This window comes from Carassius carassius, chromosome 33 (assembly GCF_963082965.1).
Source record: "Carassius carassius chromosome 33, fCarCar2.1, whole genome shotgun sequence".
Lineage (NCBI taxonomy): Eukaryota > Metazoa > Chordata > Actinopteri > Cypriniformes > Cyprinidae > Carassius > Carassius carassius.
The window spans coordinates 9,046,492-9,107,439 of NC_081787.1; the positions used below are offsets into that span (position 1 = coordinate 9,046,492).

The following is a 60,948-nucleotide window of genomic DNA, read 5'->3' on the forward strand; positions in this document are numbered from 1 at the left end:
TACCAACAATGAACAGGCTCAGAGGAACAGGGCATGCTAGATTAAAGTCTGAATGATGCTTAACCCTGGCCTCTGCTGAAATGAACGGGACTTTAGCTCTCTCTCTCTCTCTCTCTCTCTCACACACACACGCATACACAAACAAAAAGGCTTTGATCCACATAAAGTGGCTTTGATGGCTGAGGAACAGGAGCCTTGTGGAATCATCACAACCTTATCTTATCTTAGCGACCAAAGTTTATTTTTACTAAGCATCTAAGAGTTACAGTGTCTTTCTCTGAGATGCTTCATAAATATGTGTCCTTGTCCAAAGATAATAAATTCGGGTTAGGTAAGTGACATGTATATTATTAAAAGAATATGCGATGTGTGCTACACTGTGCATATGTCTATGTGCTGTTTAAGCTATTTGTGTATTATTGTATGTGTGTCACATCTGCAGGCATTTACAGATTATTTTTAATAAAAATTATTCTCATTTTCCTATCACAAATGAGATAAAGCTAAAAGACTTCAGATATACCACCAGTAAAATGTTTCAAATACATTTTAATACATTGTCATCACTTTGCAGCATCATTACTCCAGTCTCCAGTGTTACATGATCCTTTAGAAACCATTCTAATATGCAGATATTGTGCTGAAGAACAATTATTATTATTGTATTATCATATCATATATAATCTTATTACAAGGGTGAAAAAACCTCTGCTGCTTAATATTTTGTGGAAACCTTGATGCATTTTTTTCAAGATTCTTTGATGAATAAAGAGTTCAAACAAAACAGCATTTATTTGAAATATATATATATATATATATATATGGTGCTTTCATTATTACATGATGACACATACACCTCAACAAAGGCTATTATACCTCTTGTCTTATGACAGTATATGAAACAGAATCATCAAACTTCATAAGGGAAAGAACTGTATATTTTGTTACATCAAAAAGTAAGATTAAAATAAACTATTCAACAATATCTAATGAACGTCACACCAGCCATTTTACTCATTTATTAAAACTTATGTTTCTGACAAAAAAAGGATTAAATAAATAATAATAAAAAGGGGGCAGTCATGGCCTAATTGTTAGAGAGTCAGAATTGTAACCCAAAGGTTGTGGGTTCAAGTCTCAGGTCCAGTTGTCGATATGGGGAGTGAAGAACCACAATTGCCGAATTTTTTTTTTTTTTTTACAAAAACTGTCACTGGGTGGTAACTATACAAAAGATACACTTTTGTACCGTTTGGGTACTAATATGTACATTTCAGGTAATTACATAAGGTACCAGTATAGACTGTTTAGATACAAAGGTGTGCCTTTTAAAAAGGTACCGCCCCAGTGACAGCTTTTGTACCTTTTTTCGGGGAATGCAGCACTCTCTTCCACTTTCAATACCACAGCTGAGATGAGACCCTTGAGCAAGAAACCACCAACTTCTCCCCCAGGCGCCACAGCACATGTCTCCTCACTGCTCTAGGTGTGTACGGTGTGTGTTCACTGCTGTGTATGAGCACTTGGATGGGTTAAATGCAGAGCACAAATTCCGAATATGGGTCACCGTACTAGACCACACTTCACTTTCACTTCACTTTTTCAAAACATCTTAGGGAAATTATATAAATCACGAATGCATCATTTCACAGTAAACATTGTTCCATCTGAGTGTGTGTGTGTTATCTTCACATCAGGGCAGGGCATGTCCCCCTCTCTCCAGTAATGGGTAGCAATGAGAAGCTTGAGTAAACACAATCAATAAGAAAGAGTACAGCACACACAGGCAAGATACACACCCAGACAAACATAAACACATATGAACACACACCCCACTCCTGCCACCCACTGCACCATCCACAGCCACTTCCACTGTCCTATTGCAGTTATCAATCGGCAAAAACTACCCAGCCCAAAAAAATTATGGTTGTCTCTATCGTCAATTTAGAGGTATACTTAAAATAAAACTGCAATGCCTGTGAGCAACTGTCCCCCTCTCACACTTTCTTTGATGATTTCAGATTACAATCTCTTCATCAATTATTGATGAAGTTAAAGTGGCATGCTGAATGTGTTTCATAGGAGATTTGGGGCTAATCCAGCAGAAAACAGGCACATAATGAAGAAAAAGGCACAGATGTCAATGCTTTCATATGGGGACTGGATTAAACAGCCCCCCAAAAAGAGACTGTCTACCCTTCATACACAAACACTTACTTTTATGTCTCACCCGAGGATTAACGCACAACCAAATAGTAAACTTGAGCTGATTTGTGTGTCCCAAAGTACCTCTGGAGACACTAGGATGAACGTAACAAAATATTCTCAGCATCAAAGTAAAGGCACAAAAGATGTTTGCTTTGTCAATATTGATAATATGACCTTTCCTTTTCACTTTACGTCTCTCTCAGTCGGTCTCTCTCAGTCACAGTGGACTAATTAAACACTAAGCTGACTCTAGTGGAGGTTTGTGGTGCACCTGAACAGTTGTTGTCCATGGTTCAGTAACCATCTGATCTCTTTTGCTGATGCTGGCGTCCATCATTGTCTCATTACCTCCATTTCATTATTGGACAATTTTCCCTCTGGCAACCCAGGGGCATCACCGCAGCTAACCACTCTCACTCGCTCACTCCAGCTGTTTATTGGTCCCCCTGCATCGGCAATTAACACTGTGCTTAAATTTATATTTTCAATTCATATTTCAAAAAAAGATACATAAGCAACTTGTTATATATAGTTGTAGAAAATTTAGAAATTTAGATTTTCTTTATATAATTTCAGATCCAACACACACATATATACAGTACAGACCAAAAGTTTGGAAACATTACTATTTTTAATGTTTTTGAAAGAAGTTTCTTCTGCTCATCAAGCCTGCATTTATTTGATCAAAAATATAGAAAAAAAATTAATAGTGTGATATATTATTACAATTTAAAATAATTGTTTTTACATTTATTATACTTTAAATTATCATTTATTTCTGTGATGCAAAGCTGAATTTTTAGGATCATTATCACATGATCCTTTAGAAATTATTCTAATATGATGATTCATTATCAAAGTTGGAAACAGTTCTGCTGCTTAATATTTTTTCAGAACATGTGATACTTTTAAGGATACTGATGAATAATTGATGAATAAAAAGTAAAAAAAAAAAAAAAGAAGCTATGTTTTTAAAATATAAATATTTTGTAATAACAATATACACTACTGGTCAGTAATTTGGGGTCAGTAATTTTTTTTTTCTTTTTTTTAAATCAAATCAATACTTTTATTCAGCAAGGATGTGTTAAATTGATAAAAAAGTGATAGTAAAGAAAATATATTATTAGAATATATATTATTTGAATTTTTTTTTTAATAAATGCAGTTCTTTTTAACCTTTTATTCGTCAAATATATTAGACAGCAGAACTGTTTCCAACACTCATAATAAATCAGAATATTAGAATGATTTCTAAATGATCATGTGATAGACTGGATGTTACATGTGACACTGAAGGCTGGAGTAATGATGCTGAAAATTCAGCTTTGCATCACAGGAATTTTTGTGTCCAAAAGTTTGGACACATCTTCCATTCAAAGAGTTTTCTTTATTTTCATGACTATGAAAATTGTAGAGTCACACTGAAGGCATCAAGGGCTATTTGACCAAGAAGGAGAGTGATGGGGTGCTGCGCCAGATGACCTGGCCTCCACAGTCACCGGACCTGAACCCAATCGAGATGGTTTAGGGGTGAGCTGGACCGCAGACTGAAGGCAAAAGGGCCAACAAGTGCTAAGCATCTCTCGGGGAACTCCTTCAAGACTGTTGGAAGACCATTTCAGGTGACTACCTCTCGAAGCTCATCAAGAGAATGCCAAGAGTGTGTAATCAAAGCAAAAGGTGGCTACTTTGAAGAACCTAGAATATGACATATTTTCAGTCGTTTCACACTTTTTTTATGTATATAATTCCATATATAATTCCACATGTGTTAATTCATAGTTTTGATGCCTTCAGTGTGACTCTACAATTTTCATAGTCATGAAAATAAAGAAAACTCTTTGAATGAGAAGGTGTGTCCAAACTTTTGGTCTGTACTATATATATATATATATATATATATGTGTGTGTGTGTGTGTGTGTGTGTGTGTATATGAATGTGTGTTTAATTATATATATATATATATTTGTGTGTGTGGGTGTGTAGATAGATAGATAGATGGATGGATAGATGGATAGTTAACATAATATATAGTTTGTACACTACAATGTGATAAAATTGCTTATATAGTTTATAGTTAATAGTTTAACGAAGTAATGCTGCCTTATTCACTGCACTGAACTAAAAGATGTTAAATCATTTAACATTCAAAACCGGATTACATCAGTGAACCTTTTTGCCACCATGATAAATGTGATGTTAATAGCATATCGGCCCAAGACAAACATTTGGGTGTTTTTTTTTTTTTTTTTTTTTTTTGTATATATATATGAAGGTTGGAGCGAGCATCGTATGTATTCCAGAGTATTCTCACAGTCTGGATGCTAGTTTTGAAACCTTTGTTAGCTATTGCAAAACTTGTCTGTAAAACAGGCATAAAGCTAATGAAGGGCTCTTGAGCATATTAGCTAATCTTACAAATCAACCAAGCAAATGGAAAATCTTTTTTTCCCCCATAGAGATTATTTATTTCCCTCATCAAGCACTTTTCCTATCGCTCCCCTCCAGAGATATGTTCCTACCAAAAAGTAGTCATGGTAAAGAACTTAAACACAATAAATTTTCATTTCTTGGTAATAGGCTAACATATAAGGAGTTCATAAATAGATTTGTTGCATGGTTTTTGGCTTTCTGTGCACTACTTTGATAAGCAACTGTATAAGTATCATAAAAACACTGTGTGAAGACAACAGCAATTGAATGTAATCTATGAAGCAGCATTGTGATTATAATCTGAGTTATATCAATATTCTGTTAAACTATAGCTGGCTGAGCAAACAGAGCTTCTTTGTGATGAATAGCATCATAATGAAACATATGAATATTTCTTATGCACAATCTAAGTTATATTTAATTGATTCCTTTTGTGAAACTCAGTTCACCCTTAATGAATCCAAACTGAACAAAAGCAAAAATTATTTGTCATACTGAAGCAATTACCCAGTGTCATGGGGATCTAAACTGTGATAGAAAAATATCTTTCACACCTTCTCTTTTTTTTGTATTGTACTGGTCAAATTGTTGCACTGTACCAGGAAATGTGCTGAAATGTGCCAAGACATTTTCATTTTAGCAAAATAATTGTTTGATATGGGTATGAGAAATAATCTGTCAGCCATTTTGCATAATAAACAATAACTGACACAAAATACTGTGACCTCTCAAATGACAAACCATGTAAACCGATCCTAAAAACAAAAGTTGAAAACAGTTTTATTTACATTTCACCTTTACATTCACCTTGATATCAATATTTCTATGCGTTTCATCATTTATTTATCATTGAAAATGAGCATATACATAACACATCACTTCTTATTATGGAGAGGTTTATGTGGTTGTAAAATCTTTGAACAGAGTTTTGTTGGGGCCATTTCAGCCCACACATCAGAGTCCTATACGATATTCTTTTTCAAGTGTCCTTGTACGACGCCAAAGATGACATCAGCGAATCGATAGAGAGGCAGAAATGAAAAGAAGCCTCCGGTCGGCCCCCGAGGCATGAAAATCTTCGAGCGACCCCTTTTTCTTTGCTTTAGGCATTCCTTTGCAGGCTTTTTCAGCGTGAGAAAGCAAAGACTCCAGCTGCAGCCAGATGAAGGTAAGAACGCTGCAAGGACAGAACCGCTGCTCGGATGTGACGGATGTGATTGACATTGAGAAAAAAAGAAAGAAAGAAAGAAAAAGAAAAAGAAAAAGAAGAATCATCTTCAATGTGTTTTTTTTTTAATGCACCCTAGGTTTAGATAAAAATCTTATCTGTTAGTTTGGCTGCATGTTGGCTATAGTTCTTCGGAGATTGAACAATTTTTGATCAAGACATTTTTCCATAATGTTATGGATTAGTAAAATCACTGTTTTTCTGATGTCTTTAAAATTATAACATAGATGGTTTTATAAAGAAGATAATACAAAGGGGATTTGTAATTGGAAACTAAAAATATGCAGATTTATGTAAACGAAGACTGTGATTGATAAATAAATTAGTCTGTAGGCTATTAAACAATTAGAAAAAAAGAAAAAAGTTTGGGAAAAGAAACGCTGTAGTATTTTGAAGCGCCAATTTCAATACACTTCGCACACGGAGGATGTAGGATGAGGTATGTAGCTACTGGATACCATCTATGTTATTTGCAACAACAAAGAGATGCTCGTTTTAATTTGATTTGTATCGGGTAATTGCAGTAGATAATAACACCAGTCAGCGTGCAGAATTACAGATAAACGTGCTTGTCATTTTAGGCTCCCAGGCCTATTAAAGCTGTGACTGAGAGAGTGGGGTATTCCAGCACAAACTTGGGAATTCCCCCATGGCCGAGCGCATTAATTACTTGCTTAACGGATGTATGACCCACAATGTAAAAAACGGATTAGGCGCGTGTCCGGTCTGCTTCGCTCGCGTGAGATGCGGATGGAAATCAGTCCGATGCACGCGGATCTTTAAAGATTATTTGCATCCAGGCCAGCTGTTCACTTCGTTAAGCACACACACTTTTCAGCAGAAGTTAGCCTAGTATTTGAAACTACAGCAATATTTTCAGTAAAAAAAAAAAAAATTAATTGATAAATCAAAATAATTAGTTTTCAGCCAATGATTTCCATCACATTTGTAAATATACCTTCTCAGATTTGGATAAGACTATTTGTGTTATCGTTATATATCATGGACTACATACGATAATTCAAAATACCTTAATAATAGGCCTATAAACATTTCTGCTCCATTTTGGTGGCCATAATTTTAAATAGAATTCGATATGAACAATAAAATTATTATTTATATTTTATAGCCTATACAATAATGGAATAGCAATTATATATTATAATAATAAAATAAATAAATAAAAGCTTTAATTAAACTGTTTAACCTACATGTTCATGTAAACTTTCATTTTTCTGATTTCTTATATTAGTCGGTATCTCTGTTGCTTAACATACGAAGAAATTAACGTAGACAAGGTTTTTCTTTTTTTACAATTGTCCGTTTGCAGTTAAAGAAAAAAACCTTGATTTGATTAGTATAACTAATCTGCGTTCGTCGGGTTAAAATTGCTGGTCGAATTAACGTATTAACGTGTTTTAATGGCTAATTTGTTGTCTAATTTAGCCTACCGTTTCGCATCACAAAGTTCACCCCTCTACATGTTGGTTGTGCATACAAACACACCCACCGTGGCACGCATGCACACGCACGCGCCTATACACACAAACTCTCATTCACGCCCACGCGCTGTCAGTCAAAGCTCGTGAGAGTGGGAAATGCACCACTCTGCGTCTTTCTGGAAAAAGTTCCAGTCGTGGAGGCTCTGCAGAAAATATGAGTTACTAAAGCAACTTATGAGTTCGTAGCTTAAGACACTCTGGGTTGAAGGTAATATAGCTTATGTATGTTTTCGCATTCTTTGAAAGAACCCAGAGATATCCCTAATCGATCTCATTGGGAAAGAAGAGGTTACGCTCATTTTGGACCTGGTAGCAACAGTTTATGTACCCGGACAACATCAAGTGCAAAGATAAACTTGTTCAGAGGTGTGGAATTTATATATTTTTTAAAGAAAATCAAGACTGGCACGGCTGCAAAGCGCCGCTTTTATCCAACCAGTGGTAAGTGCATTTGACACCCTATCTTGAATGTGAGATAATGCAAGTGAAGGAATTCGTTCCACCTCAGGGTTGCCAGCCACGGGTGAACTTCAGCTTTAGTGTAGTTTGATGGAGAGACATGATAAGTGATGCTTTGGCAGGTTCCGCCTTGACTTTGCAGTTTATAATACATCGGTAACATTGTGAGACAAACGGGACAAGGACAATTTTATAGTTATAGCGTGTAATTTACATGAACACGTGTATTACTGGTTAGCACAAGCACAAATATATCATGCTAACGAAATTTGCTTTCAAAAATGGCAAACAACCAAATACATAGTTTCAAATAATTTAAAAAACATTACACTTAATACTTTAAATCCTTTTTAAATTCTCGTTGCAACATTCCTAAAATTTATATTTTTTAATTATCTGCGATGAAATTAACAATGTCAATTAAAAGATACATTTTAAAGAATTATATATGACCTAAGGATACTTTTAAGCAAATACCAGTTATCGAAATATATTAGCCTACCATTTCGCTAATACAGTGGTTTCAAATTCTTAATTTATACACCAGTAAACAAAGATTAATTAAGCTTAGATAAAAATAAATAATAATAATAATTCACACAAGCAAAACTATATTAAACCACTTTATTAATAAATCTTTATAGGCGCGCAAGACTCTGAGACTATCATGGTGCTATCTCTATTAAGTGAAAACAATAGGCTATTACCTTTTTTTTTTAAAGAAACGATTTTCCCAAAATAATTATTGAATCAAAATTAGCAAAGAATACTTTTTTTATTATCAGTAGTAATATTATGGTCTGCTGTGGTTATTGTTTACCCTACATTTCAAGTAGGCCTACAGTAATATATTATAACATAAATATAGCGTAAAACAACAACAACAACAACAAAAAACTACAAATCTACAAATAAATAAATAAATGCAGTTCAGTCAATCCGTTCATAAAGTTAACGAAATAAGTAGCCTAGTCTAAATAAAAACGAAACGGATGCCATGAAGACGCTCAGAATAATTGGCCATTTCACAGCCTACTTTGTGTGATACATAATTAGACAATTATTTAGAATAATTTTGTAACTTTATACTAGCATCTCAAAATAGTAATAGGATTATTTACTTTGGCCCTCACACGAATGGCATATTACGCAGCGCACATATACAAAGGAACGCACACAAATTTAATTTCCATGCCTTGGACTAAAGGCACAGATGCGAGGCAGGTGATATAAGGGGAGGGCTGAAGCAAAACGTTGCATTCGGCGAGAGGAAAAAAATGGAGATGGAAAACGGTTAACAGCAGGATTGCATGCAAATTTCCGACTGAAATTATCATAAGCAAACAGCTGAAGCCTGGGCTAATAAAGGCCCATCTGTGTTACTTCATATCGGGTTAGTATAGAGCTGCGATAATGAATTTTGTAATATCCAACCGACAGACATCTCAATTAGATACTAATCCCCTTATTTTACCGCGGAATCACTCAACTTCCAGCGCTCAAACTGCTCTTTCTCTCACTGACACACACGCGACGCATGGTTTCTCCTCTTCGTGCATTGTTTTCATGTGTGTTTGGAGACACGAGTCTTAATTAGGAGGGACTAGAGCAAGAGCTAAGGGATTTCAAAACAAATTATGGGGAATGTGCACGTCCCATTACAAACAGGAGCTATCCAATATATGAATGGATTTGAAATATAGCATATCATCATTGAATGGCCCAGCCGGCCATGTGAAAAAACGCCCAACTAAATATTCTCAAACAGAAGTTGGCCTACACATATGACGATTCCTGACATAACATGAACATTTTAATTAAATATAAAATAAACCTTTCTGATTTTTTTCACAGGTGCTCAGCGTTAATCTAACAGATGGACTCCCACTGCCGCAAACTTGCATCAACGTGTGCTCAATTAGGTAAGAAGATCTTGGTGAATGACAAGCCACCCTCCTTGTTAAATCTCCAGAGAAGATCTGGATTCATTAATATTCTTGGCTTGTTTAATCAAACACCTCAACATTGTCTGGCCTATATAAAATAGCAACCTCAGCTAGAAAAACTGGTCTATGTAAAAGTAAGGTGAGTGTAAACTACCTTTTGGTGTTTGACATTTGACTGACTATAAGGAAAGCGGTACCATTAGATGTTTATAGTCATAGATGGACATCTGGTGGTAGGACGCGATCATACATGGATAAGTGAGAACGTCTTTGGTAAGGTTTAGCAGCTTATTTAGATGACTTTAGAGTTTTAAAGCCAAAGTCTGTGTGATTTGAAATGTTTATGATCTCTACAATATCTTGAATTTGTTCAAACAAAATACTGATCCGATTCTTCAAAATGCCTAGTGATGAAATATAGCCTATTTGTGTTTAGGTGATCACGTGCGTCCTCAATGAAAAAAAAAACCGTGGACATTAAGATAATAAACATGAGATAGTCCTATTGCCTAATTTGAATTACAATTTAGAACGATAGACTGTAGAAGGCAGATTACGCGCAAATATATATCCATTTTCTATTTCTATAATTTAGTGCACAAGGACGATTAAAACAGAAACGTAAAACGTCTAAATTAAGACTATAAGGGAAAAACTGTACACTGGAAGGATGGTACTTAATGCGTGGCCGTTCTCCAGGTCATCTGGCATCTTCATTAAGCTAATTAAAGCAAACTCAGAAAAAATCACAACACTTATTTAGCCGCATTAATCCGTTTGTCATTATAACACATTTGCCATTGTCATTTGGACTAGAACCGATAGAGCTATAGCGGATAAGAGAGAAAACAAAAAAAGTAAGCATAAAATGCAAACAGCAATGTAAGGGGAAAAGACACTGGAGCGACTTGATTACCGACAACCTCGTCTCCTCCGCAGTAATATATGCAGAACTTGTTGGATAGACTCGGGGGAAAAGTAAATGTGTAATGAAAGCCTCCTCGTGAGGAGGAATATACTAATGGAAGAATCTATCTGTCATCTTAATCCTATGGAAAAGGCTTTGTCGTCTCCCTTATATTGACTGATTTGGTAATTAATGGCTCTGTGGCGCGCCATGGCCAATAATCCACAGCAGGCTGTGAGAGCGTTCTGAAGCATTTTGGGGGTCCAGAATAAATACAGAGCAATAATTTAGTCCACATCTATCAGTGCCTTTAACAAGAATAGAGTTATGCTACTTTTGTCCATGGAATTTTGATGCACACAATTAATATTTCTGTGCGTATAAACATATTCTGAGGTCCAGAATAATCAAGACATTAATGTTGTTTGTATATTTTATATTAATTCATATATATTACAAATTCAAGACGAATATAATAAAACTGAATGGCAAGTGTGAGAAAACAAACCGAAACATGATCTTTAATAATGTGCTGTGTCTCGAGGTCACATTCTCATACAAAAAGACCTGTACATACAAGATTTGCCGGTTCCAAGACCATATATTATGCCATAATTTAATATCCAGTACCAAGAGCGTGAGCTGAATCAAGAGAGGTCAGAGAAGGAGATGGTCGGGACATTTTCATAAGCACCAGACTGTCTTTTCTCTTTTCTCCGTGTTTTCCCCCTACTTAGTATGCTTGACATTTCAGGTGAATTATAATTTTTTTTAGGACAGGCCGGGAAGCAAAAAATATATATAAAGTGAGAGAGTTCAGTAGCTCATTTTGTTGCACAAATCTTAAGTTGTTGTTTTTTCTCCCTGTGATAGAACTAAGAAATGCAGTTCGGGAAATGTATAAATAAATTAAAGTTAATTAGGGCTAATAAATAAATGGGTTTCTTTTTTAATAAAACAATGTGGTTATTACGCATGTAAATTATTGCAGTAGGCTATTTTGAAGGAATTTGAGACAACAAGGCTTAAAGTCATTAAAGATGCCAGTTTAAAATTCTTAAACAAATGAGCGTCTGATAGGCCTAATCAGATCAAATAGCTAGGCTACTCTGAAAAGCAAAGTGGGAGCTTTCTCCCGCGAAATAATCACGGGCCCAAGGCGCACAAATGTAACTCACCAAAGTGCTTTCAGTCCCGAGATCAAATTGGACAACCAATGTAAGCAGAAATAAAGTCAGGAAGAAATAATTTTCAGATTTTTTTTTCTATTTATGCTTTAAACTTACGGTTATTATTCATAATATAGCCTAATACCATTATCTATATAACAGTCTAGAACTGAGCTTAATAAATTTGTAACGCGGTGTGTGATAGGCCTACCCTGTCAACTCATTGTCGCGAAAAATCATCGTGACTAAAGCGGAACTTTCATTCAGAAATGAGCAGGTTGCGCCATAACACGTTTGTGGGCCTACTTGGTTCTGCCAATTGCTGAGATTATTGATTATTTATGCGTTGACAGAAATCTGTGTTGGAGTTAAAATGTTAATTAAAAAGCTGTTTTGATAATACCTGCTGAGAAAAAGTTGAACCATTGGCAGGTGTGCTATGAGAAATTTCTTTAACACATTTTGCTTTCTCGAAAGCGATTGGTGAATGCCCAGGCTCTCTTTATTTACATGCTTTTTGAGAAGAAGTTGGAAGAAGGGGTGCATTTTCTCATTTCTTAAGGTCGTTTTATGGTCGGTTGGCCATAAAATCTGTCATGTATAGGCTCTAATGTTCCGTCAGATTGTGGGCGGAGTCTGTGTGACGTCAGGACGCATAGAGAAGCTCGGTTGGACAGATAGAGAGACAGCTGAAATGAAGAGCGAGCGCTGTGATGTGCAGGAGTGTGTGTGTGTGTGTGTGTATGCAAGTGGATGGATATGATATCACATACCTGTCCCTGTCACTCTGGCTCTCCTTGTAGCTCTCGACTGAAACCGAGATATCTTTTACCCATTTGAAACGAAAAAAAAAAACTTTAACTCTCTTCAGCACTGGGTTTATTTTTATTACGATAAAAGCCGTTTGAGGAGTATATCGAGTGGTTTAAGTGAGAAAAGAGCACTGACAACGCTTGCCAATACTTCACTACTGGACACATTATTTCTTTCTTTATTTTTAATATTTGTGACCTTCGCTGAGGAAGTTATATCTGCTTGCGAACCCTCCGCGAAACGATTGTGTTATTCATGACCTCTATGAAGGATCCGTTGAGTTTGGACCACCATCACCACGTTGCCGGGAGTAAACACACACCGCTTACGATGACCTCTAGTCTGCAACCGCTCCAGCGGTCTGTGGACTCGAAACACAGGCTGGAGGTACACACGGTTTCTGACACCTCCAGTCCAGAGTCCGTAGGTAAGCCCTGATCCTCTGAAGAAATATTTAACTGGAGTGTTTTCGGGTTTGTTGTCAGTTACCAAACCGTTTAAACTTCTCCCTCAATTTGAAAACAGAATAGGTGCAGTGTGAGGCATGCAAATATATCGAGACATGAAACTGGCAGTTAGCTTATTCATAGGACTGTTGAAGTAGGCTACATAAGTCATGCCCTTTGACAGGGCTTTATTTACTTAGAATGTGTGTGAAAATGTGGGCTTCTCACAAATGTTTACAATATGTGGCATTGCGCTTTGTATGGAATATAATGCAAACACTCCCTAACCCCAATTCTCCTTTTTTATTCGTATGATGAAAAAGACATGTTTGCGTTCATTGTGGTTAAAATATTTTCTAAATATTGATTTTAGAATTTTTTTACTTGGATTTTTAGTTCAGGAATATCATTAATTAAATTAAACCAAATCGTTTAGTTGTTGCCAGGGAACCTACGTGTTAGCTACTATTATGTCAAATATTTTAAATTCAATGGAATTAGATTTATGTCCCTCACAAATGACACTTCTCTAATGTGTCAAAACTGAGCCTCAAGCTTAAAAATTGTTCCTCTTGGATTACATATTTATTTTAAAATACTGTATTACTTTGCATTGCAGAGAAAGAGAAGGGGCAGAGTAAAAACGAAGATTCGACTGATGACCCATCGAAAAAGAAGAGACAGAGGCGGCAACGAACGCATTTTACTAGCCAACAGCTCCAGGAACTGGAGGCCACTTTTCAGCGGAATCGCTATCCGGACATGTCCACCAGAGAGGAGATCGCTGTCTGGACTAATTTAACAGAGGCCCGAGTCAGAGTAAGTTTTAGAAATCAAATAACATTGAAATATTATGTGATAAAGCTCATTTTATTTTATTTTTTATTATATATATATATATATATATATATATATATATATATATATATATATATATATATATATATATATAATAATTTTTTGTTGTTGTTGTTTTAAATAGGCTTCTAAATAAAAAAAGTAGCTAATAAATTTTGTGTATACACAAGCTTACAATATAGGCCTACTTAAAATAAAATAAAAAACAATTAACTATTATGCAGCCACTACATGCTATTAAGCCTACTAGCTAAATTGTAATGATGTTAATTTAGGTTACATGCTAAATATGACTTAAACTAATCGTTTAAATATAAACCTTCCACTGTTTGGATAAAGGCTAATTATGGGTGAGACAAATTGTTTGCAATCACCATATGTGACGTCCTAATGATGACTAATGACGTCCTAATCTCGTTTAAAGAGGTGTAAAGCTTGTCTTTTTTTAATGTCATTCTTGTGTTGTATACTTAAGGTTAGTGTGGGAGAATACACATTCGAAGCGTCGGGCCATGGTCGGGCGGCCCACTGACCGCTTAAGACTGGATGTGTATTGGGATTCCCGGGATCAGACAAGATTCCGGGTGACTGATAGTTAGGGAACCCAACTACGTTTAACACCACCACCACCCATATCATTTAGCTATCTACCAAAAACAAACCGAACAGTGGCTCATTCTGAAAACTTCTGAATCTCCACTTTCATTTTACACATTGTTTAAAGGAGTCGGATTATGAAACTAAACTATTTTCTACATTTGTTGCAGGTGTGGTTCAAGAATCGACGGGCAAAATGGAGAAAAAGGGAGAGGAACCAACAGGCCGAGCTGTGTAAAAACGGTTTTGGCCCTCAGTTCAACGGACTTATGCAGCCCTACGATGACATGTATTCCAGCTACACGTACAACAACTGGGCTGCAAAGGGGCTCACGTCGGCCTCTCTGTCAACCAAAAGCTTCCCCTTTTTCAATTCCATGAACGTCAATCCGCTGTCGTCTCAGGCCATGTTCTCCCCTCCTAACTCCATCTCTTCAATGAGCATGTCCTCCAGTATGGTTCCGTCTGCGGTCACCGGCGTACCCGGATCAAGTTTAAACAGCCTCAATAACTTGAATAACCTCAGCAACCCCTCTCTAAATTCGGGGGTTCCCACGCCAACGTGCCCTTACGCCCCACCGACACCTCCGTATGTTTACCGGGACACCTGTAACTCCAGTCTTGCCAGTCTGAGACTGAAAGCTAAGCAGCACTCGAGTTTTGGATACGCCAGCGTGCAGAATCCAGCCTCCAATCTCAGCGCTTGTCAGTACGCAGTGGATAGACCGGTGTAAGAGACGATTGTAGAATTTACAATCCCGAATCACAGGAACGAGAGACTACACTTTTTGTTTCAAAGGCACTAGAAGAATAAACCACTGAAACGCGTCCAATCCTGTGATGGAATGCCAGGCGGGAAATGGAAGGCGAACGTGCCATTTCTAATAGCCTAAGATTAATTCTCTACACTAGCAAGTGCACAGAAGCCAGTGAAGAGTTTAGGAGACCAGAATATTTAAAAAATAAAAAGCTCATTTATTTTGACGTTTCATCTTTTGGACAGTAATTGACTGAACGGTTCTATATAGGATATAGTACATATATCTTAATATCATCTCCAATTTGTAGAGGCGAAAGCTCTAACTCTTAGGCATTTATAAGAATTCAGTTTAACACCGCATGTGGAAAACGTACAGGAATCATGTCTTGCTTGCGTTCAAGGGAATGTACATACTAAACGCACCAAGTCGCGTGTGATATTATAAATGTATTATTAAATGTCTTTGTGAATATAGATCTAGATTAGCAACCCTGGGTAATAATACAAAACTGTTTCTGCGAAATGAACTTGGTTTTTGCTCTGTGTATAATTGGTAAGGATTTTTTTTCGCTTTTCAACATCCCAAAAATAAACTATTGTGTTTTATTTAATGGAATTAAATATATTGTTCTAAAACATTTCAAGACGTTTTCTTCACGTTTTTTGCATTCTCGTGCGTGTAGCACACATTTGTTTTCTTTGTGGCACTTCTAAGGTTTATAGCGATAGAAGGAAGGAAAATTTATCTAATACACATCAACGTCACATGAAAAGACTGGTGAAGAGGGCGAGATGTCTCGAGCAGATTAGGAGTCGAATATACAAGACTGGCTGCAGGCTGGGCCTCCAGTGATCACCGATGCTTGAAATAACATTGCAATAAAATCGGGCCAGGCTGGACCACACATCACTGAGCCATCTCCCAGCTGAACTCTTTAAAATAATAAATAAATAAATAAATATGATGAGATACATGATGGACCAGTATTAAGATAATCGGATCAATTGGTTAAGTTGAAAACAAGACTCATATCTCATTTCAATAGCCTATGGGTTACGTATATTAATAGCCTATACAAAGTGCCATCCCACTGCGCAAACAGTAGAAATGCGCATATAATTAATCGCGACACTGAGTGTCAGTTGACTGTAAACAAATAAAAGTTCGCCACATGTATAGAAAATACTGTATAGAAAATGCTTTACAATAAATAAGGAAAGATGATTATAGAAATGTCTCGAGCCCCTAAATAAAAAATATCTATAGGCCTGGACAGGTGACTCTCGAGTTGACGTTATTTAATTCCAATTTAAGAAGCATATCGACTATTTTCTTTCTCACTGTTACTATTGTTAGGCCTTGTCTGTTGTCCATCATTAACTGCACTGATGCATGTAGGCCTAGCCGATAAAAGATCTCTCACAGACGATCTCATTTATAGAAGAGCAATCAAACCAAAGAGAGGTATGCGACAGACAGGCGTGTGTGAGTGTGTTTCTATCCATTAAAGTCATGTTACAGCGCGCACAGATCAGAATGAGAGAACATTTACTTTGGGTACAACACAAGCGAGCAGTTTAACATGAATGCTCTCATATAATGATGATTAATGAGGCAGACTGAACAAGGGTGAAACTGTAAGACTGAATGGCACTATTAAAGTTACTGAAAATGAGCACTGCAGTTGAATGAAAAGTAAATGCTAATGCTAATTTAAAGCATCTTACAACAACAAACACTTGTCTAAAATCTAAATCACCCATTTTCAGGTGTACACATTCCTGATTCTCTCAGCTCTCAATCTAACCAGGCCTAAATTATTCATTCCCAGCAACATGACGGTCTGGGGTCCCAATAAACACCTCAATAAACACTGTGAGTGGGGGGCCCACGGGAGCAATACAGAGCAGAACCAAAGAGGAACCCTTCAGTCGGCATAAATACAGCCGAGAAAGCTGTTACGTCTATTCTCTAGAACACTGCATAAAGGTAAGGAGTTTTAATGCGCATTATCAGCAGAAAACTAAAAGCATGTCCTTGCATGATAAGGAAAAAGCGCCGAGTTCTTGTCGAATTCATGAACCGACACAAAATACGCTGCTTAAGGAATTTTAGTCGTTTCTTTTTGAGAAAATGTAGCCTATTTAATATGTTCAATCAGATACTCCCTGACGCGGAATATTTATTTGATTGCAGCTTGAATTGTTTGTTCAAATAAGAAATAGCCAACATTACGTTTAAATTTGAAAGAGGCCCTATATTTTTTTTATTTTCAAAACTGCCGTAGGCCTAACTCTTAATGCGGTTGTCTTTCTGAATGTGTTTAAAATATTTATATAGTATAGCTAATATTGTTATCACTTCTGATTTCCGTAATAATTGGCCTTTTTATTATTTATTCAAACTGTTCAATGGTCTCTTATTAGAATTTTTTGTGTTACAGCCTTTACTAAATAAATAGGCTACAATCTATAGTTCAGTGAACTACTCTACAGGAGTTTGCAGTAGACAAGCTATTTTGCAGCATTTCATTTTGATAAATGACTAACAGCTGCGCCAAATAACACCAAATCTAATTTTAAATGCCTTCAGAAATTTCGCTAAACCCCCCCTCTTTCTGAAATCCAGCAAGGTGTGATAACTGGACAAGTCAAATGCTCACAAATTAACTCTCCGTATTGAATATGTGTTATACAGTTCTGAGTGTGAATGGATGGAACAACTGAAATGTTTACCTAATTTGAGCAACAGTTATTTGCCTTTCGATGATCAAATATATTTAGAATAGCCTAAGATAAAGAGAGGTACGTACAATCTGTTTAGAAAAAATATAAAATACATATAATCGATGGTAGCCTATATTAGGTTGTAGTGGATAGGCTAAATGTGTTTTTTTATTTGCTCCTGTTTTTTCTAATATCCTACAAGTTCTACTGACCAGACATTACTGGTCAAAAAGCCAGTTTTATTATGTCCGCTGTCGTCGTAAACTGCATGAGTAGGCCTAGTCTATATGATATTGATGAACTGGACTGCGATGTTGTTACCACCCATCGTGGCAAAAGCACAGATTGCCCAATCAGATTGAAGCCATTTAAGCGCAAGGTTGGGGTGAGATGACCTCGCACATTCTCGCGTTTACTTAGTTCTCCGAGAAAAACAACACCGACTGACCTGCAACACATTCAGAATTTAAAGGAATAAGACAATCTTCACAATTCCACATTAAATAAAAAAATATTTACTTCAAATGTATCTTTTTTCACATTATCACTAATGGTAATTTCCCATTACAAACATAACATAAATCTCAAATGTTTGTCAATGGAAGGGATAGAACGATATTAAACAGGCCATTTAATCAGCTGACGATTGGCTATTTTGAGATGATTATTGGCACTGTACAAAAACAGATGTCCACATGGCTAATTAATGCAAAGGTTATGTGTCAGTTTCAAAATTCACTAACAGCCATGAACTTTCCATTTGCTTTTCTTTCTTTCTTTTCTTGTTCAAGTAAATACAGTACAAAAATGCATAAAACATTAGCGTTACCTTGGCATTACAGACCTATTGGAAACTTGAAAACTCACTAGTCAAGAACAAAGCTACTATCTCTCTTGCGTGAGAATAAAGTTATTTAAGAGTAGGATGCCTCATTCAGTATGTTCTGAAATGCATCTCTCCATTGTCTATTAAATGAGAAAATGAGCACAGGCCAGCTGATACTGATCCAGAATGATCCTATACAGCCTATGGACCCACTGACTGAGCTGGAGGTTTTTTAAAGGGGTGAGCTTGAATTGTTGGAGAGAATATGTATGTGTGGAGTTGTGTATGGAAAACTTCACCTGTCACTGCCTTTAGTTAAAGGGATAGTTGACCCAAGAATGTAAATTCTGTCTTTTGCTCACCCTAATGTCATTCCAATCATGTTTGAATTTCTTTCTCCTGTGGTTCACAAAAGAAGAAATTTTAAAGAATGTTTCAGCTGTTTTTGTCTGCACAATGAAAGAGGTCTAAAACAGGAAGGAGAGAGAGAGAGAGATTTCAAAAACCTTCTTTTGTTTTTAAAATAAATGCTCTCCAACAGGTTTGAAACAACATGAGGGTGAATTTTTTAATTTTTGGGGCGAACCATTCTTTGAAAAAAAGTAATGATTATGCTTTCTATAGAGCAACTATGTGTCTGTACCTGCATCTGTAGATGTGCTCTTCTCTCATATGTTCTTTGTGTGCATATCTCTGTTCTTTTTGTGTTTGGAAAACGTGTTGGTATATTGCTAACATGCATGTCTATACCCCTTTCGTTGGTCAAAGTGTGTGTCTACTTTTCTTAGGATGTGCCAGAGCTTGTGTGTATCCGTGTATATATCCTATCCTTTGACATGCTTGAGTGTTCTTTTTTGTGTATTCGGGTGTGTGTGTCTGACACGGCCCTGCCTTTGATGAGCTGAGTGTGATGCCGGGACGGCTTATCTGGCCGTAGGCGGGTGCTAGTGTGTGAGCGTGTGAATGATCAGACATGGAGTAGACTTCGATGACACTTCCTGCTTTCTCAACTTATATTAAAAAGAAACATCTTAAATGTTTTGACTCTAAAATCGATTAGGGATTCCACACAGTGAGTACCATGAAATCACAGGTGCACGGATGTGTGTGGAATTAACAAAGATAGTTTTAGTGAAGAGGCCCAACCGCAACATTTCTCTATTGTTTTGCAGTGGGAAGCATGTAACGGAGAACTGATGATGTAATGCATTGCTTAAATAAAGCCTATAAGCTGTCCAGACTGCGAGAAGCTTTTAATTTTGGATGCAGAGAGATACAGAATATTTCCCCAAAATAACAGCTTTGATTGTGTTCCAATAATATTGGGAGGATAATGAATGTTGATATGCAGCATGCACAAGTACTTGCAAATATAGTATGTTAATACTAGCAATATACCTGAAAAAAAAAAACTAAATATTTCTTAAGCATTAGACAATGAAACAAACAGCAATTCTGTCAAGAAATAGCCACTGATAAAACAATATGCAATAGATGTCTAAGTTTGTGGTGAATAAAAACATGCAGAAAGCTAAATATATATATATATATATAAAGGCCAACGGTTTTTTTTTTTTATAGTTTTTTAACCGAATACCTGTTGGCCATTTTTTTTCATAAACAAATCAAAAGGAACTAGTCATGTTATAGGAAGCACACACCCTAAAACAGAGCAGAGCTCCACATAGGGATATATACTCTTCTCTATTGTTCTGTCAATTCTGTGCTTGCTTTTGAAAAGCAGCTGCATACACACACGAAAGTTGACAAGACAATGTATAAGAGTTGCAACTGGTGTTAAACCGTGTGTGTGCCTGCAGTGCCTAAAGAATTAAGTGAAAGGTAAGAAGAGAATGAATGACAGCATTGTGAAGCTCAGTGTTAACAGTAACAAAAAAACTCCAGCTCTCTCAAACGCATCACCTTTCACAAATATGACATCATCATTCGCTTAAGCTTTAACACATCAAATGTGAATAGGTCAAGAGCATAAAGCCTCAAGCAAGACAACCATATCAACACTGTTACTACACAACTTACTGTCTAGTTGCTAAAATATACTTTGTTCAACTGCATGAGAAAATATTCAATAAGTCAGTTATTATAAACAAATCATGCTCTGCAGAGCTTTATGCGGCAAGCTCAGATGCACAATGTTCTGCGACCCTGGAAGATGTATTTAAATGCATACACGGCAGCCTTCATCTGACGTATTAATCTTTCATAAGGGGAGACAGGTTTGAACCCGCAGGCTGCCTAATAAACCAGTGAAAGCAATCTGCTGTGATTCTTTTTCAAACATCCTTCTCATTACGTGCCACAGTTTGTGCTCCAAAATCCTGCTAATCTCAGTGGAAGATGACGTGAGCTGAACGACATTAATGGATCTGTAGCTGCAGAAATGGCAGAGGGTTTAGGAGTGGAACAGACTATTTTGTGTCCATCCATCAGCTCTATCTCGATGGCTTGATTAGCTGCAGTATAGAGCTCTTTAACTGACTTTCCAACCTGATGCAGCAAGTGCAGTGTTTCATGATGTTTCCTGCTGTGGATTTAGATGGGAAATCTACTTATAAAGAAACAATACAAGCTATCAGTGCCAGCCTGATGCAATAATAAGATGTAAATGTAATTGTGTAACTATGGCTAAGATTGTTGCCCCCATTATTAGGAGACATGAGAATAATTGCTGTAATTTGTTTATAAAATGTACTGTACTCTCTAAAACATCATTTAAGTCCCTGTGATATAATACATTCAAAACTCCACCACACCTAACTAGAACCTGCCTGAAGCACAATTTCAAATGTTTGTAATACAAGTGCTATACAGGTCTAACAGGGGGCAGTACAACTTATAAAATTAAAAGTACAGACCCATAATTGAGAGTATTCAACCCTTTAATGTCCCACACATCTATCCTTATTTAAGAAACAGGGATATTTTTAACAAAGTTAATTTTCATTAATATTATAATAGTCTTCTGCACCCTTACCACTCTCAGCTCCTCAGGGTGTGTTTTTTTTGCACATTAACTGATTCAGATTAAATTAATATTACTATTATCAATTTATTTATTTGTTTCAGTTTGACAAAAATTTGTGTTCAAAAACTACTGAAATTTCACCACAGAACAGTTGTTTCAGTACATGACCACAAGATGGTGCAACAACAAGGAGGAGGAAGACAAAAAGTGTTGTACAAACAAAATGTGTGCAACAATAATAAAAATAAATAAATAAATAAATAAATAAAATATACAGTTTTGCCTACTACAGTAATGTCAGAAATATTGAATTATGGAGTCATTAAAATATAAATTATATAATATAATTTAAAATATAAATTATATAACATTAATTTCATTTCAATGCTCTATCATGCTGTTATATTATACTATATGAATTGTGAATAATAAATTGTGAGAACTGTGAAACCACAGAATGTGTACATTTCAGCCCATTACGATGTTTTACTTTTATCCCAGTCTGCACATTGCATCTCTGAAATAATCACTCCATAATTCAATATTTCTGACATTACTGTAGTAAATGCATCTGTTAAATGACAAGCATTAATCTTTACAGAAAAACTTAGATGATCAACACACAGCATTGGCTCAATATCAGACAAGCTCTTTTTTTTTTAACTACAGGATCTGACATGTTTAATCCGAGGATGACAAATGAGGATTGGACATGTTTGTGAAAAACACTTTTAAGGGGGGAAAAGCTCCACAGTCATAATGCTATTAGATTTGGCTCCACGGACAGTATGAGAAAATGATCTGAGCGATCTTTATAATCAAACATATCAGCCTTAACAGTATACTTTACTGATAGAAATCATTTTCTGTTTACATAATATCAATCATCGGGAAAGATCAAATGCAATAATGCCACTTTCACCAGACCAGTGTTATGTGATCAATTTGTAATTCAGTTTTACTCTAATTAGACATCATCCATAATTATACCTTCATCCTCCATGAGAGCAAAAACACAAATGACTAAAGTAAATGTATAATAGCAGCACATTTTGACAGGTAAATTGATATCACAATAGAAAAATGACATCTGATAATAAATGAAAATACATCTGGATACTGGTTCCCGATTAACTTCCTCTCTCCACTATGACTCACATTATGTCTCTTAGTCACACACTTTTAGCATTTTAAATCTTTTTTTTTTTTTTTTTTGGTCTATCAGCAGTGTACTTTAATTAAGTGGCATGTTTAATCTTATTAAATCTGATCAACAACATATGTACAGGCTAAAGTAAACTATGATATCCTTTGTTATAACATTTAGTGTAAGATTAAATGTAATTTAGTTGATAATCTTACTGGTGACACCCCTCTGGATGGTATAGGCCAAGCCCATATGCATATCCAAGAAATTCATTTTTTTCATCTCTGTGGTTTTGATTCTATGCCACAGCAGAGAAATCATCACTAATCCAGGTGTTGGCTCAAATCTTTTCCCCTTAGTCTACTACTATTGTGCCTCAGCCCATCACAGTCCCAGCAACAACAACTGAAGGATAATTATGCATTTTGACAAAGAAATAAGAGCAAGTCTTAGGCCACTACTATTTTATTGAGCAAGGCACTGAATCTCCAATTGCTCCCTGGGTGCTGGAAAAAACAGCTGCCCACTGCTCCAGGTGTAAGTTCACTGTGTGTTCCCTACTCACTGCTTAGTGTGTGCACTTAGATGGGTTAAATGCAGAGCACCAATTCAGAGTATGGGTTACCATATTTGTCAAATGTCACAACTTTCACTTTAAATATCAGTTTACATTTCCAAACATTAGTTTTGCCATTAATTGTAATAATCTAGTGAGAGTTTTGTTTGCACAAGGAGTCTGACAAGAGACAGTACTCTCACCATCATCCAGTCTGTCTGGAATAACATGAAGAAACAGAACAAACTGAGACACACTAAATCCAGAAGATGTGGTAATGTCTCCAGGACACTTCAAGAAACCGACTTGCAAAGATACCTGAAAAACTATTCGCAAGTGCACCTAGGACAAAAGCTTTTTTTAACTCATTGTCTGGTCACACCAAATGTTGATTTAATTTGGTTAAGTTAATAGATGTTAATTAATAAAATCTATTTATGGCATTATTTTTGATTGCATCCTCACTTTACAGCATTTTTACACAAGTGCCTTACATCCAGTGCAGACTGGATGATGGTTAGAGTACTGTCTCTGGTCAGACTCCTTGTGCAAACAAAAATCTCACTAGATTATTACAATTAATGGCAAAAATATTGTTTGTAAATGTAAACTGATGTATATAATTTCAATATTTTAAAACAGAAAACTGTTAAATTACTGTTTTTATTAATCATACTTTATTATTACTATTTTCCACATTTTAGAATAACAGTGAAGTAATCTAAACTATGAAACAGGAAGTATGGGAATTATGAAGTGTCCAAAAAATATTATATTTTAGATTCTTATAAGTATGCATTTGCATAAAAAGGTACAAAGCATCTAAAGTCAAAAATACAAAAAAAGCACATCCTAAAAAACCTGAAGGCTCAGTCAAAACAATAAAATAAAGAAATAAAAATAAAAATAATAACAAATTCAAGCATAAAAAATTGTCCTTACACTGACACTGATGAAGACCTGATAGTTGAAACATAATACCAGTACCAATAAATTCTTTGGGGAAAGTTTTACCAGTGTGTGGACAATTTGTTTGGCTTGTTTACTAACTGTGACTGTGTGTAACTGTGGGCCACGGTGGTATTGCTGGTGGGCCGACAATATTGTTCATATATGTAAAAATGTCTAAGTCATAACATAATAACATAATTTCATGTATATAATTAAATAACAAAAAATAAATATTAAATTGTAACTATGGTTCCACTATTCAAGCTCGCTGATTGGTTTAAGAATAAACCGCCAATTTATCTCAGATATTTTTGCAGCATATGCTACAGAACAAGAGCAGTTGTGCCAAGTGGGGCCAGCCCGAGTTATTTTCTGTTCATTGCCAGTTCATTCATTAAAGATAGTTAACAATCTAGCTTCTGAGTACTAAGTTATTAACCCAACAATAGCGGGGCCAGTTGATTTTTTTGCAGTGTGCAAACATATGCGTTTGGTTCTGTGGGCCGCGAGATGAAAAAGGTTGGGAACCACTGATCTAGACTAAAGCTTCGTAGGCCAAATTCAGATTCACTATTTCCTATAAGCCTTTAGAATAGATCAAATGAATCTAGACCTTTATTTGTATTGTATAGGCTTTTTAAAAAAACACCTCTTGAGGTAAATTAATATAGAGGTTATATGATTTTCAACTCCAGGGGTCCGTGAAGGCCTGTAAAAAAGATAAAATATATAATAATAATAAAATAATATATAATAATAAAATAAAAAATTATTTTATATATATATATATATATATATATATATATATATATATATATATATATATATATATATATATAATATTTGTTTATTATATAAATTATTATATATATATATATAATTATATATATATATATATATATATATATATATATATAATAAATAAAAATATTATTTATATATATATATATATATATATATATATATATATATAGCCTATTAAATATGTTTAACAGTGCTACATTAGTTAGTCATAAATAAAATGTTAGAGAATCCACGTGAGAGTCTGTTAGAAACACCTGCAGATGATGGATTGGTTTTGACATGAGAAATATGTTAGGCTTGTGTTAGCTAGCTGATTTATTTCCTCAAATACGAATCTATGCCAAAGGTCACCGCTGTCTGGGATGACGACAGCTCGGAAGGATGCATCGGTTCTGCGGCATTAGGACCGCGCGCTCCTCTTCCTCAGAAGAGAGGAGGGCGTATGCCGACTCGAGCTGAGAGGCAGGCTGGCATTCGAGAACAGCTCAACGAGTGTGCTGGGGTGGCAAGAGCGATGCGAGGGCAAGGCTGGAGTTGAGCCTGCGACTCTGCGAGACATAGATAGGAAATCCGTGAAACCGAACTCATTTAGTCGATAAAGAAAGGCTAACGTTCTACAGTGAGCGTTTAAAGGACGGGAGACCATGTCGGTGCTGGCTTTGCAAGAATACGAATTCGAGAGGCAATTCAATGAAGATGAAGCCATTCGATGGATGCAGGAGAACTGGTACAGTAGCTCTGATGCACGATAGATAAGCTGGACCATAATAATCACAGCTGTGATGCCAACAAAGCCATTCATCAGAACATTGTTTTGCACCGGGTGACTAGCATTTTAAACATTTGAACCATGCATTAAGCCGAATGCTTAAAAACCGTCAGGGGACTCTTGAAAGTCGAGTGGCAGGTATCATCCAGACCATGATGCACTGTGTGATTTCCCCCCTCGAGACTCAATATTTCAGCATTGTGTTCTATTTAATATCACAAATGATCTACGTATAATGAGCGATGCTATATTTGAAGCATCGCCGCACTCTTATCAGATTCAAAGCCTATTTAAGGTGATGATGGTCTGCTTGTGTCCTTCGTGACATTTGGAGCTTTCATCCTCTAAGATGCCGCACTGGTTCATATCTTAAACCGTTATTTTTATTTTAAACTGTGGGTTTGTTTTTAAACCGATGTTTTTCCAGTCTTAAATAGCTTGGCTAAAGTAGCGACGTCCGATTCGGAAAAGAATCGTTCTTTTATAGTCGGATCTTTCCAATAAATCGGTTGAACAGGTCCACAAAACTGGTTTAAAAAGGTTTGCACACGAATCGGTCCGAGCAGTTCTGGAGTCAACAAATAACAGATTAATTCTGCTCCGGGGTCCGAACAAATTTGATTCCTTATGAGATACGAACGGGTGAATTTGACTAATACGGGACTAACGTATGGTACAAACACAGTTCTATGGGTACAACAAGCAGAAATGTTAGGCTACATATACAACGTGTTGCTGACTTGATTTTTTTGACAGTTACACACACAAAATATAATTAATAAACGCTCATATAAATAAAACAATTAAAAACATAAACAGGAATATATAAAAACGCATGCGGTTTTACTGAAACGTTAGAGTACACCGGTTTATCAGGCATCGCGTGGTCAGGCTTTTTTAAACGAATTGTTCAAATGAACCGATTCGCGAAAATGAGTCGGACATCCCAATCACTAGCTCAAATCCTAGCCTAGCCCACAATCTCTGTAGCAAAATGTGAACGCCATAATTCAGGTAATCAAATGGAATCACAAGCGAGGAAATGACGTTATTCGATTTGCGGCATATGACTTTGTGTATGGTCTTCTTTATACAATCTATCTATACATAGGTGCCTGTGCATGATTCTGTAGTTAATGTCAGAAATCATCGCTGGTTAGCGTGCATTTGCCACTATTCCCTGTTTGGAAACTCTGGTGTTTGTTTAAAATATCTGGCACATGGTAACGTCAACACGATTACTCGCTATGGATCAATTTCACGCTTTTACGATTATGTAGCGCGTTTGGAGACAGTGAGGCTGGGTTGGAATTCATAGCAACTAACCAATGGGATGCGGTTGTTGATGTCTGCTGACACGCATATGACCAATCACGCTTATTCGCGTCCACTGTGCCGACTTCTCGGGGAAGCTTGCATCACATCGATCATCTCTCGTGTCTTCCTGTGTGGAGAAACACCTACTGTCTTGAAAGTGAAATTACCGTGTGTTTTGAGTTTTATAATTCTTGTTTTGTTGATCAATTAAGCCCGTTTCTGATTAACGTAGCCTACTTAAAAACGCAACGCAAAGAAATGACCTTGTCATGTGCTGTTTGAATGGTTATAACGCTGAAATGCAGATTTAAAGACATAGTTAACCTAAACGCTGCAATTCTTCATTAGTCATAATTTACACTCAAAACACTTTTTCATTCTCTTTCCAATGCTTATTAGATTTTAGGGAAACTGACAAACTCGGTCTCTATTCACATTAATTGTATGGAAACATATGCATAAAGCATGCTTACTGTCATTTTAGAGTAGTTCATTGATTTTTTTTTTTTTTTTCATTGTTGAGTGAACTATCACTGTAAGTGTAACCTGCACAGCACCTACTCGCTGGCCACAGTCACATAAGAAAAAAATAAATAAATCGGAGACACATTTATCTAACACTTCAAGTTAACCAAGTCATTAAATCATAACAAGTCATAAATATAAATTCAGCACAGACTTACACTTATCCATTTAGCAGACACTTTTATCCAAAGCGACTTACAGTGCATTCAGGCTATAAATTTTTTACCCATATGTGTGTTCCCTGGGAATTGAACCCACAAACTTTTACACTGCTAACGCAATGCTCTACCACTGAGCCACACTTCCCTCCAGGCATTTAGTTAACTTCAAATGTCACAAGTCCTGTGGTTTCACAATACATTGTTGTAGTGACATTTTACGAGTATGATAATGATAATGGCCCTGCCTGTTTGTCCATTTTATTTTAATTATTATTATTTACTGTTCCACCTTTCATCTAAGAAAAATACGATTTCTAACAACCCACGTCTTTGCCAATGTTCATTCAGCTGAGTGAGGGGATGAACAAACTGTTTAAATACCAATTAGCTGTTCCGTTACTCAGCATTTTTTAAGACATCAGCCTTGTAATTCACATTGCCTGCTTTGAATTCAAGGCTAATGCATAGACACGGAGACTAAACATTTGCTTGAAAAGCATTTTTCAGAACCCCACCCCTGTTCTGATTTAAAAAGCAACTGCTAGGCGCGTGTCTCAGCTTTAATAATCCAACACTTTTCTGCTCTGTGATGAATGACTGCAACACCACAGGATCCTTTCATTCGTCTTCCTGATGATCAGATCAGGGAAACAGAAGCCATTTTTCAATATGCAGTCTCGTATGTACTTGTGTTCTGGTGGACTTGTGAAACTAACTTATCAGTTCCAATTCAAAGTTTACATCTAACCAAGTTCAGTTAAAATCCCTGGATTGGTTCTTGCTCCTCCCCTATTGTCGTGGATGCATCAAGAGGTGACTTGTGTGAACTTGAGGCAGTTAGGTATCCCACAATGCATTTCACAACAACCAACAAGCGTTAATGGCAGAGGATAAAAATCCGCATACTTTTAAAAGTATTTCTCATTATAATATTGCTATGTCATGAAATGTAGTTTTAAGCTTTTCAGGTGAGAATGTAGTTGTTTAAAACTCAAATCTGCAGTTTATTTATAATAACATCTATTTGAAAATTTGCTTCATGTCCTCACATTGGTCGAACTTGCAAAGTCTGAACTTTGCATACTTGGTATTCAGAAACAGCCAGAATATTAGCTTTGAAGAACAATTCCTGAATTATTTATGCCAGGCAAACACAGGTGCTTCAACACAGACCACAGATTTTCCTAAACGTCTGTGAAGAAAATATCTTTCATGTGAATAAATAAGAGTAATATATAATATACAAGTATATTGAGTATATGAATAGATTTCTGCAATACAGATTTATGTAAAATCACCTGAATGTTCAAAGCACCCTGTGTTTTCTTAGGCAACACATGCATTTATAATTTGACAGATATAGAAGTCCTTAACAGAGAACTTCCTTCAAAGGAATTGGCCTCGCGAAAATGTGTAGAAATATTTTTCATTGTTTCAAATTCAATACTTCTGGCATTTCAATAGGTGTGCCGCTGCTCATACATTCAGCGTTTGTAGCAATAAATGTGGATGTTTCCAGGTCATGTATGTGTTATGTAAAACATGACTTTACTAAAATGAGGGTAATTCATATTTGACAGTGCTGAGTCATACCTGCTAGATGGAGGCCATATTGGCATCTGTTCTTGCCATTTTAAATAAGTAAATACATTCTTAAAAAAAATAACAAAAAAAAATATTTTTTTTGATTGGCAGAACATCTCAGCGAAGATCAACAGGAAAGAGCTGCCATAGCTTTTGCGGTATGCCATGTTTTGTGTTGGTCTGGCTTGACCAGAGAGAATTAACCTCAGGTTGTGAAGATAGCCACAGGTCATCTCTAATCTGGGTGTATTTTTATCCTCTATCATCACTATGCGGCACTGCCCAAAAGTTTCTTTAATGAGCTCTCATTGTAAGAGTCCGTCTCTCAAAATAAAGGCACAAGCAGACATAAAAATACTGTGGATAAATAAAAATGGACTGAGTCTTGCACAGACTGCCAGGCCTACATAATAGAGATGCATAGAGAGGCACCACAAACCATTGTCTCTGCAATAAGTGTTATTTAATATGATCTTATTTATGCAGACAGTCACTTTTTAGTGCACCATGCCACTGACCTTGAGAGATTACTGTATGTTTATAAATAAGATTTGCTTTTCCTGCAACCTTCAACTCACACTTCGAAAAGGTCTTTGACAAAACGTAAAGCCTTTGCTACTCAACCACAACAATGACAAAAAATGCATTTCAAAATTTGATCTCTGAAAGAGCAGTCACCTTGCTTCTATTTTCAATGCAAGTAACCCTGAAGAAGAGATTGCATTTGATGTTTGGAGAGAAAACAAATACCTCTGGCTAAAGCCCTTTCAACCATGTCACAAATTATAACATCAACCACTGGTTTGTTTAGTCTTAGCCACGCTATCGTACTTAGCCAGAAACTGTTTAGCTTGAAAAAAATAATAATAATTTAAACCCTTAACTGTCACTCACATTTTTGAACATAGACTTTATAGTGCACGATCCAATCATTTTGTAACATGATATTGATGTACCGTTTACATGGTAATGCAATGTCTGATTTTAAAATGGGTTTTAAAGGATGAATTTAGAGATTTTAAGTTTTCAGTTGATATATAATTTTTGATAATTTCTAAAAATGTGATGGAGGAAAAAGGCAACGAAGAAGTCTTTTTTTTTTTAAACAAAGTTCAAAACTCCTATTATAATGTAGATTTTTGAGGGTGCACTCTTGTCATAAATTATTTTATTACTTTTCCTACATAATTTGTAAAATATATATTCGGGAGTCTTAGAGCTTTCCAACGATATATAGTTTGTCAAGATTAGATTAGATTTAATTGTAATATAGTGAAGTAAATGTAGGTGTCCCGTATACGGGATGGGGTGACAGTTAAAGGGTTTAAACAAACATATATATTTTTTTTATCTTAAATTAGTAATTCATAACAAATAATTGCTTAAAATGTACTCATTCTCAAGCCATCCAAGATGTAGATACGTTTTTCAAACAGATTTGGAGAAATTTAGCATTGCATCACTTGCTCACCAGTGGATCTTCTGCAGTGAATGGGTGCCGTCAGAATGAGAGTCCAAACAGTTGATAAAAATGCTGCAATAATCCACAAGTAATCAACATGACTCCATTCCATTAATTAACATCTTCTGAAATGAGAAGTTAACTTTAAACTGTCCCTTCTTGCTGAAAGACCAGTTCATTAAAACCTCCAAATAATGCTTCCTTCAGTAAAAAAAAAAAGTACATCTCTTGTTGTCTTCTCTCATCAAAATCCACTGACATATTTGTTAAGACCTATTTCTGACTGTTTTCACTTGAAAACAGTGATTGATCTTAGACTATTTCTCTCTTGATTGAACCATGAATAGAGAACTTGTATTTTAGCCAGAAGCACTGGTTAAAATGTTTTAATGATGAAGGTATTACAAACATGCAGCTTCTCGCTTCACAAGCCATTAATAAATGGACTGGAGTCGTGTGGATTGCTTGTGGATAACTGTGATGTTTTTAGCAGCCGTTTGTACTTGACGGCACCCATTCACAGCAGAGGATCTACTGGTGAGCAAGTGATCTAATGTTAAATTGCTCCAAATCTGTTCCAATTCATATTAGATGGCCCAATGGGAAATACATTTTTCATTTATGGGTGAACTACTCCTTTAACATGAAAAAAAAATCCTTAGATCAAGAATTTGCTCTGACAGAATATCTTTTCTGTGCTTGTACATGAATTCTACCATCCTGCACTTTTCAAACATTGTGCTGCGTTAGGTTAAAAATCACTGAATCTAGCAGAACAGATTCTGCTACCGTCATTAGCCTAAAACTGCTATTAGGCTGCAAATTCTGTTTATTTAGCGGCTCTAAATGACTTGGGAAGCACTTCTATCTTAAACAGCTTGGGCCAGATGTGAGCCCTTGCAGGTCGTTTCACCATCAGTCTTTGTCCACTACACGTCTGATGCTCTCAGCTGGAAAAATGAGGGCATAGACAAAAACGCAGATGAAGAAGTCAAGGACTTGATGGTCTTGCAATACATAGACCTACTTACTGGAAGTTGATGATGCAGGATGTGAATGTTAGTTTTATATCAAATATAAATGTTAGCTCTGCTTTACTGACATGGTAACAGAGCCTGATGGGAATATTCTCTTGCATAGCCATTGGATGGTCAGTAGAAAGGCAGGGCTTTACTGCATTCATGTGCCGTATGCCACGCAATCACTCTTCTAGCAGGATATTTAAAGTCCTACCCAAAACATGTCTCCTGATTTAAAAATAAATAAATTGAAAACAAAAATTAAAATCGCAACATCTAGCTGCATCTAACGTTTGGTTCTGGCATGATACATAATGAAATACAAAGACAGAAGCTAGATTACAATAGCAGCATCTTGCTGCCAGCGGTTTTCTCAAGTATAAGCTTCCTGCTCGCTGGCACTGTGAAGTCTGTTTGTGTGAGCAATTACACCCAGTACATTTAACTGATTAGAAACAAGAGTTCGGTCATCCAATAACACTGATAAATTGGTCCAATAAAATATGTGTATACTGCTGCAGCCTCCCTTTGTACACAAAGAACAATGCAATGACAGTTCAAGGTTGGAGGGGGGCTGTATGCATAGAATGAACCCACTGTTCTGAGCAGAGTGAGGTCAGTTTCTCTCACATCCAGTGAGATATAGGTTATGTGTAACAACGTATACAGATTGTTAAATATATATAAAAAAAGACACTTAGCAATACTAATATACAATCAATTTTGATTTAATTCTGTGTATCACCTGAATTCTGAATTGTCTGAGGCATTACCCATATGCAAATGGAGTAATTAAAACAGAGAAGAACCTCCTTGTTCACCGATTGGACTAGTTCTTAGAAAGAGAACAAAGTTACACACATCTTCCTGGAGATGATACTGGCAGGGAGAGACATGCCCCAGTTGTGGCTCGTAATGCCAGCTGGATGCTGGACTGGCAAAGCTCCCATCTTACTGACTTCTGCCATTAACCGAAAAAAAAAAAAAATGCTGTCGTTATTAAGTTTTAATTTTAATAAGATTGAGAAACACTGTTAATTTTATTTAAAGGCCTGCTTGTTGGCCAAACTCTGACAGCATTCATTGGGTATTATTACACATAGACTCTTTGATAATATTTACTTGATTATGGTGTGAATATCAAGTACCTAAAAACAGTTGTTTTGTTTGTGCTTTTGCTTTTGTTTTTTAATTTATTACTACATGCCATTGTTATGGTTTAGTTTGTGAGTATTGTTATGAAAAATCTCTCTCATGTTGGTAATGGCTACTGAAATTTTGATATTGTTATGTTTTAACAGTTTGTTAGGTTTTAAATATAAGTACCCTTGAGCATAATTTTGTCATAATGTGTTTAACAGACTTTATACAGAGATTTCCTAATGGTTTCAGAACATTGGAACCAGAATGTTTTCTTTCCAATGAACAGATTAGTGATGAATATATGATTTAAGAAACAATTGCATATTTATTACATTCTGAGGTATACATCTGAAAACTTTAACGCATCCTACAGGTATTTGTTTTTACGGTGTACACACTACAAACCAGTACGCAAATGTTTAAGACTGGAATTGCAAGCTGGAATAAGCTCTGGCTTTGCTGCTGCTTTTGAAACAGCTACATAACTGCAGTAAATAGTCAGGATAGTCAAAGGACCAGTTTGCAGGCATATGTTTTACCATATGCAAAGTCTGCAAATTTGACTATGTAATATGGAGGATGTGTGTTTCCATATAAAACATGGCATAATTCATCAAAAAAGAAAATGCACTCCTGATTTTTCCTGATGCATTTCTGTGTAAAATAAACAATGTTTATTTTTCTTTTCTATTCTTTTTTTTTATATTTTTGTCTATTCATTAAAGAATCAGGGTTTCCACAAAAATATTAATATTAAATGTCGAAAAAAGTTGCTTAATAATAAATGTTTCTAGAGCAGCAGATCAGCATATTACAGAATGATTTCCGAAGCAGAATGCGACACTGAAGCAATAGTAAAATATTTCACAGTATTACTGTTTTTTTTAAACTGTATTTATGATCAAATTCACCCTCAGTAAGCATAAAAGACATTAAGAAATAACAAAATGTGTTCTTGCATATGAATATATAGTTTAAATAAAAGCATTTTGACAACTTACAGCATATAGGTTTCATAGTTGGTTCTGATATTTTATAAATAAAATATTCAAAATACTAATGTATTCTGACCTGGAATAGTTTTCATTACATCAAGAGATATGATTCAAATTTATAAACCTCAATCGTTTAAGTAAAAAAAAAAAAAAGTAAATCCATCAAAATGACTCAAAATATGTTGAGCAGACAGACAAGCTGAAGGTTGAAGTGAAGTTTTCTTTGGACTTTTCAATTTTTTTGCCATTTCATTCTTTACAGGAAGAAGTCCTTCCTCTTCTCTGCGCTCTACGCTGCCTGCATACTTGGTGGGCGGCATGTAATGAAACAAAGGGAGAAGTTTGAATTGAGGAAACCTTTAGTACTATGGTCTTTAACACTTGCAGCCTTCAGGTAAATATGTCTATAGCTAAATGGGTCATAAGTCTTGCATGCAAATATTTAAGGGTGTATCTTAGTGCTAAAACATATTTGCTTACTTAACATATTGCAATGCTATGAGTGATCGAAATATAAACGTAACGTAAATAAATAGTATGCAAAGTAATAACCCACATAGGCCATAATTAAGAGATATTTCTAAAGCTTTCACGGACCATTCAATCAGATGTCATAATGCAATGGCAGTGCAAGATAAAAGCGGTTTTCTAACAGATTATAGTTTAAAATTGTTTGAGACACTTCATATTTCTTAGATGTGCACTTTGTGTTTAAAGTGATGCCTTTTTGCACATAACACACTGTGTAATGAATGCTGTGCGTTTATAAATTGTTTCATGTTTTAGCAGATAAATGGTGTTCATTATAGCCAGAAAAACAAGCCACTTCCTCGTTCCAAGTTACTACATAAAGACCTGCATATATGGTACATAAGAGGCCTACATATATAATTTTGTATTGAGCTTGCACCTTAACATGTCATCTAACTTTTAAAAAAGATACATATCCCACTCTTCTATGTGTGGAGATCAGCACTAAATCACACTTCCAGGTTTATCACATGATCCAACCTTTGGCAGTCATTATACGAAACCTAAAACTGGAATCTGAGTGCTGCCCAGCCACACAATGTAAAGTCTCAAATAAGCACACCCAATAAAAATAAAGTCAAGTCAAGTCAAGTCACCTTTACTTGTATTTATACAATACTGCTTGTGTCAAAGCAGCTTTACAGCTGAATAAAATAAAGCATAGTTTTCTTTATTATTAATGCTATGTGCACTAACAGATAAATAAAGTATATATCATTTAAAAAGTCAATTGTATCTGGTTTAAAATGTCTCTTTTGATTTGTTGCACCTCCTTCTTCAGTATATTTGGTGCCATCAGAACTGGAGGCTACATGATGAACATCTTGATGACCAAAGGCCTAAAGCAGTCAGTGTGCGATCAGAGTTTCTACAACGGACCAGTCAGCAAGTTCTGGGCCTATGCTTTTGTCCTTAGTAAGGCACCTGAACTAGGTGAGATTATGTATTTTTTATATACATTTTTTTACGTCGTAGGTCTCTATTCTCACACTGTTAAATCGAAAACATCAGTTTATGTAAATATATGACAGCCACAAAGTATAAACAGTCGTAACCACATTACCAGAGGTCCCAAATCCTCAATTCTTTTTAAAACAACTGTAATCCTTTAACATGGAAAAAAGAAAGTTCAATGCTGTCAGTTAAATATGTTCTGCATCTTCTGTGTAGCTTGCTCCAGTGACAAAGCACTACTGAGGGGCCCAGCATTCATCTACATGGAAATAATTGGTTGTGAAAGCGTAACAGAATCTGTTAGCATGAACCTTGCAGCATAACCCCAAGTCTAGAATCTAGGCTAGTGGTTGTATTTTCCGCCTGCATTGGCCTATTGTGTTTGCTATGTCCTGGTGGGTAGTGAGCTACCAGGCCCATTGTAGAAACAAAAAGACAGCACTGAGACAACATGAGGACCATTAACATCCCTCCTAGGGACAGTCCAAGCACAATGAGTCATGATGGCCTGTCACTGATGTACAGCAGGAGACATAGTAACATATATAGACCTTTGATCAGCTGCAATAACGCACTTGCTCTATGATATTCATTTATGGACAATTTAAACAACAACATTTAAACAATTTAACAACAGCTAACTCCCCTATATCAGCAAATATTTTTTTTAAATAAATGAATAATGTTATTTAGCAAGGATGCATTCAAATCCATCAAAAAGTCAAAGTAAAAACAAAATATTTCTCTTCCAAATAAACGCTGTTTACATATGGTTTTGAACTGTCTGTTCATTCAAGAAATTTAGCTGTGCCAATATTAAGTGGCATAGGTGTTTGCTATCTATTTTAAGTTATGTTATGTAATACAACCATAATAATAGTGATATTATTGAATTTTTTATCAAATAAAAGTAATGTTTATTAATGTATTTTCTTATTTTTTCATTTTTTAATGGGAGGTGTGATGCTATTTCATGCATTCCAACTTATTTCCACTCTTCAGGAGTTGGATTCTCATGTTAAACATGGATAAAGTAAAAAAAAAAAAAAAACAAGTTGGACGTATGACAGAGTATTTTTGTGGCAAATACACTTGTACAGGGTTCGTATAAGTTTCAGAAATTTTTATTTTTAATTTTTTTGAGAATAGCTCTGTATGACCCTGTTTGGCACCATAAAGGGCCAAATTCCTTGTTTGGGCACTTCTCCCGGAAGAGCTGTTTGTGAGGGAAAGATAACCTTGTTCAGCTTCCCAAAGAACCCAGCATTAATGGAACAGTGGATGCAGTTTGTTGGCAGAAACTGTGTGTTATTTCCCTTTAAATATATATAGTCCTATCTCATTAGCTATTTTTCCATCAAAAGTTGCAAATTAAACTTGTTTGAAAAATTGGAACACTGCATAAAATATTTCAGAATAAAGCACTGTTTCAATTCCATGTGTTCAAGAGAACAACATTTTCACTTCCTGGGAAATTGGTGCAAAGGATCAGTAATTAAAAGTTGCTGCAACCAGGGATTAAATTTTCCAAACTAATAAAGGAGTTGCGCTTCATAGTGTGCAGATGATATGCTGATGATATAACAAATGTTGTCGTGTTATCCTGAGTTCTGAGGCAGATGCCTAATGTTTGGGAACACAATGTCTGAGAATGTTCTGAAACTGCGACTCCAAAGTTATCCAATCGCATGATCTGTTGCGCAGTTTTTTTTTTGATACACATCCACAAATTTATTCAGTATTTTTTCCCATAATAGTTTATGCACATTTTCTCTCTTACAAATAAATAAATAAATACAACTAAAATATCTGCCTCAATGGAGTGCATTCATTTTTAACGCCCATTGTAAGATTTGATGATCATCTTGCTATTTCCATCCACAATTTTTTTTATGCCATAACCTACGCAACATCATTAGTTGGGCTAGTGGTAGTCTCGCGTAGTCAGACCTTCAGTCTGACAGCAGAAGGCATGGAATCCATGGCAGTTTTCTTTGGCCAAGACCTGCCCATGAGGCCGTTTGACCGACATGTCAAAAAAACAATCACAGTTCGTTTCGTTCTGCGGCACATTTTGGGGCGTGCAAATGTTGCCACAACAACAGTAAACTCTTGGATGGATTTTTAGGATTCTGTGCCAATGAACTTAAATATTTTACATACTTTTGAGAATCCAGTGTTTAGTTGATCCTAATAAGCACACGTTGTCATTTGTAAACACAACAGCTTTATTTCATGAAAGGGTTTAACGGCATCATATCATGGTACGTTTCCAGGTGGAACGTTTAAAGGACGCAACACACACGTTTCCTGGAAATACTGTATAATTCAACCAATCCGATGATGATTACGAAACTCCTGAAGTGTTTCCACTTTTGTGTGCTATATGCATCAGACTTTCAGCCAATGATCCGTAGGCTTGACATCTGAGGCTGAGACTAGGCTAGTGGGGCTTACAGTTGTTAACTTACAACTTTAAATGACTGAATTTGTAGCTTTAAAGTTTTGAATGTCTACACTGTTTGACCTTGTTACATTTAGCCAAATAAAACTAGTTTTGTCTGCTGAATGCACTGGTAAACCTTGCCCTGATTAGATATTCAAATATTCAAGGTCTAGAACACGCAAGTTTAGCTTCAAACATTTACCTTTACTCACTGAATCAATAACACAATACTATCACCATTTTCAAAACCCAAAAAAATGGTTTACAAAAAAAAACATAGCATATCTGAGACAGCCACTAGTTGCACAGAGACCAGCGTTTTTCACCAAACAATTGTAAAATCTTTTACTCCTTCTATTCTCTTTTTCTGTATCTCTCTCATAATCAGTCTCTTGCACTTATACTTCCAGGAGACACACTATTCATCGTGCTACGCAAACAAAAGCTGATTTTCCTGCACTGGTATCATCACATCACAGTTTTGCTCTATTCCTGGTACTCCTACAAGGACATGGTGGCTGGTGGGGGCTGGTTCATGACCATGAACTATCTGGTGCACGCCGTCATGTATTCTTACTACGCTCTTCGGGCCGCTGGCTTCAAAATCTCTCGCAAGTTCGCCATGTTCATCACCTTGACGCAGATCACCCAGATGGTGATGGGCTGCATGGTTAACTACCTGGTGTATTTGTGGATGCAGCAAGGCCAAGAGTGCCCGTCCCACGTGCAGAACATTGTTTGGTCTTCCCTCATGTACCTCAGCTACTTTGTGCTCTTCTGCCAGTTCTTCTTCGAAGCCTACATCATCAAAACCAAATCCAACGCAGCCAAGAAAAGCCAATAAGTCAAGAAAATGATTTTTAAAAATGAAATGAGAAGAGGCGGGGAAAAACTTAGTGGACCAATGACTGGTAGTGGACGGATGAGTCTTTACAGTTAGGGTTTATGAACTTGCAGAAGAAAGAAGCAAAGACCATGAGGGACTACTATCAAAGCTTGTGCATACTGTACTATTAACGTATAAAGATAAATCCCCCAGACACTAGGGAAGATCTTTTGAGCTGAACTGAGAAATCATTATGATTATATCGGTTAAAAAAAAAAAAAAAATAGTGTCTTTATGTAATGTTTGTGTGCCCAATACAATTCACTGTATTTTAAAGAAAAAAAATGAATAGATAAAAAAGGGTTACAAAATAAATTAAAACATAATTAAGGAGAATTTTGAGAAAAAGGGAAATTATATGAACAGAATTAATATTTGTGTGGTTATGTCTAAACATTAAATGTTACTGTTGTATTTTTATTTTGATTGATTAGATAGTTTGTGTATGGCAGTTTTGTACGAAAGCCATGTTAATGGAAGACTGGTAAATGTTGAGCTAAATATGCCACAGTGTTTTCTTTGTTCTGTGTCGCAGCACCAAAATTATCTCAGGTCTTAGAGTTTTCCATTAGATGTTCATATCATTTTAGAAAAAAAAAAGAAAGAAACAATGAAAGAAAACAAAAGGGAAAACTTTTCAAGGTAGTCAAATAGGCCTAAAATGTTAAGGCCATTGGATTACTCATACACAAACAACCACACAAGTATGTGTATATATATATATATACAGTACAGACCAAAAGTTTGGACACACCTTCTCATTCAAAGAGTTTTCTTTATTTTCATGACTATGAAAATTGATTGTAGATTCACACTGAAGGCATCAAAACTATGAATTAACACATGTGGAATTATATATGGAATTATATACATAACAAAAAAGTGTGAAACAACTGAAAATATGTCATATTCTAGGTTCTTCAAAGTAGCCACCTTTTGCTTTGATTACTGCTTTGCACACTCTTGGTATTCTCTTGATGAGCTTCAAGAGGTAGTCACAGTCATATATATATATATATATATATATATATATATAAACAATGAACAGGGAAGTGGAAGAAAGACCAGTGAAGGCCATTTGTGAGGACACTGGGGCCAAATGATCATCAGAACACCTGAGGCCCCTGAAGTATGAATCCTCAGACCTCTCTGAATCTGCATTTGCTTTGACCTCTGAAAGGCCTCGTCTTCTCATGGCTTAAGGTCATCATTATAACCATCTATCCCAAAGGTAGATGAGAGTCTAGCCAAACTATCCTGTCTAAAGGACCATGAAGTCAAGCATACTTAAAAAAAAAAATGTCTATATCACTGTAACAAATCTGAAATCTCTGTCACTGAATGGTGTCCATTGTGCTTTTGTGCATTTGCACTGTATACATGTAAAGCATCTATAGACGATTTTAACAAAGAGCCAAGAGTGCTGAAATAATCATGTGTCTGTGTTTTTTCATTCATTCGATTTCCCCTTGTTTACCCTGATAGGACTGTGTTAGAGATTCTTTCTGGCACATATTTAGCTCTCGACTCTGCAGGAGGGATATCTGAACTGTCACTCTTGCTGTGAACAGGCTTAGCAACATGCCAGATGGGAGCACTACTGCCTCAGCGACAGTGACATAAGACATAAGTTCCGACTGCCCTGGATTCTAAAGCCATACTAAGCAGCATGTCATGCATGTCTACTGGGGGGGTTAATGTGCGAGAAAGAGTGACAGAAATTATGTTAGCAGACAGTCTGTTGAAAGCACTATGAAATTGCACTGATCAGAGGTCACTGGCCAGTTGAAATATGGCACATACATACATCACATAATGGCATATTTGACTGGAAATCTTTGGACAACGTACCGTAACTACAGAAGATAAAGTGCAATGCAATACTGCCAGTTATCACTGGATAATATGGATCAAAGTGTGTAGGCATTAGATCTGAAGTCAGTTTGCTGTGTTTTCCACTACATAAGCTCTAAAAGCTTGTAATTCCAAACAGACCACAAAACCTCATTCGCATTACATTATACACAGCTATTATACTGAGATGTTCTTTCACTGTTATGCGTAACTCCAGATGTCCATGAAATCCCTACCAGCAGGGCAGGGGTAACCGTTCTAATGACTTCACAACAGAAATTTATGGGAGCACTTTTTAGACATATTAACACAATATGCATTAAATAAAGATATTTTAATGATTATTTTATTTAATATAATTGCTTTATGGCATTATAACTCTGTTGCATCATTCAGGTGACTCAGGAGAGGGCCTCTGCACACCTACAGGAAGGCCCTAATAAGTCTTAAAATTATAAAATACATTTAAAAAAAACACAAAGATGTATAAAATTAAACAATGTTTCATATGTTTATCAAGGTACATACATAGCTTATAAGCTTAAAGACAGGAGGGTCTTCAAATATTGTCTCAGACAAATGCGGAGGGGGTGGGGGGGGGGGCTAGAGTCAGGAGTCAGAAAGGTTGAGATTTTGCCATTTTAAATGAACAAAATCACAAAAAGCCTTACAAACATAGCAATCAATAAATGAGGGTATTCTGATCAACTAAGTGTGCTTAAAACGGTGTGCATCAGTGTAGAGGTAGACATCATTTTAACATACTGAATACTGATTTTGTAAATCACTGATCTTTCTACATGTTCAAGTAAGAGAGTGATCAAAAAATCTGGTTCCTTTACAGTTTTACCTTGTCAATCCTTGCATACTTATTGCTTCTGAAACTATAAAAACTATTGAAGAAGTACAACAAAATCTGGCTGATGTGATGAAAGTTCAACACATACCTGGATACATAGGAATAACAAAAAGTATTCAGCAACAAAAAAGAAAATCTAGATATGAAAAATGTTTTGACAGAAAAAAATGTATATATTTACTTATGCAATACTTAACCTCATCTATACAATATGTTATATAGATAAACTTGATTTGACTCACTCACTGCCCTATGGAGAATGCCACAAAAAGCCTTAGGTCCGATGTGCCATGCTCTGTCTAGCTCGGTTATCATTTTGAAAGGTCAAAGACTCCACAGACTGTGTAGCAAGTCAGTCGGCAATTTCACATTTTTACAATCAATTGCATTTGGGAGTCTAATAAAACAAAAATAAAACATAAAAAAAAAAATCACAGCTGATATTATGTCAAATGGTAAAGGAAAAGGTAGGTCATGTTAAACACACTGCATTATGGGATACGTGAAGTGTTTACCAATAAAAGGGTATTTCCAAGAAATGCAGTAATTCTAATAGATATGTACAAAATACAAGAATGTTCCTCTTAATTTACTTGTAGCTACAGCATAAATGCACAATAAAAAAAATATTACAACTATTAATAACTACGCCTCAAAAAAGCACTTTTTTCAAATACTGCTGCATCCATAATGCACTACTTATCCAATTACCACACTGTAACCTTTAACACAAACATCAACGTCATCATCATATCATATTTAAACATGTTGCACAAGAAACAAACAAAACATTTACCAGACGGTAGCTCCAGACTTTCTCAATTTCAGTTGCACGTGTCAGTATCAAAAGGTCAATTTTTTTCATCTGCAGTGTGTCACTTCATTGAAAAACTGGGAGGAAATGATAAGAGCAACAAACAAACTGTTACACGTGTTCCTTGACGCTCAAAGGACTGTCAGCACCTGCAAACGCATGACTCACGTCACTTCTTGACCAATGCTGTTTGACATCGCCACCTACTGGACAGGTGATACTCACGCAAGCTTTCTCTAATGAGGTTCCATTATTACAGCAACAGATGTATTTCTAAAGTATTTTTATTCCTGCACTCTTTTGGTGGATTTAATGATTGTGGATGCAACATACAACTGCAGCAAGTGAATCTGAGTATACGTTAATGGTGCAAATAGACTGCAGTCTATAAGAAAAGGTGAGCTTATCTCTCTCTCTCTCTCTCTCTCTCTCTCTCTCTCTCTCTCTCTCTATATATATATATATATATATATGTGTGTGTGTGTGTGTGTGTGTGTGTGTGTGTGTGTGTGTGTGTGTATATGATAACATATTAATCAGATTTTTGTTGATTAGTCTTAGATTATTTATATATTTCCATTGTACTATATATGTGTGTGTGTATATGATAACATTATATTAATCATAGATTTTTGTTGATTAGTCTTAGATTATTTATATATTTCCATTGTACATGTATTTATCTCCAATCCCATGGGCAGAGTGCCCTCAATTATGCTACAGTAATGCAATAAGGGTATTGCATTGATATTTGACATCAAATATAAGTTAAGACTTGATTAAGATGTTGTAACGGCAGTCTGAATGGCAATTTCTTCCAGTGGTAATTTGAGTGAAAATAGGTTATTAAATAAATTAATCCCACATTGAAACTGGTTGAATGTATGTGGAGAACCTATCAACATGTTTGACATTCACATCAAATCAATGTCATTTCAGGATTTTGACGTCAGTTTGATTTGCACACTTGACCTGTTTTTGACGTCTTTTCAACGTCAATTGCCCACAGGTTGCAAGTCTGAACTTGATTATACATAAATGTAAATTCCCGTACACACTAACAAAGGATTTTGTCACGGAATAAATTAATCATATCTGAACTCGAACTTTCCCATTTCAACAAATGCGTCAGGAAACGAAAACTTTTGCATAATAATAATAAAAAAAAATAACAAAGCAAGTTTTTTAAGTTTATATAGTGCACTTGTGATAATAACCTTATTTTTCAAACTACACCTATATATACTGCATTAGCCATAGGCCCTAAATGAGCTCAAACACAACATGGCAGCTCAAAACAAAATTCTCTCCGGTCTGTCTTTCAGCTCTATTAGAGGACTGACAAGGATGCTCGTTGATATAACTGAGCCTTAAACTCGTTTGCCTGTGCTCAGATTCATGCATTATCCCTTGCACTAAATCTACTCAAAGCCTAGCAAAGCAGCACAGCTCTGGGCAGGTCACAGGCCACAAGGGCGCTACGCTGACCTGGAGGATCAACGTTAAAGCCTTTGAGTGGGCCTCTAATGCTTTATTTAGTCTCCTCATCTGTGCACCTTTTGGAATCTCCACAGGCCAACTGCTCGCCTGTCTGATGGGAGGGAAAAGGATGGGGAAAATTTAATGCTGAAAGCGAAACACTGATCCATTTTCGCAGGCCAGCCACAAATGCCTTTGTTCACACCCTTTTCCTCTTTCCCTCGCTCTCTCTCACCATCTTTCTCTTCCACTCTCAGGTGGATTAGCTCTCTCATCCTTTGATCCCCCCCATTTTAATTCCCTACAGCTGAGAGAGGGAGTGTGGCCAGATTGTTTCAGATCCTAATTCACATTTTGTCAGTTGGAAAAAGCAGAAAAGCATGGCTCTTTCAAGGACATACTGAAATTTTAATTTTGGGAGGGATGGATATATATATATATAAAATGTCAAATTTAATCTCTATTACAAGCTCCATTCCCACAGTATGGAGTGAAACCTGGATATATATAATATAAGTTGACCCTCTCTGGAAATCAATAGATATGTGAGCCAGTGACCACAAAAACAGAGATTGAAAAAGAGAGTGTGTTTGTGCTAAGTGTGTGGGTTGTTGTGGCTAGCTGACAGATATTTGACCTTTGTCAAGATGTCAGATGTTGCTGATACTTCTGCTATAGAACAGAAATTATATCATGACCATGTTTCATTCCTATATTTGTATTTCCTGCATGAAGATGAGCATTTAACCATTACACCAATAAAGCAGCCATTTTATTTTGGGATGTTTACATGTGCTTATCTTACAGTTTGGTTATAAATATGTATATCCAACATTACATTACAAGAAAAATAAGCTTAAAAAAATGGAGTGAGACAGAAGGCATCAGGTCAGATGTTATTCTGGTATTGTATTCTATGTCTGGTCTCATGTATTACATCATCCTTCAGTGTCCTTTTTCCAGTCTTTTGGTTCAAATCAGAAGCAGGTTAAAACCTTATAATCCTAGCATATACATTTTCTGTTAGTTAGAAAGATATAGATTGACAGATAAATGTACAGCTTGCTGCTTTTAGTTTCCCATAACTTCTTGGAATATCTGTGAGACATTTGACTGAGGAGAGGCAGATAAGAATCTGACCCACCAAACTTCCCTGTTCTTGAATAAAGCATGATTCATTCAATAATCTGAGACCTTACTTCATTTAAATATTGTGTTTCAATATCGGTTTATATCTTTTTGATACCAAATGTTTTCTTGCCATCTTATTTAACAATGTTTTGATACCTGAGGTTTTTATAGTTGGTTCATTGTAGGATGTGTTTTATATAGTTATCTCTTTGTGAAACCAATGCTGATGTTAGCAGGTCCAGATATGCCACTGAAATGTTATTCTTTACCACCTGAAGCAAAATAGGCCAAGTACATGTTATTTTCTACTTACAAAGCAGGGTGTGTCTCTATTTTATCTCTTCATCACCTCAAAACAACATTGCTCCATTATTAAAACAATGATCCAACTCAATATGCTCTGCATCTCAACATAAACATAAGTATCTTTACTATTTACAGAGCTATGGATTCAATGTCTAATGGCTCAAAAGTGACAAAAAACAGCAACCTTAAAAACAAGATTAATGATCTCATTCTATAGCTTTTATGTATTGCATAAAACCATTTGAGGCATGTGCAATCATTTTACAAATCTTACTTCAACAAATAGTGACCAGGTAGCGACCTACTTTTTTAAGAAATCTGTTGACAAAAAAACTGTTGCAACTTGATTGTGAACATTGTCAATGTACTCTGTCATTTGTACTGTAACACTGAATGGCAATGACTTTAACATTGAACTTATTCATATAATCAGTTCACGAGTGAATCACTGGGGTGTTGTCTGAAAGGTCTTCTAAGGAGATGAGATGATCAGTTGCTGTAACCAGCAAAGTGTGCATATGATGCAATGCATGAAAATAAACCTATTAAGCAAGTTTTAATGTCAGTTTAACTGTAATGTAAAGCTTGACATATGATGTATTGTTTCATTTAAATTTTTTATTGTTTTATGTAGACTATGCTTGTGACACTGTCTTCTTTATTTATGAAGTCTGTAGATTCAATCTTGCTCAGATGAAATATACTACAGTCACACAACGCTCATATGTAAAAAGTAATCTGAGTCATTTTTATATTTCCGTTCATGGATTGGCACCCTGCTAACAATCTCTAGATCCTGTTGAGTGAGAATGAAATATGGAGACCTGCAGACCGTGAAGGTATGACAAGTAGCATTATTACAAACATGTGTATTGGATATGTGAGTCTCAACCCTACACCTGGGGCAATCATGGGCTTTGGGATAAACCAAACCAGTTTGTGTGTATGTGTGTGAGAGTTAAAGTGTGTTAAGTTGATAGAGACAGAAAAATGAAGAAAAATGAAATGAGTAACCGACTGAAAAACACAATTTTAGACAGAAATATTGTCTCCCATGTAGCTTTTAAATAAGGTTATAGATAACTGGGTCCATTTTTGGGTGTTGGAATGACCTATTTTGAAATGTAATTGCTGTAAGCTAAACCAAGCATGTAATTGAAAGCGTGTGACAGAGGAACCCAAGATAAGTATGCTGCTTTAGGAACATAACAAAGCACCACACCACAGCTCAATGTCACTAAACCCACTAAACACAGGCATAGAGAATTAACTTAACCAGGATGAGGAAGATATCACCCAGCTGTTTTGACATGTGCATGTGTGTTCTGTCAGTGAACAGAGAATGGAATATTAGAATAAAATGGTTGATTGAATATGCTTAAGTGTCCTTTTGTCAAGGGCAAACGTTCAGTAAAAAGCTAAATGGTTTTTAGTACAACAGTGCCATCTATTGCTAATTAATTAAAGCCTCGTTTTAAAAATCAGCTTATGTTTGAAGCTGGAAGGAAACTGTGGAATATGCAAGAACAGGAGAATCATAAAAATCAGGTTGAAGCTTGTACAAAAAGCTATATAAGCAAACACTTGATTGCAGGCATAAGACTCCATCTCAGGGAAATAGAAGCACACTCCTTCATACAGACAGGATGAGGCAGCTCTGCACAGCATTATTGTGTTACCATGGCGATGTGACATCAAGTGGACTTCCCATACTCAGTCAAGAGGAGGCGCTCTTAAACTCCTCTGCAAGAAGGAGAGCATGAAAATGTGATCACTATTATGTTGCATTATACATTTCTGTTAAATGTCAGTGCAATACCCTTTTGCACAAACTCAGATTAGCAGGTCCTATTAAGCAACTGGTCTCAAGCCATAAAGGCACATTATACATAACAAGCACATAGTCAACTGCACACTACATGATTTTGAGAAGGTACTGTTTCAGTTAAAACATTAAAAAAGTGAATCTAACCATGACAGCTTTATCCTGTGCCTGTGAACCCAGGTCGACATCTGCACTGGTATTTCCCTACTGCATTCAAACAGTCAGCGTTTACATCGCAGTCGTGCAAATCTAATTGACACTTATCTATGTCTGTAAAATATACAAGTGTGCGCGCACACACACACAAAGAACTCTGTTTTGTGGAAAATATGATGTATGCTTTATGTTTCCAAAAGTAGTACTTGATCAGTAAAACTTAATATTGTGAATCTATTACAATTTCAACCACTGCTTTATATTTTAACAGAATATTAACATTTTAATTGTTATTATTTATTTACCCTGTTATGGCAAAGCTATTAGTTTTGTGTGTAACATGATCCTTCAGAAATCTTTCTTATACTGATCTGATGCTCGAGAAACATTTCTTATTATTATCGATGTTGAAAGCAGTTTTGCTGCTTAATATTTTTGTGGGAACCATTATAAAGTTTTTCAGGATGTTTTTTTCTGAAAACATTTGAAATAAATACTGTCACTTTTGATCAATTTAATGCATCCTTGCTGAATAAAAGTATTAAAAAAACATCTTACTGATCCTAAACATTGCAGTAGTGCATATCATTTAAGTTGATAATCCTAAAACTGATATTCAGACTAATGTGCACACTGCTTTTATATAGCAGTTCAGTAAACAAGTTAATATTAAGTAATAAAGTAAGCCAATTACATTGTGTAGTTTTTCAGCATCAAAGAAAATAGTTGCAAACAAATCAAATGCAGAATGTGTTACGATCAGAGACCCAGGGAAACACAGGAGACGAGAGATCCAGTCGCAGTAAGGGTTTTAATGGGTAATCCAAAGAGAAATAAACAAGCAGGGGTCAAAACCATAAATCCATCCAACAAATAACAAACAGGGAAGGAACAGGAACTCGGAAGACGAGGAACTCGGAAGGCGAGGAAACTGGGTGACGGAAAGAAAGGACTCCATGCAGACAGACAGAAAAGGACTGGTAATATAGGGAGGATAATGACTAACAAGTGAAGACACCTGAGTGCAATTAACAGGAGTGCAATTACTGTGATGAAGGGACAAGGCTTTGTGGGAATTGTAGTGCCTACGGTGAGGTGCCTATGGGGAAGTGAGACCACTAGTGGAGACTCAGGGAAACAGAGACCAGACAGCGTGACATTACCCCCTACTCCACGGCTACCAGATGCTCCACCCGAACCCAAGAAGAGACCAAGGAACACAGAGACCAGGAGGGAGGTGGAGCGGCAGAGGACCAGGGGGAGGGACAGAGGGCCCACATCCGACCACCACATCCGTGCGGTCGAGACAGAAGCCCACCAGGGCGGCGCAGAAGACCACCCCATCCGTGCGGTCGAGACAGAAGCCCACCAGGGCGGCGCAGAAGACCACCATAGCAGTGCGGTCGAGACAGAAGCCCACCAGGGCAGAGCAGAAGACCACCACATCTGTGTGGTCGAGACAGAAGCCCACCCGGGCAGCGCAGAAGACCACCATATCAGTGCGGTCGAGACAGAAGCCCACCAGGGCGGAGCAGAAGACCACCACATCTGTGTGGTCGAGACAGAAGCCCACCAGGGCGGCGCAGAAGACCACCACATCAGTGCGGTCGAGACAGAAGCCCACCAGGGCGGAGCAGAAGACCACCCCATCCGTGCGGTCGAGACAGAAGCCCACCAGGGCGGCGCAGAAGACCACCACATCAGTGCGGTCGAGACAGAAGCCCACCAGGGCGGAGCAGAAGACCACCACATCCGTGTGGTCGAGACAGAAGCCCACCCGGGCAGCGCAGAAGACCACCATATCCATGCGGTCAAGGCAGAGGGCCACCCGGGCGGCGCAGAAGACCAACACAGTGGGATCGATGACACAGGAGAGCCAGTCTGGTTAGGCAAGTCTGAAACAGAGAACATGAGCAAGTTAAGGGTGGCCTCCGTGGCCACGACAGGATCAGTCGAGCGCTCAGAGAGTTCGGCTGAGACGTGACGAGACCCTAGAAGTTCCGCAGAGACGAGGAGAGGCTCTGGTAGTTAAGCCGAGATGAGGAGAGGCTCTGGTAGTTCAGCCGAGACGAGGAGAGGCTCTGGTAGTTCAGCAGAGGCGTGGAGAGGCTCTGGTAGTTCAGCAGAGGCGTGGAGAGGCTCTGGTAGTTCCGCAGAGGCGTGGAGAGGCTCTGGTAGTTCCGCAGAGGCGTGGAGAGGCTCTGGTAGTTCCGCAGAGTTTAGACTGGATTCAGGAAGATCAATGATGACCTGACTCTGCTCATGAAGATAATTGGTGACCTGACTCTGCTCATGAAGATCAATGGTGACTTGCCTTTGTCCATGAAGATCATTGGTGACTTGACTTTGCCCATGAAGATCACCGGTGACTAGCCCTGACTCAACTCTGGAAGGTCAACGGTGACTAGCCCTGACTCGACTCTGTAGGGTCAACGGGAACCTGACTCGACTCTGTAGGGTCAACGGGAACCTGACTCGACTCTGTAGGGTCAACGGGAACCTGACTCTGGAAGGTCAACGGGAGGCGCTGGACAAGCAGCTATCTTGTGCCCTGACTCTGGACCGGTGGCCATCTTGGGCCGTGGTCCTGGGCCGGCGGCCATCTTGGGCTGTGGTGCTGGGCTGGCAGCCATCTTGTGCTGTGGTGCTGGGCTGGCGTCCATCTTGCGTCGTGACGCTGGACTGGCGACCACCTTGTGCTGTGGTGCTGGGCTGGCGACCACCTTGTGCGGTGGCGCTGGGCTGGTGGCCATCTTGTGCAGTGGCGCTGGGCTGGCGGCCCTCCTGTCTGTAGACCCTGGTCTAGAATCGGCCATCCCACCGGGAGAGACAGGTGTGGCTGGGGTATTCCACGTAGACCGATGTTGTAAATAAAATACAAACTCCCAGAAATAATAGGCGTCCAACTGCTCCATTTCAATTCGAGGAACCGGGTCATCCAGCCCGGTGTTGAAAGTTTCCTTTAGGGCCGCATCATTATATCCCATCCCCTCAGCTAGGGACCAGAACATTTGTGCCATGGCACCCACCTCATTGCCCTCTTGGCACAGGGTGGTTAATTTTAAATATTTCGCCCTCCGCTCCACCATACTGGCTGGGGAACGGGAATGAAGTCCCACACCGCTGGATCTCGACATTGATGGAGTCCTTCTGTTACGATCGGAGACCCAGTGGAACGCAGGAGACGAGAGATCCAATCGCAGTAAGGGTTTTAATGGGTAATCCAAAGAGAAATCAACAAGCAGGGGTCAAAACCATAAATCCATCCAACAAATAACAAACAGGGAAGGAACAGGAACGGGAACAGGAACTCGGAAGACGAGGAACTCGGAAGGCGAGGAAACTGGGTGACGGAAAGAAAGGACTCCATGCAGACAAACAGAAAAGGACTGGTAATATAGGGAGGATAATGACTAACAAGTGAAGACACCTGAGTGCAATTACTGTGATGAAGGGACAAGGCTTTGTGGGAATTGTAGTGCCTACGGTGAGGTGCCTATGGGGAAGTGAGACCACTAGTGGAGACTCAGGGAAACAGAGACCAGACAGCGTGACAGAATGAAGCATGACAAGTTACTGTAGTGGCGTTACTGAATGAATCAATGTATTTGAAACAATTGTGTGTGTTGCCATACCCCAGTCTTGCATAGGCAGAAATATCCACCTGCTGTGTTCACACACTCAGCCTCAGATATACTACAATCTGCCAGGCCTGCTTTGCATTCATCAACGTCTGTGCAAGCACACATACACACATGTTGTCAATACTGTATGTGATCATGTAAACAAACCCAAATTTACATAAAGACTGATCAGTACATCCAATGACAGGTGCATACTGCACCCACACACACATCAATATCCATACATTCAAATTCAGTTTCACACATATATCACAAACTGCTTCAGTCAATACTAAATCAAAATCATCTGACTTGTAGCACAAACATACACAGACTTACACACACTTACCCACACACAGCTCCCCATCACCAGCAAAACCTCTCACACACTGACACACGACTTGGCCTTCCTTCTGCATACACTGATCGTTCACATCACATCTGACAGAGTAGCAGTCATTCTAGTCTAAATGAGATCACATCATTCTCAAGTTAGCTCTGGAATACTTGATTCTAGCTGGTCAATTACAATATTACGTGTTCAGAACAAATGGATGCAAATATTGTCTATGATGAATGTGATTCTTGCTGATATTTTTTTTTACCTGAAACCGTCCTCTCTGTGTAACGCATGGCCAGTGGTGTGATCCTGTCATTCAGTGTTTTATTTCTCAAACATTTACTTGATTCACCATCATCTGTTTCTGAGTGGAGAAATACAGCTATTTTTAACATATGCAAAGAGTCAAATTGCTTTAATGGTTTAATGTGACTTTCTAGGACAAGCATTCTTTCCATTTTTTTAATTTTATTCTCATTATAGTGACCAGTAAATGATGTATTAATTGCCAGACAGTCTTTTCCATCTGCTGAAAGAATGTCCTTTGAGTGACATGAGCAATGAGCCAATCCCAGTCTGCTGTCACACACTTGGGCACATCCTCCGTTTTCATGAAGACAAAAATCTGCTCCTAGGAGACAGAATAATAAAGTCATTTAAGGATATAGTAATTAATTTGTATTTGTCTGTATCCTACCCTCTATCAGTCCAGTACAGCTTGCGATGGACCCAGTCCACACTCAGACCCTCGGGTGAGTCGAGTCCAGTGGAGAACAGCATCTCCCTGAAACCTCCATCCAGTGAAGCCCTCTCAATGCACTTCAGGCCTTTATCTGCAAAATACACCTGAACAAACATATGACATTTCATGGAAAAATAAAACAATTAAGCACATTTCAGAGAAACATGTTAAATAAATAAATACATTTAAATGTAAAGACTGAAATGTAAAGAATACAGTAAATAGAATTGTGTCCTCTTGCATTTAAATTATGTGGCCACTAGATGGCAGTAAATGCATTTTTAAACAAAATCAACAGGAGCCCCTGAATTTCACTCCTGTTTCCTAATATTATCTGGGATTTACATCTTATGTCCACTAGAGGGAAGTTATAAACACATCATAACTGTGGCCTCCTCAGCCTGAGCAATCTTCCAGCATGTGTGTGATATTTTACCTGTTTCTTCACTGGATCATAGTCTACAGATATGATACTGCCCCTTGGTATTTTGCTTTTTTTGCCATCTGCGTTAATCTGTTTTATATCCACTGTATTGGCAAACAACAAGTACGTTGGAGATCCTGCTTGAAGGAAAGAGATTGGAAGCAAATGCACTTAAATACTGATTAACTACATGCTTAACCCAATAATTCTAGGAGACGAGATTTGGGAGACAAAGAGGCATCCTGGCAGAATGTAGAATATAAAAAATGTTTTGTAGGCCTTGCCTGGGGAAGCACAGTGTCTTCCATCAGGATGGAGCTGGTATCCAGGCTGGCACTCATACATCCACCTGCCTGGATATAAAGTCACACACATCTGACTGCATCCCCCTCGATCTGCAGACAAACAGCCTGAAACATATAGACAGTGGTGAAGAAAACAGTTACACAGGCAAAAATGCATAAGGCTTTTCATGTATTTTGGTTCACAAAAACACACACCTGTGCACGAGCGGCCATCAGGATTTTGTTACGATCGCTCTGGACACACACTCACACACACACACACACACACACACACACACACACACACACACACATACACGCACACATCTCCTTCCAGAGTGTGTACACATGCATGATCCGAAAATGTACCATTCTCCACACATGGTTTAGGCTCTGTAGACAAAAGTAAGCAGGTCATTTAATATTCTGCTATTTACAACAGTGTATTATAACAACAAAATTAATTCATTCATTTATGGCTTTGAATAAATAAGGGTTTAAAATGACCAATTCACAACTCTGACATTTTAATCCCATTGGCACTTCAAATATTGTCCTCAAACCAAGCATTAAATCGTGATCATTTGGGGAAATGGAATGACGTGTCATTGGCCGAACAGTCTGCTCCAGGATGACGAGACAACGCAAACAAGTCTAAAGTCTAAAGCTTATGGCCTCAATCTTTCATTTGCAAAAACCCTGTCCTCAGATGATCAGTTCTCACCTCTGTGTTTCCATGGACAGTTCTTTGAACCAACAGACCTTGTGGCACTGTGCCTATCAGACAGTCCTTATTCTGACATCTAATAATCCAAAAAAACAATCATCCTATACTTGCACACACCAGTCCTGAAATTAATTAACAATGTCTGGGCGATTTTGTTTTATTCATTCAAACAATGTTTGTATATAAAAACAATGCCGCCAGTTGCATTAAATAATTACTAGGCAATACTAGGCAGTAGCCAAGGGTGCCAGAGCACATATCTGGCACTACATTTTAGCTGGTGTCCTGTAGAGTTTAGCTCCAACCCTAATTAAACACACTTGAACCAGCTAATTAAGGTCTTTTTAGGCATACTAGAAACTTCCAGTTGGAGCTAAACTCTGCAGGAAACTGGCCCTCCATGACCGAGTTTGGAGACCCCTGATGTAAAGGGTGTCATAGCCACCCTGAAATATGATTGCTGCTCCACTGTAAATGCACTGTATTTCATGATCAAGTGAGTGTGCAGTTATATTTTGACTTTATAAAACTTTTACTTGCATCTCCAAAAGGTGTGCGTGTTTGCGCCAATTTTTTTTAAAGGATCAGTGAGTTTTATTATTCTCCCATACAAAGCCTCAACGGCCAGTTTTAAAAATTGAATAAAAATGTGCTAATACACAGCATAAATAGGCCTACATCCTTTATTAAACCACTTTATTAACAAATTAACACATTAACACATCTTTGTGGATGCTGAATCGATGCATTCTGTTCTAATTACTGCTTATGCTAGCAGTATCATACACACAGGCTGAATTTGAAATCGCTCCCTGTACCCTCACTCCAGAGGTGTCAAGTAACGAAGTACAAATACTTTGTTACATTACTTAAAGGGTTAGTTCACCCAGATAGCAAAATTATGTATACTCGGTGTTCAGCTCTCTCGTCTTGGGCACCAAATAACCTAGAGCCGGCCCTGTGCACATGACACAAATCACATCACACTCCAGCTAGGACATAGCCAGTTTTGGGTTCGTTTATCAAAAAATATATTTCTTAAAAAAGAATGGTTGGGTATGTAACCGGTATCCGATCGCCTCAGAGTTAGTCCCCTTAAATTTCATATGAGACCGGCGTCTGACCGGTTCCTCTCCATCTTTCAGCGCGCTCTTCAACCCACATACCGCGAGCGGAGCAGCATCCGCATGCACACTTAAACACAAACAGAGGACACAAGGTATGTGTTTATCAATAGATTATTAGAATATCCGTATCTGTGCATTTCTTTGTCATAAATACAGATTACACAAGGTCACGAGGGAGCCGGTTTCCCATCTACTGTAAAGTTTTCGCTCACCACACCACAGTTTCCTCCAGCGAAAATCTAGCCCTTAACACTAACATATGAACGAACACATACTTTAATCATACTTATTTAAATATACTTAATTTAATCATACGTACTTTAAACATACACTACTGTGCAAAAGTCTTAGGCACGTTAATATTTTCACTTAAAAGAATGGTGTTCGGCCAGTTATTTATATATTTTGCTGTAGTGTGTCAGTATAAAATATCAGTTTACATTTCCAAACATTCATTTTGCCGTTGTCAGACTGCTTGTGAATTCAAAATCGCACTAGATTATTATTAAAATTAATGGCAAACTGTTATTTCCCACTGACACACTACAGCAAAAGATATAAATAACTGGCTTAAAACCCTTTTTTGGGGTGAAAATACTAATGTGCCTAAGACTTTTGCACAGTACTGTATTTTAAAAACTACATTGTTGCTACTTTATAAAGAATGAGCATACAGTCATTCACAGAACTGATTAAAGAAAGACAGCACTCATCTTACCATTTGGCTCATTTACCAAATAGGTGCTTTCTCTTCGTCCTCCACAAATTAAGCTACTGTAGGTAGTTCGGTAGCGAGACATTTTAACCCTTAGGGTACTAAGCCCTTTTTGGTCCGTTTTCTCTATTTTTACATTTCGGCTTATAAACCATATGTAATGATGATGGACCACCATGTATTTGGTATCGATGGATTCAGAAGACCCTAAGCTACCATAAGCATGCATGCAATATGTTTATAAAGGAAGTATGAGTGAAAAATTGTACAATAAACTAGAGAATTTCAAAACAAAAATGAGATTTTTGTCATTTATTACTGAAAATCCTACCTCACACAACAAAAGTGAAAAGTTTTTGACCCAAAAATATATTTTTCAAACCCTTTGCTTGACAGAAATGGGTTAATGTTCAATCAAATGTGTAAAGAACAATTCAATAATTAACTTTATTTACAAACAGTCCTAGGCGTTTTTTCATTTTTGGGACTAAGCCCTTTTTGGTCTGTTTTCTCTATTTTTACATTTCGGCTTATAAACCATATGTAATGATGATGGACCACCATGTATTTGGTATCGATGGATTCAGAAGACCCTAAGCTACCATAAGCATGCATGCAATGTGTTTATAAAGGAAGTATGAGTGAAAAATTGTACAATAAACTAGAGAATTTCAAAAACGAAAATTAGATTTTTTTTTTGTCATTTATTACTGAAAAACACACAATATAGAACAGTTTTTGAAAAAAAAAATTTTCTTCAAACTCTTTGCTTGACAGAAATGTGTTATTGTTTAATCAAATGTGTAAAGAACAATTAAATAATTAACTTTTTTTACAAACAGTCCTAGGCATGCCAGTGAGCAAAGCAAGGCCAGGAGGTCTTGTTGTACACTTTGCTTGCCTTGCAGTGCTCACAGTACTTTCTGACATCTGCAGGCTTGTGTGCAGGGTTTGCTGGGTCCAAGGGACAATGGGTAGGGGTGTGCGGCGAGTTGTCCTGTCTGCATCCTGCATCAGAGCAAATACACAATCAAACTGGAAGCTTTTTTTGTGTCAAAATTCAATGTAGAAAAAATAACTCCTATAAACTCATGTAACCCTATGAAACTCCACTGTACACTAAAAACACATTTCACCTCTCTTGACCTGAGCAGTTTACTTAGTTGAGTAAGTCAGTCTATTGAAACAAATTGCACACCACTCTTGAACTGAGTTTACAGGGAAAGAGTAGTATGGTACACTAAAACAAATATTTCATGCCTCAATCGCTATCTGACTAAAAATCCAAAACATATACATACTCAAGATGTATGATATAATAAATTATAATGATAAAGAGGTTATTTGAAGTTACATACCAGTCCTCAAATGGATCTTCCCCATCCTGGTAAAATACTTCGTCATCTGTGTAAAAGCTGTCTGCTCCAGATTTCCCCTCGTCACTTTCCAGTAATTGTTCCAGAGCTTGTTCTGCCCTAAATCTTTTACTGCTTGCAATTTTGATAAAACAATTCTGTAATAATGCTATATCTCTCTCGAATTTATCTCTTTGTGCTCGCTAATACTCCGATCGTTCTCTGTAACACTCCGATCGCTTTCTGCTTTCTCCACTTCATGCTGATTCTCCGATCGGTTATTGATTACACCTGGCTGGAGGTCGTTTTACTATAGTCCAGCTCAGCTTTTACAAGGCTACAGCAGAGCTACAGAGTCCTCTGAATGGCTAGAATAAATCATGGTAACCTTCCTCTGATTGGGTTAGAAAAATATTCCTCCCAGCGGTTTTTACATTGGTTGTTGCGTGTTGAATCTGCCTAACATAATAGTTTTCATTGGCCTGTTTACGCAGTGGTATTGCGCAATAAGGGAAGCGTGTTTAATATACAAACTGTTTTCAGTGGAATCTGAGGAAGACGGCAAAAAAAACCGCATCTCTCTAGCATTAATAGTTTTTGAGATAACTACACATTTGTAAAAGTATGCCATTTTGGGCGGTACCGCCCAATCCGTCCCCAGAGGGTTAATAAATTATCGTTTGCGATTGACGACGCGATCGACAATGTTGTGATGAGTAGGCTATGCCAACTTTGTAACTTGCCCCCCCCCCCCCCCCCCCCCCCACACACACACACACACACTGGACATAGCAGATGTATGTAGCGAATACAGGAAGCTATCAATAAAGAAGGTATCAGGATTATGAGTTATTTTGCATTTTTAGTTTTTGATTATTCACTTGGATTAATCATTCATTATGACAGCACTATAATGTTTATTGTAAATAGACAACCATACAAGAGTAATTGTTACTAAGCCTACACCAATTTTCTTGTCCATTGCCCTCACAGATTCCTGCAGCTAAGCTTGGATGTACATTTACATTCCATTAAAGGTTATTGATGACATGCCTCTGAAGTTTGACTTTTTGCACCATAACAATACTTATAGGCAACTAGTCATCATATCTCTAGTTCTTTAATGTATCTGCATTGTACTAAAGTGCGTTCATTTTCAATGGGCATATATGCAGCTGAAACAGGTAGCCTAGTGTATCCCAAATTTTTCAACATGAACATTTTAATATGACATTATAGTCATTATGGCCGATGGCCTTTAGAAAAATGTTTTTTTGAGGAGGGGTAGTGCACAATAGGCCCCTGTGGCGCGGCCTAAGCTTTTGTACTTAATGGCATTTTTTTCCCCTTACATTACTTTTACTTTTATACTTTAAGTAGTTTTTTAAACACAGTTCACTTGAAGGAATAAATGGAAACAAGTGAGTGAATTCAAACACTGAGTGCACTGAAAGCTTGAAACTGGCAAACTAGCAGCTCCAGTAGTAAGATGAAAGGATTTATCTTGAACTCTGTCGTGGAAATTATGTATAAACCCAAACTAAACAATTAAATAATCAGTTTACAATGAATTTATACCTCTATTGTATACCTCTGTATGCTGTGGACGAGCTCTTTGTTAAATGAAAGGTCAGTGTATTTGGGTATTCTCTAGCTTTTCACTGTAAAAAAAAAAGTGTAATTTTAACTCTACAATTTTGTAAAAACACTACGGAAAAAACTGTTAATAGGTTAACAGTAAGTTCCCGTGCTATATACAGGGAAAACTGTAAAACATATAAACATGCTTTTCATGCTTTTGTTTAACAAAAGTTTATTGCATTATTTAAGTATCATGTGTGCTACCATGATGGTGTTTTGTGTTTGCATGAATGACTCTGTGCACCTTTTATATATTAATATATACTTCTGCTTGTGCTTGTGTTTACAGTTTTTCTGTAATTTTTCCAAAATTATTCTGGAAACCACAGCTGCCAAAACTATTTTGTAAAAACTACAGATTTCTTTTTTTTTTACAGTGTTGACCATACATCAGTGGTACACTTTGTATCGCTGTGCATTGTGGGATTGAATGATTGCACTTGATAATGTCCACTAAGGTTTCAGACACCAATAAAAATGGCTGTCCCATTAAATAGTGCCTTATTTAAGGGTATGGGGGCATTCAGACACAGGGACAGAGGACAAATTAATTATTCACAATAAATACAAATATATTCCACAAATTATGTTCTTTAATTTTCATTTCCCGATCACTAATCATTCTCAGTGTCAGAAAACATGACAACAAGCTTGATTGCAGGTGCACATGAGCATCCGCAGCTGTGAGAACTGTATTGAGAGTTAATCTCGCTGCTGATTTGCTCTTGTCCTGCTTAGCCAGGCAAAGCTGCTGACTAAATATGTTCCTTATTACTGATGTCACCTCATTATCTTATCGCACTTTGCTGGCCGGCTTTACCTCGATGCACTATTAGAGCACGAGCAGTTAAATCTAGAGATGCTCTCTGTCTCTTTCCAGTCCTTTTTCTTTTAAAATTCTTTCTTGCGCTCTGTCCCTGACCCATCACTTCCAGCTCATTGATATGTATGCTATTAGAGTCAGTGTTTCATAATCCATCCCCTATTCTCCAGTCATATGTTGGCAGGTCTTCAAATCGGCCAGTAACAGGTAACCTTTAGGGCAGGTGCAGAAGTATGAGTCCGGAACGTTCTCACATCCCAGAGAGCAGCCTTGATTCCACAGGGCACATTCGTTGATATCTTCAAGAGAAGAGAAGTTTCCATAGAAAGCAACTAAGTGACCAAGTGAGCTTATGCAAACACTCAAACATTTTACATAACAGTTAAGTTTAGGTGAAATCATTGAATTTTTCATTACCAACCTGCAGTGAATGGAGTTGGAATTTCTACTACTGGTTGATTGATGGGATGTATTATTCATTCTGATTCTGAAACAATATAAGTGATCATTGGAATACAACTGAAAATATTTTCTTTTCAGTTCCCCCTATGAATACCTGTTGATATATTTGTATTGAAACCAAAATGGTTGCTTGATAATCTCTTCACAGACCAGTCCTTTAACAGAAAGGTGAGGCGGGTGTTTTGTTTGCGACCCTCTGTTAGATCTGCACCTATGTGCTAGCCACATTCCAAAGAATGTGACCGTCTGAATGCGCCAGCATTTATAGCTAGCAAGTAAACTAGGATTTGAGCAACACTGTCCTGAGAAGAACTGTGTAAATGACAAAGCTTTTAGTCATCCTCATTGTTCTAGTTCTCCCCTACAGCCAACAAGCACACTGCTGAGAGAACAGAGTAAAAAATGCTACGTTGTTGTGGGTAACAGCTATGACCTTTGCTCCACAAACCACGCTAACAACTTCTTATTTATTGCCATTTAAGTTTTTGCCCTTTTCTGTACAGTAAGTATATGTACTACTTATTTTTATTTTTAAATTATAAATGTTCAAATAAGAAAAAAATAGTCATTGTGCATTGATTTTTTTGGTTTTGTTTTGTTTTTTTAGAGATCAACCAGAAATATTTAAATTATGTCATTTTTGATAAAGTCTTGCTTTTTTTTCCCTGAATGACTGCATAGTTTTTCTCATGTTTACTTCTCATTTGGATCAACTACAACACTTCTTGGCTGAGACAGGTCTCTTAGGACAATCTTTTCTTTTCTTCCATCTGTGCCCATTCTCTGTATCATCCCTTTTCCTGCAAAGCTCCAGAGAACTACGTTTTCAATCCAGTCCACAGCTAGACCCTGTGATTCCTTTCACTGATGAGAGAAGCTTCTGAAAGAATGAAACAAAACTGCTTTAAGAGGCTTGGAACAGCCTTCAAACAATCACTCATGGCATTTAAAATTAAAATAAAGTATAAAAAATAACATTAATGAGGCCTCAGCAGTACCTGTCTGTCTGTTCCATCAAGTCCTGCGCTGTTGATTTGTCCTGCATGTGTGTCGGCATAAAAATGATCCTTCTCTGGTCCTCTGCATCAAGGAACATTCTCTGAATAGTATTTCCAAAGCCAAGTAACAGATAAGGTTCAGGA

At 37.1% G+C, this 60,948-nt stretch overlaps 2 protein-coding genes and 1 pseudogene across 8 annotated transcripts; 2 read left to right on the forward strand and 1 right to left on the reverse strand.

The window, feature by feature from the left end:
- The first annotated feature begins 7,445 nt into the window (after positions 1-7,445).
- Positions 7,446-15,941, forward strand: LOC132113692 (pituitary homeobox 2-like). 2 transcript variants are annotated; one of them, XM_059521612.1, is made up of 4 exons: positions 7,446-7,816; positions 9,689-9,756; positions 13,735-13,934; positions 14,741-15,941. In XM_059521612.1, exons 2-4 carry the CDS (start codon positions 9,711-9,713, stop codon positions 15,302-15,304), a joined length of 810 nt encoding a protein of 269 aa, XP_059377595.1. In that variant the 5' UTR covers positions 7,446-7,816; positions 9,689-9,710; the 3' UTR covers positions 15,305-15,941. The 2 variants fall into 2 exon arrangements, with proteins under 2 accessions (XP_059377595.1, XP_059377594.1); XM_059521611.1 differs by lacking the exons at positions 7,446-7,816; positions 9,689-9,756 and adding an exon at positions 12,435-13,096.
- Positions 15,942-16,933: 992 nt separating this feature from the next.
- LOC132113693 (elongation of very long chain fatty acids protein 6-like) lies at positions 16,934-39,620 on the forward strand. 6 transcript variants are annotated; one of them, XM_059521615.1, is made up of 5 exons: positions 16,934-17,320; positions 34,565-34,696; positions 35,089-35,168; positions 35,615-35,766; positions 38,644-39,620. In XM_059521615.1, the coding sequence occupies exons 2-5, from the start codon at positions 34,670-34,672 to the stop codon at positions 39,075-39,077; spliced, it is 693 nt and encodes a 230-aa protein (XP_059377598.1). In that variant the 5' UTR covers positions 16,934-17,320; positions 34,565-34,669; the 3' UTR covers positions 39,078-39,620. The 6 variants fall into 6 exon arrangements, with proteins under 6 accessions (XP_059377598.1, XP_059377601.1, XP_059377597.1 ...); XM_059521614.1 differs by lacking the exon at positions 16,934-17,320 and adding an exon at positions 25,761-26,054; XM_059521616.1 differs by lacking the exon at positions 16,934-17,320 and adding an exon at positions 25,761-26,054 and having other exon boundaries at positions 35,092-35,168.
- Positions 39,621-47,048: 7,428 nt separating this feature from the next.
- On the reverse strand, positions 47,049-59,853 carry LOC132114122 (pro-epidermal growth factor-like; annotated as a pseudogene).
- Positions 59,854-60,948: the final 1,095 nt, after the last annotated feature.

What these genes read in the sequence shown, in the direction of transcription:
- LOC132113692 (XM_059521611.1), top strand. Translation starts at nt 12,925, where the DNA reads ATGACCTCTATGAAGGATCCGTTGAGTTTGGACCACCATCACCACGTT. An exon ending in CTCCAGTCCAGAGTCCGTAG is followed by an intron (nt 13,097 to 13,734) that starts GTAAGCCCTGAT and finishes TTTGCATTGCAG; the next exon opens with AGAAAGAGAAGGGGCAGAGT. An exon ending in TAACAGAGGCCCGAGTCAGA is followed by an intron (nt 13,935 to 14,740) that starts GTAAGTTTTAGA and finishes CATTTGTTGCAG; the next exon opens with GTGTGGTTCAAGAATCGACG.
- LOC132113693 (XM_059521613.1), top strand. Translation starts at nt 25,972, where the DNA reads ATGTCGGTGCTGGCTTTGCAAGAATACGAATTCGAGAGGCAATTCAAT. An exon ending in TTAACACTTGCAGCCTTCAG is followed by an intron (nt 34,697 to 35,614) that starts GTAAATATGTCT and finishes CTCCTTCTTCAG; the next exon opens with TATATTTGGTGCCATCAGAA. An exon ending in TAGTAAGGCACCTGAACTAG is followed by an intron (nt 35,767 to 38,643) that starts GTGAGATTATGT and finishes TTATACTTCCAG; the next exon opens with GAGACACACTATTCATCGTG.